The following is a 72,089-nucleotide window of genomic DNA, read 5'->3' as shown; positions in this document are numbered from 1 at the left end:
ATATATATATATATATATTCATTGTCATCATCATTCACAAAAGAAAAACAACATAAATTGAATAATTTGTCCGCATAAACTTTTGAGGGTAAAAATACAATCATAGTAATATAAATACTAACAAGAAGATGACAGTGTTGAGAAGATCTTGGATACCCTCTTCTATGTAGCTTTTCAGGTTTCAAAAATATAAACCATTGATGCTTGAGGTTAATTAGCTAGAGATGTGGAAACTGAAATATGTATCTTACCATGGCTTAGGTTATTTTGCTGGTCATTGTTGGATCCTGGTTAATGCAACTGTTTTTGAGGTCAATTTGATATCATTTGTATTCTTCTGCTTCATCCAGATGAACCGGGACCGAAAATATGGAGGCTGTGTCTCTTTCACACCACAAAACTCCTTTTTCCCATGTTTCTATTTTACTGTCATGTCGTCATATATAATAATAATAATAATCATAATTAACATTGTTATAATTAAGTGATCTTGATCATAACATAGAGAGAGTAGAACATTTTTTTAATCAGCATAGATTAGGACATCATAATACATGGAACTGCGTAATTAAGAATATCATGATCTTGGTGCTTTAAACAAATTATGAATATGATCATGATGTTCAAAGCTACGTCTATAAGGCATAATTCTGCAATAGGATTGCATATAATATGCAGAAATTCGTGGAATAGATTTTTTTTTTAAAAAAAAATAGTAATTATTATTATTATTATCTTTTTGGAAAACTTTTTCAAAAGATTAATAAAATATAGTTATCTTTTCATTATAACCTAAACTATATGCGCACGTCTGTGAGACATGCTCATATTATCGCAGTTTGTGTTGGCGGCTTGTCTTGAACTAGAGCCTATGTCTGCTAGATCTGGAAGCAATTTTGCATTTCTGTCATGACTTTTTAATTTTCTCTTTGCTTCTTTTTCCTGCTGCATAATTAATGCATAAGAACTGCATATTTTATACACCAACAGAATTATGGCAGTAACTTTTCTTTTCAACGACTTGACTCTGCTTTTCTTGCTCCAAACCTGCATAAATTAAACAATTCCCAAGCTTCCATGTTCCCACTTTGTTTCTTTCCTCTCGTTATTTGACCAATTCTTTATACTTATTTTAACACTTTCTGGAGAGAAAAAATCCTTTTAACTTTTCTTTTCCTTCTTTCAGGTGATTTGACATTTTATAAATTGGAAAAATTTGCATACGTAAAACAATTTTTTTCTTTCTTTAATGAGTAAAATCAGGGAGAAAAGGATCATGTTTGTGTGCACTTTGCTTAATAGAAAAGGTTGTTTATATTTTAGAAATTTTGAAGTGTTAAAGTGTATATATCTATGCTAATTGAGATTTTCTTTCAAGTATATTCTTCTAAGGGTTTTATGGATCGATAGATGAAAAATATTTAATTGCATCTGATACAATTCAATATTCCAATCTTATGCGGTATATATGGATTGAATTTTGGTTTGTCATGTTCTTTTTTTAGTCAAAAAATAAAACAAATTTTACTTTCTTAAGTAAGTTAAAACTAATATATGATTTCTTACAGTGGCTAATTTTTAACATAAACGGCAACGTATATTTAATATAAAAAAAAAATATTTCATAATACCATAATCATAAGTTATATATAATTTAAAAAAAGAAAATGAAAAGAATCTCAAGTTTTTATGGGTTAAAATATGATAATTAACATAAAACTTGATATATTATTTGCAGCTTGATTTAGTTTTAGCATGGAACTATATATAATCCAAAAATAGTCTTGGGTAATTAACATAAAAAATTAATATAATTTTGGGTAATGATTTGCTTGATTTTAATGACCCTGCTATTATATATCCTAGCATTATATATATTCATGGTGTAAAAGGTTATCTGTATGCATGGAATGGAACTATATATAATCCAAAACTAGTCTGATGTTAAGAAATTATGTGCAAAAATCCACTTTGGGAGAGAAGATAAAGAAGAAAGAAGAATTATATTTTAACACTACATAGACACATGATGTTATGCATACTTATAAGAAAAGGAAATAGAGTTAAAGAATTGGTGAAACATGGAAATGTGTGATTGCAAAATTGCATGGTAGCAAAATCTGCAGAGTTATTACAGTGGTTGTTTTTCTGCTGACAAATGTGAGAAATTCAATTGCATGCAGTTGAAAGAAGAGTTGCAGTCTCTTGCAAAGGTTGCAACTCCTATAATAATGACTAGCCTGATGATGTACTCTCGATCTGCTGTGTCCATGTTGTTCTTGGGACGCCAAGGGAAAGTAGAGCTTGCAGGAGGCTCACTAGCACTTGGATTTGCAAACATAACTGCGAATTCAGTTCTCAAAGGCCTCACAATGGGAATGGACCCAATTTGTTGTCAAGCTTTTGGAGCAAAGAGATGGTCAGTTCTCAACCAAACCTTTTTCAGAACTATATGTCTCCTCCTACTTGTTGCCATACCCATTTCAATTTTATGGCTAAACATGGAACCAATCCTTCAAATGCTAGGTCAAGACCCTGAAGTCACAAAAGTTGCCCAAGTTTACATGGTCTTCTCTATTCCAGAGTTGCTAGCACAGGCTCATCTTAATCCATTGAGATCTTTCTTAAGAACCCAAGGCTTAACCACACCAGTCACTGTAGCTGCATCTTGTGCAGCACTCTTGCACCTTCCCATCAACTATTTCTTGGCCACATACTTGAACTTAGGGGTAAAGGGTATTGCATTAGCCACTGGTTTGAACTCTATAAACATGACTTTAGGCTTGCTGCTCTATGTTTTCTTCTCAAACAAACCACTGAAACCCTGGCAAGGAGCTACTATTCTCTCAGCCTTTCATGGGTGGAAACCACTGCTGAGTTTGGCATTGCCTAGTTGCATTTCAGTGTGCTTGGAGTGGTGGTGGTATGAGATAATGCTCTTTCTGTGTGGGTTGTTAAGCAATCCACAAGCCACTGTTGCTACCATGGGGATCCTTATTCAAACACTTGGATTCTTGTATGTGTTTCCGTTTTCCCTTAGTATAGCCTTGACAACAAGAATTGGTCACTCGTTAGGTGCAGGGCAAGCATCCAAGGCACAAAGTACAGCCATAATTGGGTTCATGACAGCATTTACTCTGGGGATCACCACCTTCATTTTGTTGTTTTTTGTGAGGAAATCATGGGGGAAACTTTTCACTGATGAGATACAAATTCTTGATCTGGTCACGACTATACTTCCCATTCTTGGGCTGTGTGAGATTAGCAATTGGCCTCAAACAGTTTCATGTGGGATTTTGTCAGGGACTGCTAGGCCTTATTTGGGTGCTAGAATAAACTTGTGTGCCTTTTATCTGGTGGGGTTACCAGTTTCTGTTTTTGCTTCTTTCGTCTACAAGTATGAATTGGTGGGTTTGTGGTCTGGAATGGTTGCTGCACAGGCTTCTTGTCTTTGCATGATGGTTTACACATTGATTCAAACAGATTGGGGGCAGCAATGTAATCGGGCAGTGGAACTGGCTCAGAAAACAACAGATCAGGAAAACAAAAATGATGAGGAAAGTGGGTTACTTGGTTCTAATCAATGACACTGCAATTCATTTTTTGTGCAGTGTTAGTTAACCATCTATGTTCATTCAATAACCATCTACTATTGATTCATCAGGATGTACAAAATTTAGAAAACCTTGCAAGTGAATAACTCATTCACAAGCGTAAAAATTGCTTATGCTATGGTCCACAATCAATCAATTTTTTGGACTCTCTTCAAAGATGCGTTCACTCTACACCATCACTAACATTTATGTTGTAACTAGCTTCTGTCCATGCACATACTGTGTTTCTTGTAATCCATGACCATGGGATTCCAACACCAGCATCAAACATCAAATAGATATAGACGCTTCAACGTGATTAATTAATGTCCAAAATATAGAATTTTCACTCAAAATTTGATAACTTTATATAAACATGATATTCTTGTAGAAAAACAAGAACACTCAAGTAAATGATGCATCACCTTTAAATTTGGATTGTGTTGCTTTGAGTTTGTATGTAGCGAGTGGCGATATCATTTAGAGGTTTTCTCCTTGCAATTGTTGTCATGAATACAAGGTTGTGTTGTATTCTTCAAAAGGAAAGTTTAAAAAAGTTAAAACCATCAACTAGTCTTTTTAAAATTTCTTATTTCTCATTTTATTTCACACGTTTTTAAGAATAGGAAAGGTTGAAACTTAACTTACCTCATCACACCATACTTTAATATTTTAAACAACTTTCCACCAAACTATAGCAATACTATACATTAATTATCTTTCCTTTGTACTCAACCCTTCTAAATCCCATATTGTAATTAAGAAAATTGTACCTATGTTTTCATCATTTATATACCAAGTTAACTTATATTCAATGAATATATGTTTTTTAATTCCAAATCTCCCCGCTTTCTAAGTTGACAAATTTTATTTAAACTACACTTACCCACTCCAAAAAAATATCCTTTCTAAACCCACTAGTATTTTAGAAATACTTGGTATATATAGGTGTTTGGAAAGATAATAAAAATAACTAATATCAAAAGGAAGCAAAACCCATATCAATTCTTTTCTATATAAATAATATGCAAAATAATGAAAGACAAAACAGAGAAAGGAAAAATCAACATATACAAAAACTTTTTAACATGAGAAAACCTAAATATAAAAGAAAAACACATAGGGACATAGACCACTAAATTATTTCACTAATAATAACTAATAGGTATACCAAAAGTTCTTTTGGAGTTTCCAAGGATCAATAGAAAAATATTCTAAGGTAAATAACAACATAAGAAAATCTCAATTGGAACTTCAATAAACAACAAAAAGAAACCCAATATATGAGATGTAGAATAAACTTTTTTTCCTCCAAGCTAACTTCTTTGCACAAACTTGCACAAGATACACTGGTTGATCTCTTCTTTTCTTTTCTCAGTAAAAACACTCACAAATTGTGTCTCTTTATATCCCATTATTCTCCCTTCAAAAACTCATCTCTTCTTTTATTTTCTCACTAGAAACACTCACAAATTGTGTCTCTTTATGTCCCACTATTCTCCCTTCAAAAAATCCTATGCAAAGGGTTACCTTATTTTAAACACCATAGTGGATTGAAAACTCATAAATAAAAATATCTTTTTTCTTTTTCTTAATTAAGTTAGTGTGAGCCCAATAAATTTGTGACCCACTTGAAAAATCTCCTCCTCACCAATTAATTGGTGTCATAGTCAACAAAATTAGCTTTCTCCATGTAGATAGAAAATTGTCCTCTAAGTAAGATCTTTATCATCATATCTGACCCATTTTTACTAGTATGAATATTTTCTAATGATAATTGTTTCATCTCTAATGCATCTCGTATCCAATCTAACTTCAATATGTTTTGCCCTTAAATGAAAAGTTAAAATTTTGTTGAGATGGATTGCACTTTGACTATCACAATACAAAACATATTTTTCTTATGACAATCTCAACTCTTGTAGGAATTTTTACATCTACAAGAGCTCCTTAACAACTTTTGTAACAACAATTTATTCTACCTTTAGATTTTTATAATATGGATTGTAATGACATTGCTTTCACTATAAAAGTCATCACATAGTCATGTATGCATCTGTATAACCATTCAACACAAGCTTATCACTTTTAAAGCATAAAAAAAATCTAGAAGTAGCTTTGAGATATCCACTTCACAACTTGTCAACACTCTTTCCCATGAGTATGAAATATGAAATATTCTACAATTCTTCTTTCTCAGTTTCATTTGTTCGAAACTACTTTGAGCTCAACTTGAAGTGACATGCAAGTGGAGTGCTAACAGGCATAGAATTATTCACTTCCTATAATAAACCTTTTTCATGCCAATGATTTGTTTTATGACACAAATCCTTCATTGTATCAACTCTCTTTTAAGATTTTGAATCTCATTATTATCATTACCAATAATCAACATGTCATCAACATAGAGCAAAGAAAATAATAAATTTTCCATTAGAAAATTTCTTCACAAAAACACAATGATCAAAAGAGGTTTTGTCATACTCGTGATTCATCATGAATTAATCAAATTTTTTATACCACTGCCTTAGAGCTTGTTTGAGCTCATACGAGCTCTTTCTCAATATGCAAAAACCATTCTCTTTACCTTTGATTGCAAAACTTTTAGGTTAATCCATATAAATCTTTTTCTCCAAGTCACCATGAAGGAATGATGTGTTATCATAAAAGGCTTCACTTCTTCAATACCCAACCTTTTAAAAATGGATAAGGGCAACAAATTGATGCTTGCTCCAAGGTCACACAATGCCTTGCTTACCATTATCTTTCCAATCTCGCATAGAATGATAAAGCTTCCTAGATCTTTCAACTTGGGAGGTAATTTTTGTTGAATTATTGAATCACACTCTTCGTTGAGCATTATGGTTTCATATTCTTAAAGTTTCCTTTTTCTAGACAAAAAGTCCTTTCTTAGGACTTTGGCAAGTGTACTAAATCGTTTTAAGTAATAAAACTGGTAAGACCGAATATCATTTTTCAAGAGACTCGTGTCACCAGACAATCATATAATTTCTAACTAGCTTAGACTTTCCATAATTTGGGTTTTAATGCAATTGAAGTAAATATTAAACATAAATGGTAAAAGTGATCCTTGATACTTAAACACTTGGAAATGGAAAGATTAGAAATGATATAAAATGGTATTATTGGGGGTATGATTTCACCTACTTCACTCTTATGTATAGAACATCACTTCCTCTTCATTAATATGCCAATGTCAATTTACTAAATTACTCAAACCCAATCCCTTGGTAGAGAGAGCCTAGACTTCCTTATTAGGCTCCAATCCCTTGGAAAACCTAACAATCATTTCCGCCTTAAGAATTGAGATTTAAGACAACCAAAGGTCCTAGTTCTATCCCTAGATACTATTTCCTTTAGGTGTTTAATCCAAGTCCAGATTTACCAAACATTTCCCAATATCAAGCAAACCCTAAAGTCATACCATGAGTAGCAACTTCACAACAAGCATTAAGAAAAGGAATTAATCACTAACAATCAATGAAAGATGCATATATTCATTCAAAACACAGTAGTTTACATAAGAGTTCAATGGCTACATCAATCCCCCGACAACAATGAAACTAGTTCTCCATGAATGGAAAACTCAAGCTTACAAAAATGGTGGAAATGGAAGAAGGAAGAAGACCCAAGGGTGAAGAAGGACTGTTCCCACAACTCCTAGCTCGCCTCCAAGAGCTCCAAATGAGAGAAATCGTGTTTGGACAGCAAAAGATGTCGAAGCCTTCCATTTTGGGGTTAAATAAACCCAATCTGCCAAATCAGTAACAATGCGCTTAAGTTCGTGCTCCAGCGCGCGTCAGTCAGCAAAGTGGCGCTCCAGCACCCATATGCAGAGAGCGCCCCAGTGCGATCCAGTCTTGGTGCATTGGCGCTCCAGCGCCCATGGAAAAAGGGCGCTCGAGCTAGCTTCAACAGAATTCTGGTTCTTCATATTTTTGTTGTTTTTCTTGTTTTCCTTGGTTCCAATACCTTCATTTGATGCAGAGACTTCTTCTAAGTAATTTAAGTGTGTAAATAAAGGGGTTAATGATCAATTTATCTAATTAAAGCTTAAGATGAAACCACTTATTAAACTAAACGAAAACTAGGATTTAAAAGGGAAAATGGTAAGAAAGAGTTTATATTTTCTCTAATTCAATACTGAAATCATGGTAAAATATGCCACTATCAACTCTACCTAACTTAGAACCTTGCTTGTCCTCAAGCAAAAGGTATTTGACTCTTAGACAAAACACAGTTTTCAAAAATACAACTGGATTCATAATACATTGCTTAACTTGAAACAACTAGAAATGTGTAACACGTTAGTCTTCCACTATGGTGCTCACAACACAATCAATTAATCAAATGCCATAGTTTATAAGATAACAACAGTCATGGCAAAATGCTTTACTGAATTATGTAGAACTAATCCTCACTTAAGATAGTGTTTCACTCTAATGCACTGGTGTATAAGGATGTGTGTCTATCACTCTACTATCAAAATGTCACACAAATCAACTTTGCCATTTGTTTCAACCAAATTAAGCACATTCACAGGCAAGTCAACATCACAAGGACTTTAATTGGCTTGTATTGTGGTGGAATAAGAAAGAAACATGGTTTTTTTGGATAACAAAGCACCTTGAGCTAAGAGATCAAACAATTCAAATCATGCACATAAGTTTCTCTTTTGCTTCACTTAGATTATAACCAATTTCGAACTTATATCCCAACTTTCTTTCATTCAATTCTTTTTCTTTATCTTCTTTTTTCTTCTTTTTTCTTCTTTTTTTGAATAAGATGGCCTTGATCATGTGTAACAAGCAAGCAAATGGTTCAAACAGAGAAACTCAGGCAAAGTCAACTGTGATCTAACATGAAAACATTCACAAGAAAAATCTAAGGTACAACACCCCACAAGGTAAACTCAAGGTTCCACAAACATCATCAAGCAACTACCATAAATATTGATCGTAGTTAAACATAAAGCATTCTCAGACCTTTTCATGAAGAAAGCAACCACAATTTGAACTAAATTGACCCATCTCAAGCATCATTTCATATTCAAGCATAAGCATCATGAATTAGCACAGTCTATCAAGCCAGATAACTTAAACAACTTAACTAAAATTGAAAAAGAAAAAGTTTCATTTAAGCAAAAGCTAAAACCAAATCAAACTAGCAACCAAAATAAAAGAAAGCAAAATAAAAAGTCATGTGAAGATCATGATGTGCTCTAGTCACTCATATCTGTAGCATCATCATCATCAGCATCATCTTCCTCGTCCTCTTCATCTGTATCAGTCACGTCATAATTTTCAGACTCCTCATTTTTTGCACCATTTATTGCGGCTCCACCTCCCCTAGTGAATTAGGTTGGTCCCCAAGCCACGCTACTTGGGCCGCATATTCCTCTACTGACATCTCTTGTATGGCGGCATTTGTTTTGATTCTCTTAGAGTTGGATGAAGAAGTCATTTCTGCACAAAAAGATTGAAACTAAAGTTTGCAAATGTGAGCCCACAATGTAAGTATGCATTTGTAACAAACAATCATTAGACTGCATGATCATGAGTTCACAAGGTAGAAAGCACACTATATATGCAAGAAAAATCGTAAAACACAGGTTGGAGCATGAAAAATTTGAAGCAGAATAGAAGACTAGAGTTGCTGCCAAATCTGATCTGGCTTGTTGGGTCTTGGGTGCCCCTGAGAAAAGGGCGCTGGAGTGCGACTCAAATGCTGAATTTGCAGTTCATGCTTGAGCGCCCCTGAGCAATGGGCGCTGGGACGACATACCAGAAACTAGTTTTGCGAATTTTGGCTACTCACTCTATGACTTTTGAAATTTGACACTTCTTGCTACTCAATTAAACCCAGATTAACATGTTTTCACTATACAAACTTGATCAAATCCATAAGGAGTGAAATTGAGTGCAAGAATGACAAATTAAGTGCATACTTCTAAAGCTTTCTAATTCTAGAGCTCAAGGCTTAACTTTTTGACACTTTAAACATACCTAAACTCAGCAAAACATAATAAAACATACATAAACACAGCAGAACACATCAAAACAGATTGAACCACTTCTATTCACATCAATTTACCACTACACTCAACATTACACCAATGCAACTATTAACATCACATAAGTTACAATTCATACTAACATGCTCCAAAATAACCAAATCAAACTAAAACATTCTAAAGCAAATTCAAACAATCAAAACACACTCAAATAACAAAATCATACATAAGAAATGTTAGAAAGCTGGGTTGCCTCCTAGTAAGCACTTGTTTATCGTCACTAGCTTGACAGATGGGGCAATTAGGTTTGATTCTTGATGTTGGTGTGTTTCTTCCTTTCATGACACCAACATCCTCTCAATAGTTTCCTAGTCACCAACTTGACTCTTCTAGAATAGGGAGCCTCAATTTCAAGTACTCCATTTTTCTTTATGTCCTTGATGACCCATAACCTATTCTTGATTCTCACTGGTTTTCCAGGTTTGGGTTCATCGCTTTCCATCACAGAGTTTTAGTGAGCTAGTTTCTCTTCCTTATCTTCTTCTTCTCCCTTCCCTTTTGGAGAGAAGCAATTAAGGCTCCTCTTGACGAACTTGGTAGCTTTTCGTGTTAGACTAGTAACTGATAGAAGTTCATCTGTAGCTTTAGGACTAGTCTCTTTTTCTCGATTTTGTTGTCCAACTTCAAAGACATTGAACGTTACCTCTATATCTTGGTCCTTTAATTTCAATATTCCCTCTTCCATATGAATGAAAACCTTGGTTGTCTTCATTAAAGGTCTTCCAAGGATGAGTGATATCTCTACACCTTTCTTCATTTCCATAACTACAAAGTCCACCGGAAATTGGAGCTCATCTATTTTGAATATCACATCTTCAACTACACCAAATGAATATTTGATAGATATATCCGTCAACTGAAGCATCATTAGGCTTGGCTTCAAGACCACTGATAGGCTGTCGTTGAAGCTATCAAATTAATACTACTTTTCAAGGCAACTTTAGTATTGTCAAGTAGTATTCAAGAAAGTAGATAGGGCTAAAGTAACCCTGAGTCGTCTCCTAACGAACACAGAATTGCTTTTGAATATCTGACTCTCACGAATGCTATGCAATGCTTATGGATAAAAGTAATATTTGGAGAATGTTTAAAGAACAAATAAGAAACTTAAAAACAGTTATGATGAAATAGGCTAATTCCACTACTTTTCCAAGATAGATTCATCATCGGTTATTCACGGATAATTGTTCAATTGATTATTGTTTAAGTTTCAAATTAATTAAAGTACATTCTTAATTAATTTGAGGGTGATCATGCATTTAACCAAAGTAAATTCTCAATCAAATGCAAAACCTCTCTAGACTATTAACAATAAATTCAACCAAAGTACATTCTCAATCAAATTCTATTGTGTTTAATCATGTCTATTCTTAAATCTCCTAACCAAGTTAAAAGTTAATCAATCAAAGTAAATTCTCAATTAATTATAGTTGAAATTATTACTACCAACCAAAGTACATTCTCAATTGATAGTAAAAACCATTTAATCATATGAAAGTTCCTAAATTAAATCAAAGTAGATTCTCAATTGAACCTAGAAACCCTAGAACTCATATAATCAATATGCATGTAGATTCAAACACATTATGATGCAAAAATCTTTACTTTTAACAAGATAGAGAGATGAAAGACATAGAGAGAGAACAACTTAAATTAATAATCAAAATAAACAATTGCATTAACTGAACGTAACCTCAGAATCCATCATGGAATTACAGCAGAATAGCCCTAGATGCTTAGCTCTCCATGAATGGAGTTGAATACAAGATGAAAGAAAAATGAGAAGAGTGTGAGAGAATCAATGAATTAAGTGAAGTCCCCTTTTCTGCCTCCCTTGGGTCTCTTTATATAGGCTTGATTGGGCTTGGACTCTGAATAGTTTGTTGATAAGATATTTTTTGTTGATATATTATATCTTTCAAATATTCATTAGATTAAATCAATTTTAAAGAATATTTGATAGATATTAACTCAATTATCTTATATCCTATATCTTCCAAATAACTAAAAGATTTAGATAATGATAAAATTATTTGGAAGATATTTTTTGTTGATATTCCCAAATTAAATTCAACAACTGAATTTTATCTTTTAGATTTTCTGGCTTTCCAAAATTGCACAAATACCCTGAAATTTCCTCTATTTGCACTTTAACCCCTTCAGAATTCTCCAAAATTGCACCAAAACTCCTGTTTGACCAACTTTTACCAGCTTTGAGTGAGGAAGGGCGCGACCAATTAGAGCTTGCCACGTGGCAACCCTCTTTCTCACCCAATTAGGATTTCAAATAAAATCTTATTTTGGCCTTAATTTGCAATTTGGACCAATAAAGTTTCAATTTCAGCTGCGCAAATAAATATTAGAACATCCAAGAATAATTTATGCAACTAAAAATCACTTTTTAGGTCTCTTTATTTCCAAACCCAAAAATTCCAATCATCACAAATCCTTTTAAATCAATCATTCAAGCACATGAATTTCATCAAAAATTTAATTTTAAAGCATAAATGTGGGCATAAATATGCACTCATCAACCACCAATCTTTTTAAGCATGGATAGGGACATCAAATTGATGCTAGCCCCTAAATTAATAAGAGCTTTGCCTATATCATAGCTCCAATGGTGCAAGGAATGGTGAAACTCCCTAGATCTTTGTATTTTGGAGGGAAAGTCTTTTACATGATGGCATTACAATTTTCTTGCACTTTAATTGTTTCGTCATCTAAATACTTCTTCTTGTTGTTGAGGATTTGCTTCATGTACTTTGCATAAGAAGGAATTTGTTGTAGTGCTTCGGTCAATGGCATGGTAATCTCAAGTTGGTCAAATATTTGCTTGAACCGAGCCAATTGTCTCTCCTTCTCTTTATTAGAGGGGATTTGGGGATAAGGAAGATGTTTCACAATATCTTTTTCTTTTTGATTTTTCTCTTTTTCTTGTTTCTTATTTCCTTCTTCTCCTCCAACAATCTCTTCTTCTACTTCTTTTCCTTCTTGATCCTCCTCTTCATTCTTTTCCTTCTCTTCTTCTTCTAGCTTTTCTTTTTCTTCTTCTTTTCTCCTAACCTCTTTTCCACTTCTCGTGAATATTACATTACATTCCTCCTTAGGGTTGACTTGAATATTTCCAGAAAATTATCCACCCTGTTGGTTTGCCAATTGCTTAGCTAACTGACCAACTTGCACTTCCAGATTCTTTATGGATGCATCAGTATTTTTCTGGTTTTGGATGGACTGCTGCATGAACATTTGCAATGTTTCTTCCAGTTTTGAAGTTCGATCATTCTGAGATGGATAATGTTGAGCAGGTTGAGTAGGTTCATACGAATTTCTACTACTAGAAGCTCCTTGAGCTTGTCTCCACCCTTGATTAGAAGGATTAAGGAAAGGGTTGTTGAAGAAGTTTTGTCGTGCTTGGTTCCCCATATAGTTGACTTCTTCAGGTTGGGAACTACTAGGAACTTGACAATGACCGTTGGGATGGTTATCTCCACAGAAATCGCATATCATTACTTGATGATGCGGTTGAGCATGAGCTTGCATTGCTTGCAACTGTTGAGGTAGCTTGGCCATATGTTGAGTCAGGAGCTCCATTTGTTGGGCAAGAAGTTTGTTTTGTGCAAGTATTTCATCTTGAGCACCAAGTTCATAAACTCCTCTCCTGTGCGCTTGTGTTCTCCCATGTTGACTCCGCATGTCAGTAGAAGCCATATTTTTAATAAAAGCAATGGCTTCATCAGCAGTTTTGAATAGAACTGAACCACCAAAGGATGCATCTTGTATCATCTTAATGTGAGGCTGCAACCCATTACAAAAAGTTTGCACTAGCATTTCCAGGCTGAATCCATGACTAAGACACTTCCTTAATAAAGCTTTGAATCTTTCCCAAGTTTCACAAAATGGTTCATCTACTCCTTGGACGAAAGTAGCAATTGCAGCCTTTATTTTTGTGTTCTTTGATGGTGGAAAGAAGCGAGCAAGAAATTTGTGTTCCATATCCTCCCAATTAGTCAAACTTTGATTAGGTTGTGACTCAAGCCAAGCCTTTGCTTTGTCATTCAAAGAAAATGGGAATAGTCTCATATACAACACTTTTTCCTCCCCCATTACACTCACAGATCCACATAATTCATAAAATGTGACCAGATGAGCATGAGGGTCTTCATTTTCCATGCTAGAAAATTGATTTGAACTGATGAGCTGGAGTAGAGCAGGTTTCATTTTTGCTAGCTTATCACTCATAGTGGGCCTTACAATACTTGAGAAGTTTCTCGAGCTTGTGTAAGTGATTGAGTCCCCTATGGTTCTCCTTGGAGGTGGTCCTACGCCAACCATTTCGTTCACTGAAGAAGTATCAAGAGCTTCTATGTTTTGATTATTGAAAGAAGATGAAGATGAGGATTTTGGGACAGCTTGTCGACTTAGAGCTTGTCGTCTCCTTGTGTCATTATTGTTTCTATGAGTAGTCTTCTCGATCTTAGGGTCGACAAGGAGTGATTCTGATGACACAGTTCTCCTTGTACGGATGTTTCCCTGCATACACTAAAGAACAACCAAACTCGATCCACAAGTTAGCCCAAAAATAAAGATAATAATTACAATAAAATAGAAAATTATACACAAAAGAATAGAGTTTAAATCGTTAAAAATCACACATAAGTCTAGTTTTACACAGGTCCCCGGTAACAACGCCAAAAACTTGTTAGGACTTTGGCAAGTGTATCAAATCATTTCAAGTAATAAAACCGGTAAGATCAGATATCGTTTCCCAAGAGACTCGTGTCACCAGACAATCGTATAATTTCTAACTATCTTAGACTAAAGAATGATTCCATAATTTGGATTTTAATGCAATTGAAATAAATATGAAACATAAATGGTAAAAGGGATCCTTGATATTCAAACACTTGGAAATGGAAAGATTAGAAATGATATGGAATGGTATTGTTGGGGTATGATTTCACCTACTATTAAGATGTCGGCAAGTGTACCGAATCGTATCAAGTAATAATAAATGGTAAGACCAAGTATCGTTTCCCAAGAGACTCACGGCACTAGACAGTCATGTGATTACTCAACTAATTAAGACTTTTTGAAAAACAATTTTTGGAGGTTTTGAATGCAAATGCAATAAAAATAAACATGAATGCAATTTGATCAATTGAGGCTAAACACTAGAATGAATGGATGAAGTTGATAATCTGAGATGATAATGTTGTTGGGGTTTAGATTTCACCTAATCACTCTCATGCATATAAGAATTCATCTTCTTTGTTAACGTCACTATCTAAATTACTTAAAACCCGATCCCTCGACGAAGAAAGCCTATCCTTAATTACTAGACCACATTCCCTTGCATCCCTAATAATTAATTCTGCATTACGATTAGGAGCTTAAGATGACCAAAACTCATACCCCCATCCTTGAGCAATACTGCTTTTGGGAGAAATTCTCCAGATCGTGATTCATAAGATATCTCTCGATACTCAGACAAATCATAAAATATAACAATTTAGCAAAGGAGAAAATCCCTAAAAATTAATGAAAGAAGCATATAATAATTCAAAACAAATTCAAATACATGAGAGTTTAGAGGTTACATCTTCCCCAACAAAAAAGAGTTTAGTTCTCCATCGTCGTGAAGAAATTAGATGAACAATGGAATGAAAGAATGGAAGAGATAGAAAAACCCTAGAAAGAGAAGATGAGAGCTGTCACATCCCCAAATCTACCCTCAAAGGGGTGAAACGTGTGTTTCTGTGCTTAAGCCATCAAAAGATACAATCCCTAGGACGTCCAAGTCCTGAAATAGATCAAAATAATAACAGAAAACAAGTCCAAGTGCATGTTGTTGGCGCTCAGTGTCCCACTTAGGGCGCCCAGGCAGTGTGCGGGAAAAAGCTGGCGCTCAGGCGTCCCTCAGTACAAAGTTAGCGCTCAGGCGCCCTGCACTACACAAACTGGCGCTCAGGCGCCCAGGCGCCTTGTGTGACCTCTTGTGCTCCTTTTTTTATGTTTTGACTGTCCCTCTTGAATTCCAACTTCTTGATACTTTTGCTCTTCTTTTAAATCATTCAAATAACCTACAAAATCAAGGGAATTTAGTGATAAAATCATCAAGTATACCCTCTACTCACTTATTCACAAAACTATATTAAAAGCATGAGTTCAAGCAAGCTTCTAAGTAACAAAGGGTTGATTTAATATCAAATTTGAATCACATATAACAGTATTTTCAACCGTTATCACCTACTTCACTCTTTTGTATAGAAAATCACTTCCTTTTCATTAATATGCCAATGTCAATTTACTAAATTACTCAAATCCAATCCCTTGGTAGAGAGAGCCTAGACTTCCTTATTAGGCTCCAATCCCTTGGAAAACCTAACAATTATTTCCGCATTAAGAATTGAGATTTAAGACAACCAAAGGTCCTAGTTCTATCCCTAGATACTATTTCCTTTAGGTGTTTAATCCAAGTCCAGATTTACCCAACATTTCCCAATATCAAGCAAACCCTAAAATCATGCCATGGGTAGTAACTTCACAACAAGCATTAAGAAAAAGAATTAAACACTAACAATCAATGAAAGAGGCATATATTCATTCAACACAGTAGTTTACATAAGAGTTTAATGGCTACATCAATCCCCCGACAACAATGAAACTAGTTCTCCATGAATGGAAAACTCAAGCTTACAACAATGGTGGAAATGGAAGAAGGAAGAAGACCCAAGGGTGAAGAAGGATTGTTCCCACAGCTCCTAGCTCGCCTCCAAGAGCTCCAAATGAGAGAAATCGTGTTTGGGCAGCAAAAGATATCGAAGCCCTTCCATTTTGGGGTTAAATATACCCAATCTGCCAAAGCAGCAACGGTCGAGCTCCAACGCGCGTGAGTTAGCAAAGTGGCGCTCTAGCGCCCATATGCAGGGGGCACCCTAGCGCGGTCCAGTCCTGGTGCATTGGTGCTCCAGCGCCCATGGAAAAAGGGCGCCCGAGCTAGCTTCAGCAGAATTCTGGTTCTTCATATTTTTGCTGGTTTTCTTTTTTTCCTTAGTTCTAACACCTTCATTTGATGCAGAGACTTCTTCCAACTAATTGAAGAGTGTAAATAAAGGGGTTAATGATCAATTTGTATAATTAAAGCTTAAGATGAAACCACTTATTAAACTAAAAGAAAACTAGGATTTACAAGGCAAAAGGTTAAGAAAGGGTTGATATTTTCTCTAATTCAATACTGAAATCATGGGAAAATATGTCACTATCATCCTTCATGAATTTAGCATAGCTTGGCATTTGCTCCAATGTTTCAATAAATGTACTATTAATCTGGAGCGTTTTAAAAACAAAAAAAATCTTACAAATTGTTTCTCTTGTTCTTTCTTGGAGGGAATAGAATAATAGGAACATATTATCTCATTTTACCATTTTCGCTCTCTTAACTTTTGTCTCCCTTATTTTGCTGCTCTCAGTTTTTATTATAACTTTTTCACTCTTTTTCACAATCTCATTGCTTCTTTCATTTTTCTCACTTTCCATATCACTTATATTCTTATTCTCCAATAACCTTCTACTCCTAAATTGAATTTCCTTAGATTGTTCCCTTGGGATAGGTATTGTGTCACTAGGAAATGTTCAAGGAGATCTCTTTGAGAGTTGTGATGAAAGTTGGCCAATTTGATTCTCCAAATTTCTTATTAAAGCTTCCTAGTTCTTGAAGTTAGTCTCTGTCTCACTCATGAAGTTAGAAGTCTACTCCACAAATGTAGAGGTTTGTACAGTTAGTTTCTCCAAAGCACATTCCAATGTAAACATGTTGTTCCCTTGGTTGTTAGATTGTGCTTGATATTGATAAGGAGGCTTTGATTAAGTAAATTGGATCGAACCACTCCAAGGTCTAATTGGTAGGCTCTTCCAATTTGTATTATAGTTGTTAGAAGGTTGATTATGTTGTTGGCCAATTGTGTTCACCTTCACCTCTTATTGAGTGACTTGACATTAACCATTTTGATTCATTCCTCCATAAAAATCACACACTAGAGATGTTGTTCTATTAAAAACTTTTTCGTGCATATTATCCAACTTTTGACTTAACTCGACAATTTGTTTTGTTAGCAACTTGTGTTGGGATAGGATAACATATAAGTATTAACCTCTAACAATCCATTTTTTCTATTTTAACGGTCAAATTGCATATTCACAATATTTTTTGTCATTAATTCAAGAGTCTCTAAAGCTTCCTCTAGTGTTTTCAAATTAAACGATCCTCCACTTGTTGCATCCATAATTGCTTTAAATGACGGTGCAAGACCATTACAAAATATCTGGACTTGTAACCAGTCTAGTAAAGCATGATGTGGACATTTCCTTATTAGTTCCTTGTACCTTTCCCAAGCCTTATGTAGATATTCTTGATGCATAAAAGTAGTGATTTCATTTCTCATTCTAGCTGACTTTGATAGAGGGAAGTATTTGTTTACAAATTTTGTAGCCATATCTTCTAATGTAGAAATACTCCCTTGAGGTTGCGATTGAAGCCAACTTTTAGCTTTATTCCATAATGAGAAAAGGAAAAGATTCAAATAGATTGCATGATCTGAAACTCCATTAATCTTCAAGGTGTCACAAATCGCTAGAAAATTCAACAAGTGAGAATTGGGATCCTTTGAAACTACACCTCCAAATTGATTATATTGGATGACTTGTTATAATGCAGGCTTGATTTCCAAATTGTTGCTTGAATAGGAGGTCCTACACTGCTACCTTAGTAATTATTAGGATCTGGCATAGAATAATCATGAAGAGTTCTCTCACATTTTATTCTACCATCGTTGATAAATGCTCTTTATTATCAATTAGTGACTTTGCTTGTCTTCAAATTAACTAAACATCAATTGTTAAGGTTTGGAAACTATAATCCAAAATATTATATCAATCCTCCAATAAAAAGAGAAAATTAGTTCTACATAATGTAAAAGCGAAAAAACAAAACTAGAATCAGTTAGAGTTGTCCTCCCTTGCCTTATGTTCTCCACCCTATTGATGGCATACCGCTAACCATGACCTAGCACATGATGAAAAGTTGGAGTCATCAATGGAAGATGAGCCTAGACTCTTTCTCTTAGGTCATCTTAAGCCATCATAAAGTTTTTAATAGAGTACGAATAAATTTAGGCCTTATATTTTGGACCAAGTAGTCTAGATTTTATTTGGGCCTAGTAGTCTAAATTTTATTTAGGCTTTGTTTTATGGGCCTAGTAGTGTAGGATTTTAATTTGGGCCTATTTTAAGCCAAGTAGATAGGGTTTTGACCACCGAAGTCAACATTGGGCCTTAAGCCCAACATGGACCAAGGTGGACATCAAAATAAGTGAGTTGAGTAAGGGATCGATATTTTTGGCCAAGCTTGGAGACCAAGGGAGCATTTGTGTCCTAGACATGTGGAAGCACCTTATTAGAGAGTTTTTCCTCCTAGTTAGTGGCCATGTGTCACTCTAGGAATTAAGAGTTTTTCCATAGATAGTGGCCACATGTCACCCTCTCATTTGAGAGGATTTTTACCACTTGTCTCCCTCCTATTAGAGAGGATTTCTCCTTGCTCTCCATGCCAACTAATAACGGTTGAATTTACCGTTATTTGATACTTAAGTTTGATACTAAAAACACCCTTTTTGACTTAGCAACTAGCTTGGAATCATAGTTTTGATGAATAAGAGAGTTGAAGGTGAATTTAATGGTTTTGTGCTAGATTTCCTTGTTTTTAACATGAATTGAGATGATTTGGAAGAAGAGTTGAAGTAGTAAGGAGTTGGAACTAAGGAAGATATGGAAAAGCATCAGAAAGGAGGATCGTAGCAACGCTGAGCGCCACAGGGGCCCTCAGCGCCAGAGTACACTGTCTCACGCTTGGCTGCCAATTTTCTAGAGCCCTCAGTGCAGGATACCCCTGGCTCGCGCCTGGGTGCCCTTTTCAGGGGCGCTGAGCGCCACTTCCTCGAGTCGCCTCACGCTTGCTTGCCTTCTAAGATGACCCTAAGCGCCAGTTCTGACCCGCACACCGCCAAGGCGCCCTAAGTGGGGCGTTGAGCGCCAGTCTCGTGGGCTTGAACCTATTTTCTGTTATTTTTATATTCTATTTAAGGACTTGGACGTCGTAGGGTTCACATCTTTGGACATAATAGGCACATAAACACACTCTTTGATCCCTCGGAGGCGGATTTGGATGCAGAAGCTCCTATCTTCAATTTCTAGGGTTTTATCTTTCATTCTTTCTCCATTATTCATCTAGTTTCACCATGTCAATTGTGAACTAAACTCTATTTGTTGTTGGGGAATGATGTAACCTTTGTAAACTCTCATGTATTGAATTGATTCTTGATTATATATGCTTTTATCATTAATTGTTAGGGTAATTCTTCTTCGCATATTGCTTGCTTTGTTTAACTCATTCATTAGCATGATTTATGATTTGCATGAGTACCGGAAGGTATCTTAAAATTCATGTTCTGGAGAATTATTCCCAGAAGCAGTATTTCTTAGGAATGAGGGTATGAGTTCTGGTTGTTTTAAGCTTCTGATCTTCAGAATTAATTATTACGAATGCTAGGAATCGTATGAACTAATAATTAAGGATAGAATTTCTTCGCCGATGAATCGGGTTTTAAGTATTTTAGAGTGACATTGACATTAATGAAGAAGTAGAATTCGTATATACATGAGAGTAAACTAGGTGAAATATAACCCCAGCAACATATTCATTCCATAATATTTATTTTTCAGTATTTGCATTCTAACCCAAAATAGTTTGTTTTCAAGTCTTATTTAATCAAGGAATCACATACATGTTTAGGTCGTGAGTCTCTAGGAAAACGATACTTGGTCTTACCATGTTTATTACTTGATACGATTCGGTACACTTGTTGGAGTCTTAACAAGTTTTTGGCACCGTTGCCGGGGACTCGTAGTTTAACTATTCTATTTGTGTGATTATTGATTAGCTTTGACTTGATTTTTTTATTTTAATTTTTGTTTTGTTTTGTTCTAACAGTGTTTTCTAGGGTTTTATTTTCTTGTGTATGCAGGATACAATTCGAACTAAAAGCAAGAAAACCTCGGAACCTCTTCTTGAAGGATTAGACGAGAGTAGAAGGAGGAGGAAAATCCGAACATCTAGAGAGTTGTTCCCTTCTCCAGAGACACTTTTACAACCTTCACCACAAGGATCTGACCAGAGCACTGAAGAGATGGCTGGAGAAAATAATGGCAGACGCACTTTGGCAGATTACACAACAGTTGTTGGCCCTCATCATTTTAATCGCATTGCAAGGCCGAGGGTCAATGCTGCAAACATGGAGTTAAAGCTTGCGTTGATACAATTGGTGAAAAACAACCAATTTAATGGACTGTCTCATGAAAGTCCATATGAGCATCTGACCACATTCAACTAGATTTGCAACACTGTAAAGATCAATGGAGTGTCAGATGACACTATAAAGCTTAGTTTGTTTCCTTTCTCATTGGGAGGCAATGCTAAGTTATGGTTGAATTCTTTCCCAGAAGATAGCTTTACTGAATGGGAAGCCGTGGTGGCAAAATTTTTGAACAAATACTTCCCACAGTCGAAAATCAACAAAGGTAAATAGGAAATTTCCTCTTTTAGGCAGGGCATGGAAGAGACTTTAGGTCAAGCATGGGATAGATACAAGAGCTTGTTGAGAAAGACGCCTACACATGGCTTTGATGAAGCCACAGTAGTCATTCTTTTCCTTGGAGGTGTTGGCTCACAAACCAAATTGATGTTAGATGCCTCGGTTGGAGGTAATATCAAGTGCAAGACTCTGGAGGAAGCTTATAAATTGATTGACAACATGGCTACTAATGACAATGAGATGCATAATGAAAGAGGAGCTTCATCTCAGCAGAAGGGTGTCCTACAGTTAGAATCTCATGATGCTTTGCTTGCATAGAATAAGATTATCACTTAACAATTGAAGAATTTGACGAAGAAACTCTCTCAATTGCCAAAGGAGCTACATAATGTTTCACAGGTTCAACAGAAACTCTGTAAATTATGTGGTGGTGATCATATCAACGGTCAATGTGCTTTTCCAGTGGAGGCCCAAGAAGACGTCAACTATATGGGCAATCAATTCCGTCAAGGTAATTTCAACCAAGGGTGGAAACCTCACCCAAGTATGGGTCAAGGTCAATTTGGGCAATCTGGGCAAGCAGGACAATTCAATAAACCATCGCAACAACAATCACAATGGCAACAGATATCTACATTATCTGACAAAACTTCAAAGCTTGAAGAAACCTTTCAACAATTTATGCAGGTAACTATCTCCAACCACAAGAGTACTGAAGCTGCTATAAGGAATTTGGAGATGTAGGTAGGCCAACTGGCCAAGAAGTTGGAGGATAAAGTTGAGAGGCAATTTGGGGCTAATACTAAGGTTAACCCTAAGGAAGAATGTAAACCTATTGTGATCATAATTGATGAGAGAGTAGGGGAGATAAAAGAAAGAGTTAAGTTAGAAGAAGAAAACGAAGAAAGAATGGGTGAGGTTGAGAGAAAAAAGAAAGAAAAGAAGAGGAGAGAGAAAAAAATTGAAAAATTTGAAAAGATTCTTCCTTACCCTAAGGAGTGTAGCAGAAAAGAAAAGGGGAAACAATTAGGATGTTTTAAAGAAATCTTCAAGAAATTGGAGATTAAAATTCTTTTGGCTGAAGCATTGCAACAGGTTCCTGTGTATGCACAATTTCTGTAGAGATTCTTAAAAACGAAGAGATATATAGATGAGGAAACCATTGATGTACAGGGCAATTGCAGTGTTATTTTGCAAAAGGCACTTTTTCCAAAAGTTAAAGATCCAAGAAGCTTTACTGTTCCTTGCATCATTGGGAATGTTAATATAGGGAAAGCCCTAATTGATTTAGGGTCAAACATTAATTTGATGACCTTATCTGTGCTTGAGAGGATTGGTGGTCTTAAAGTGAAGCCTACAAAGATTACTTTGCAACTGACGGACGGATATACCAAAAAACCCTATGGTGTGGCGGAAGATGTTGTGGTTCGCATAGACAAACTTGGATTTTTGGTTGATTTTGTAGTGATGGAGATGGAGGAAGATGTGAAGACTCCTATTATTCTTGGAAGGCCATTCATGAAAACGGCCAAGGTAATCATCAATTCGGATGATGGGACGATAGCACTTAAAGACCAAGAAGAGGAGGTGATCTTTAATGTCTTCAATATTAAGTAGTAGAATCAAGTGAGGAAGACTAGTCATAAAGTTGCAGATAAATATGCACCAGAGCCTTAAAGTTGCCAAGCCGGTTATCAAAGGTAAAAATTGTTTCTTGTCATAGGGTGATGGACGAGGCTTCAAGGAGAGGCCGATTGAAGCTGCGCGAACACGAACCAGACCTCCTCGAAGCTTCTTCGACGAAGAAATACGCAGCGAAATGTAGACGAAGCTCTAGATCGAGAGCTGACTCGAAGGAAACCGAGAAGAAAGCTCGAAATAGAGAATAAACTCGATAGAAACCGTAGAACAGTGTGGAATCACTAAACTGACCGATTAATCGGTGGGAATGGTGTTTTAAATAGTGGAAAGGGAAGAACGAAGGTTTGAGAGGTGTTTAATCGGTCAAAACTCGAGATCAAACGGTGAAAATGAAGAAATGGTGAAAAGGATGTGGAATCTGTGATGAAATGAAACTTCCGAAGGAGAAACTCTCGAGAGAGAGTGATGGAGCTGTGCCGGAGCGAGAGTGAATGAGGAATGGTTGGAAGATGTGGCTTCTGAAATGCCCTCGCAAGTGAGAAGGAAAAGTGAGGCGCTGACGATGATGTGAAAGAGGACGCGTGGCTGCAGATATGTGCGAGCAACTGTAGCATAAGTGGAGGAGTGGTTTAGCGTGGAGGATGAGAGAAAATGTAAGCACCATGGAAATGAAAAATGGAAGTGAGAGAGTGTGCTTGGAAGGTGGCTAGAGGGAGTCCTTGGAATCTCTAGCCTTGACCCTCAAGAGAGAATTGTTTCTGGTTTCAGAAAACTCAATTCTCATTAATCTCAAAAGTTCCATTACAAAGAGAGGAGCTGGGTATTTATAGTAACCCATGCTCCTTGCAAGCTAATACACGTATACAATAAAATGTAAAAATACTAAAAGAGAACATTGAAGACAGGATTCCATCACAGGGTAAGGAAGGAGAAGAAAAATATGGCGAAGGAAAGATGGTTCATCATGACTCGGTGGATGAACAATGCAAACTTGGTGCACTAGTGAGATTCAAGGGCAAAGTTTGAGTTGTTAAAGAGTTTAAAGATAATGGAGTCATAGAGATTGAAGCTCCATACTCAAGGAAAGTCAAAAAGGTGACCAAGAAGATGTTGATGAGTTGGGGTGAGAGGAAAAAGAAGAACACCAACATGAAAAAAATGACTTTAGCTTTATTGGGTCAAGCTAGTGACGTTAAAGAAGCGCTTGCTAGGAGGTAACCCAGTGATTTGAAAACTTTAATTTTTGTTATTTGGTGATGTAATTTTAAACTTTAGTTATTTTATTTTGTTTTTGTTATGAGCCTTCTATGGCACAGCATCTACTGATGGATGCTAGGTGATTGAGTATCTACTAAAGGATACTATGCTACCAGACACTTACTGATGGGTGTTGGAAGAGTTATTGGGTCAAGCTCGTGACGTTAAACAAGTGCTTGCTGGGAGGCAACTCAGTTTTCTAAACTCATATCTTTGTTTTATGCTCTAGTGTGCATTATTGATAACGGTTGAAAAATCGTTATTTTTATACTTAATTTTGATACTAAACACACCCTTTTTGACTTAGAAGCTTGCTTGAACTTATGTTTTTGCTTTAGTTTTGTGAATAAGTGAGTAGAGGATATACTTAATGATTTTATCACTAAATTCCTTTAATTTTGTAGGTTATTGATATGATTTGGAAGAAGAGAAAAAATACCAAGGAGTTGGAACCCAGAAAGGACAAAAATAGTACCAGACCGAACGGTAGGATGCGGGAAAATCCAAACCGAACGGTAAAGAACCCAGACTGAACGGTTACTGAGACTGACCGAATGGTCTAATAGAGGAGAAGACAAAGATCAAATGGTTCAAAACAGAGACTGAACGATGTGAAGGTGGTGGAACTAGGCCGAATGGTGTGAGCAAGAAAGACAACTATCGAACGGTGCAACTGAGGACCGAACGGCTGTAGAGAAACATAGACAAACCGAACGGTTTGTGAGAGGAGAAGCTGAATGAAGTGGTAGAAGACATGTCGAACGGTCAATAGTGTAAGACCGATCGGTCAAAAGTGAAACCGAATGGTCATGCGTCATTTGAGTGCCGGAGCTACCGCTGATCTCCGTTTTGGCACGCTGAGCGCCGCCGACGTGGGCTTGGACCCGTTTTCTGTTATTTTTTCTGATATATTTTGGGCTTGGACTCAGTTTCTGTTATTTTTCTACCCTATTTAAGGACTTGCACATCCTAGGGTTAGTATCTTTTGATGGCTAGAGCACAGAAACACACTTTTCACCTCTTAGGGGTAGATTTAGGGATGCGAGAGTCTCCTCTTCTCTTTCTAGGGTTTTTCTATCTCTTCCATTCTTTCATTCCATTGTTCATCTAGTTCTTCCATAACGATGGAGAACTAAACCTTATTTGTTGTTGGGAAAGATGTAACCTCTAAACTCTCTTGTATTTGCATTGATTCTTATTATTGATATATGCTTCTTTCATTAATTGTTAGAGATATTCTTCTTTGCTCAAATGCTTGTGATGTTTTATTCATGTATGGCATAAATCTTATGATTTGTAAGTATGAAGAGGTTTTGTACTCCTAGGGTTGGACAATTTAGGGATGTGACAACTCTCCTCTTCTCTCCCTAGGATTGTTATTGAGAGATATCTTACAAATCACGATCTGAGGAATTCTCTCGGAAGCAATATTACCTAGACATAGGAATAGGAGGATCGGTTGCCTTTAAGCTTCTGTGTAAATGTAATGCATGATTAATTGCTAGGGAGACAACACATTGTGAACTAGTAATTAGGAGTAGGCTTTCTTCACCGAGACATCGGGTTCAAGGTAAATTAGAAAGTGACATTAACATTAATAAAGAAGATGAATTCATATATGCATGAGAGTAAATTAGGTGAAATTTAATCCCAACAACAATATCATCAACTTTATCCATTCATTCTTGTGTTTAGCCTCAATTGATCAAATTGCATTCATGTTTTTTTTTATTGCATTTGCATTCAAAAACCCCAAAATTTGTTCTTTAGAGTCTTAATTAGTTGAGTAATCACATAACTGTTTAGTGCCGTGAGTCTCTTGGGAAACGATCCATGATCTTACCATTTATTATTACTTGATACGATGAGATACACTTGCCGAGGTCTTAACAAGTTTTTGACTCCGTTTTCGGGGATTAAAAATTTGTTTATCATGTTTTTGCCTTGGGAACCGATACTTGGTCTTACCATTTATTATTACTTGATACGATTCGGTACACTTGCCGAGGTCTTAGGAAGTTTTTGACTCCATTTTCGGGGATTAAAAATTTGTTTATCAAGTTTTTTGGTCTTTTTATCTTTTTATTTTTTTTATCTTTTTATATTTTTATATTTTTATCTTTTTATTTTTTTTATCTTTTTATCTTTTTATTTTTTTTATCTTTCTATCTTTTTATCCTTTTCTCTTTTATCTTTTTCTATTTTTATCTTTTTCTCTTTTTATCTTTTTATTGGGTTAAGCTCGTGACGTTAAACAAGCGCTTGCTGGGAGGCAACCCAGTTTTCTAAACTCATATCTTTGTTTTATGCTCTAGTGTGCATTATATGTGTTGATTGTTGAATGTTTGAGGGGTGTAGAGAGATTCAATGTTTTGAGTGAATGTTGATGTGTGAGTTGGGTGAAAAATACATGGAATTTTGAAAATTTGGAGTTGAAGTCGAGGGACCTTAACTAGGAACACCCAGGACAAGCCTAACAAGAGAGGGGACCTAAGTCACGCACGTCACTCAACACCCTTTTGAGGAGCGCTAAGCGCGACTTTCTGCTGTTAGGGTTTTTAATGATTGGGCTCAGCATAGGGTGTGGCCCACTTCATTCTTTTTACTCCCTACGGTTCACCCAAACCCCTTTTCTAATATTTCACTCTTTCTAAACTCTCCAAACACTCTCCCTAAGAAATTTCTTCACTTCTCCCTTCATTTTCCCACCTAAAACCCTATTTCCCACTCACTTTGCATCATTCTTCCATCAAAGTTTGGGGTTTTTGCTTGTTGTGCTGCTAGGGTTTTTATTTCTTCAATCTCTTTGAGCATTCTTCACTGATCTTTGCATCCCTAACCAAGTAAGGTCATGCATTTTATGATTTAAAGCATTTGAAAGTTTGATTCTTGATGAATATTGATGCTTATGCATGATTTGTTGGATTTGATGTTGTTTGAATCGATTAAAATTTAGTATTGAAGGTTGGGACTGAGTAGGAAGTGATTGGATAGTGCTTAAGGCCAACAAGGGTTGTTTTTGGGATGCACTGATTGGCGCTGAGGGCCCTTCTGAGGGGCGCTCAGCGCGATTCTACCAAAGTGATTTTTGTTATTCCTGGCTGTTTACGTGATCCTGGTTGTTTGATTTAGTGCAGGAGACGCTGAGGGCCCTCTGTTTTGCCCTTAGCGCTGTAAGAAGCAGTGTTCTGAGTTGTTTTTAATTTCAAGTACTGATGCTTGATGATGTTTGCTGTTTTGTGAATTTGTGTGGTGCAGGAATGGCTTCTTCATCAGCTAAAAGGGTGAAAACCATTGGAAATAAGAGGAAGGACAAAGAGCCAGTTCACTCAAACAAGTTTCTCTCCACTGCACATGAAAGGCCCTTCCTCACAGTGCAGGATAGGAGATTATTGATGGAGAGAAAAGTAGGACTCATACCAGCATTGGCCCCACAGTTTGGAAGAGAACTGGAGAGAAGAGGATGGGAGAACTTGGCTTCTTACCCAACATTGGCTAACTGTTAATGGTTGAAAATACTGTTATCTGTGATGTAATTTTGGTACTAAATACACCCTTTTCTGCTTAGAAACTTGCTTGGAATCATGTTTTTCTATTAAGTTGTGTGAATAAGAGAGTTGGGGTTGAATTTGATGATTTTATGACTAATTCCCTTTGTTTTGATAGAAAATGAGTTAATTTGAAAAGCAGGGATAAAGTGCTAAGGAGATAGAGCTCAGAAAGGTCCAGAAAAAGCACCAGAAGGAAGGAAGCTCGAGGCTTGGGCGCCCTTTTGGAGGCTTGAGCGCAGCAAACCCCCGCTCACCGCCTGGATGCCCCTTTTTGGGCGCTTGAGCACCAACAACACGAAGCTTGGGCGTCCTCTGGAAGGCTTAAGTGCAGAAAGAGCCGCTCACCGCCCGGGCACCCCTTTTGGGGCGCTTAAGCGCCGGATGCAAAAAGCTTGGGCGACCTCTACGAGGCTTAAGCATGGAAGACCACCGCTTGCCGCTCGGACATCCTAAGTGGGGCGCTTGAGCGCCATTCTCTCGGGCTTGGGCTTTGTTTCTGTTCTTTCTTCGCTCTATTTAAAGGACCCAAGCGTCCTAGGTTTTGCATCTTTGGCTGGAGTAGCATAACAACACTCTCTTCCATTCTCTGAAGGCGGATTTGGAGTAGCATAATAACATACTCATCTCATTATAAACAATATCCGTTCATCTTTGTGTTACTCTGCTAGTGATCAAACTGCATTCATATTTAATTTTCTATTCTTGCATCTTAAACTAATGATTTCATTTTATTTAAGTCTTAATTAATCGAGTCATTACACAACTATTTAGTGTCGAGACTCTTTTGGGATACGATACATGGTCTTACCATTTTATATTACTTGTGCGATTTGATACACTTGCCAATCCTTCAACACTAACGTAGCAGTGGTAAGAGAATTTTATACAAATGCCACGACGTTTGGCACTGAGACTTAGCAGTATTCGAGCTATTTGAGGGGTGAGAGGATAGCCTATGATGCTGACACAATTAACAGGTTTCTAGGCATTTAGTGGACTAGAGAACAATGCCAGTTTGATTTGACTGTTGAAGAAGGTCCTAACTTTGCTGATGTGGAGAGATTATTATGTGTACCTGGAGGGCATTTCCAGAGAAATAGGCAGGAGGCGCCTATTCACATCAGAAGATCTTCTCTGACACCTCTGGCCAAATATTTAATGGCATTCACATATGCCAATGTACAACCTTGCTCTCATGTGTCAGATATCACAACCAACAAGGTCATACTCCTTTATTGTATTCTCAGGGGCTTGAACATTAATATTTGGCAAGTGATAGCCATGGAAATTCAAGGTTGTGTCCATTCTGTGAGTAACAAGGCACCTTTGGGGCACCCCTCTTTGATGACCCATCTATGTGAAATTACGGGTGTTAAGGTATCCTCACCACCACTCGAGCGTCCAAGAAAGGAGATTGACGCTTCCTATTACACTAAGTATTGTGCATTGGATGAGGCAGGATTACCGATGCCACCACCACAGCCTCCTAGGATGCATAGGAGGGCACCACAGCCAGCACAGGAGTAGCCTCATCATGTTGCTCCATTCTAGATGAGGGACATGTACATGTCCTTGATGGAGGCAAGGATGAAGGCTATTTATAAAGGCGAGTAGGATTTGTTGAGGACTATCACAACCGCCTTTCCTGAGCGACAATTTATGTCTCAGGTGGAATTTTTGGCACGTATTGGGTAGCCTGCTGATCCATCACATGCTGGTGATGGAGCTGGAGCAGCTGAAGCTTCAACTATGGAGGAAGAAGAGGAAGAGGAAGAAGAAGAAGAAGAAGAAGAGGATGAAGAGTCACATGACATCAGAGGTTGAGGAGTTGAGATAGCATCTACTGATGGATGTTATCATCATTAGAGCAGGATTTCTCTTGTCTTTTGTTTTGAACTTATTTGCTTCCGTTATTAGTTTAGGATGTGATGTACTTGGCTTAAAACTTTATTTGTGGTGCAATGGTTTGATGATGGTGATGTTTGTGATGAGTGTTGCTTCATGATGTTGATTATATTGATTGATGTTGAGATGATGCATGATGCTGATATACAGGTGGTTGCTCATAATATTGTGAAATGGATGCATGATGATTTGTGATTGTGTTACTGAGCATGATGTTTATCTAAATGTTGGAACTTGAATTTGCTTGTGTAAGGATTGAACTCCAGAGTTTTTGATGAATGATTGCTATTACTTTGAAAGTATGAATGACTTTGCCCAGGTTTCTATGATTGAATCACTTGTTTGCATGTGTCATATGATCAAGGTCATCTATTGTTATCCCTTTTAGCCAATGCATGATTTTAGCCTAATAAAAGATAGCAAAATGTGTTCTATCCTTTGAACCTTTAACCTTAAATATTGAAAACCTTTTTGAAAATCTTTACCTTGAGTTAAGTTGAGAATATTTGTGGGGTATTGATAAAGGTTCAAGTTTGGGGTTGTTGGGAAATCTGAAAAGGGAAAATAAAGATAATGAGCATTGAGCTAAGTATTGAGCAAATGAAAAGCAAAAGAAAAAGAAAAGAAAAGAAAGAAAAGAAAAGCTCAATGCAAGGGAAAGTTGGCAATAAGTGAGAATGGTTTCTTGAAATGAGAGATTGTGTTAAATGATGAAATTTTGAATGGCTCTCTTAACTCAAGGATTTTGTGATTTGGAAAAACCAATTTTCTTCTTAGCCTAGCCACATTACAAGCCATAGAAAAGCCCTTGTGATGATACTTGCTTGTGAGTTTGATTGATTGTGGTTAAATAAAAGGAAAAGTTGATTTATGTGACATTGTGATAGTAGAGTGAGTGAGTCACCTCTATATACACTTGTGTGTTTGAGAGAAACACTTTTTTCTCGGTGAGGAGTAGTTCCATGTATGCATGATTACATCTTTGCTTGGTTGATCATTCATGAGTTTAGCATCTGTTGAATATTCTGTGATTATGTGAGCACCACAATGAGCTTAATTGAATTAAGGCATTTATTCATCTTGAATGATATTCTTTATAATAAGTTGATATGAGCAATTACTTGTCTTAAAAGAAAAACTTTTGAAATGTGTTGGAACCATTGTATGGATTGGTTGAAAGCTAAGTTACATTTTGTTTGCTTGAGGACAAGCAAAGTTCTAAGTTAAGGATTGTGATAACAATTGAATTTACCGTTATTTGATACTTAATTTTGATACTAAAAACACCCTTTTTGACTTAGAAACTAGCTTGGAATCATAGTTTTGATGAATAAGAGAGTTGAAAGTGAATTTAATGGTTTTGTCCTAGATTTCCTTGTTTTTAACAGGAATTGAGATGATTTTGAAGAAGAGTTGAAGTAGTAAGGAGTTTGAACTCAGGAAGAGATGGAAAAGCATTAGAAATGAGGATCGCAACACCGTTGAGCGCCACTTTAGGGGCCCTCAACACCAGAGTACACTGTCTCACACTTGGCTGCCCTTTTTTTGGAGCCCTCAGCGCAGGATACCCCTGGCTCGCGCTTGGGCGCCCTTTTCAGGGGTGCTGAGCGCCACTTCCTCGAGTCAGACCACACTTGTTTGCCTTCTGAGATGACCCTGAGCGTCAGTTCTGACCCATACACTGCTTAGGCGCCCTAAGTGGGGCGTTGAGCGCCAGTCTCGTGGGCTTGGACCCGTTTTCTGTTATTTTTATATTCTATTTAAGGACTTGGACGTCCTAGGGTTCACATCTTTGGACGAAATAGGCACATAAACACACTCTTTGATCCCTCGGAGGCGGATTTGGATGCAAAAGCTCCTATCTTCAATTTCTAGGGTTTTATCTTTCATTCTTTCTCCATTATTCATCTAGTTTCACCATGTCACTAGTGAACTAAACTCTATTTGTTGTTGGGGAATGATGTAACCTTTGTAAACTCTCATGTATTGAGTTGATTCTTGATTATATATGCTTATTTCATTAATTGTTAGGGTAATTCTTCTTCGAGTATTGCTTGCTTTATTTAACTCATTCATTAGCATGATTTATGATTTGCATGAGTACCGGAAGATATCTTACAATTCATGTTCTGGAGAATTATTCCCAGAAGCAGTATTGCTCAAGAATGGGGTATGAGTTCTGGTTGTTTTAAGCTTTTGATCTTCAGAATTAATTATTAGGAATGCTAGGAATCGTATGAACTAATAAATAAGGACAGGCTTTCTTCGCCGAGGAATCGGGTTTTAAGTATTTTAGATAGTGACATTGACATTAATGAAGAAGTAGAATCCGTATATACATGAGAGTAAACTAGGTAAAATCTAACCCCAACAACATATTCATTCTATAATATCAAATCCGTTCATCTTTGCTCGTTTGTCCAATTGATCAAATTGCATGCATATTTACTTTTCAGTATTTGCATTCTAAACCCAAAAGAGTTTGTTTTCAAGTCTTATTTAATCAAGGAGCCGTGAGTCTCTAAGGAAATGATACTTGGTCTTACCATGTTTATTACTTGATACGATTCGGTACACTTGTCGTAGTCTTAACACCAACCAAGGTGACTGTTTTAGGTTAAAGTTTCTGCCAATTTTGAGACACCTTAGCTTATAAATAGAGGTGTGTCTCCTTCATGTATTCACCTTTGAATTTGAGTAAAGTCATGTTGTCATTTTTGTGTCATACTTCTTATCTCAGGTAACCAAAAGGCTAGAGCATCCCATGTGATCTCCTCTAGCCACCTTCCTGTAGAGTTGGCCTAACATCTCTTAAATCACCATTAAACACCACATCCATCACCATAAAACAACCCATGATCAAGAGCCTTAGTCTCTTTTTCACCATATTTTCGTTCCTACCATCACCATGGCTTTCCTTCTAATTTTTGCCCAACCTAGCTAGGATGATTGTCATAACCTATTTTATTATTTTTTTTTCCTTATGTAGAGGTGGTTACCTTTCTCTCATAATAATCTCTCTCTATTTTTTAATCCCTTTTTGATTGATGCAATATTAAAAGTTAGGAATCATTATTATGAGCAACTAAAATCTCCCTTGTTGGGATTGAATGTAACTTCTCTAACTCTTTGTATTGCATTTGATTCAATATATGTTATGTTATCGCTTTACGTGTTAGTTATTTGACTTGTGTTTATTGTTTTGATTATTTAATCACTCATCTTACTTCATCAACTTAAATCGAGTGGAACTAGTTTAAGATTAGATCCAAATAAATCTCCTAATGCTTGTTAGACGTTAGGAATAAATCTTAGACTTTAGCTAGATATATAGTTTTATTAATTAATGTAAGGAGCCATTCAATTAGGAGTTTGGAATCACATTGATTTTGATAACCTTAGATCCTTAATTCCAAGAATGGGTTTAGGATTACCATAAAGAGTACTTTTAAGAACACTAAAGTAATGAACATAAGATATAAAATGTCAACAGTAATACAATAGAGAAAGATGAGCTAAGTTCAATCCTAACATCCTTACCAATATCACTTACTTCATGTTTCAAATTTATCCACCTTTATCATTGTTTCATTAACAAAATTGTCTAGAACATAGTCAGGTTTTTATAAACCAAATCTCTTACAAGTGTACTTGTTGAAAAAAAATGAGATCTTCATTAAACAATTAACAGATTGAAAACATGTAAATAAAAGTATCTTCTTCTTTTTCCTAATTAAGTCACTATAAACTTAATAAATTGATGAACCACGTGACAATAACATCATGATACATATATACCAAACACGTACATCACAAGAGAGATTTTGTTAAACGAGATGATATTGAAGTGAAGATTTGGTCAAATTGAAATTATATGTAGACAAAAGGGAGAAACGTAAATTGCAAGGGAGTGAATTGTTGAAAGAATACGGGAATAATATCAAATTGAAGATGTATCATCTCTATTCTAAGTGTATTGGCTCCTAACATTTAAAAGTTGTAGTGAAGGAAAAAAGACAAATGCACAATTAAAGGAAGGAACTGAGAAGAAAGTTTTAGAAGAGAATTTGAGCATCACGAATCCCACTATCATTCGCCAACACTCCCTTTTCTGTGGCTTTAGCGAAGTTGAGGAAGAGTTTTTGAGTTTGCAATTTGTTGAGTGAATCCCATCGTTATTCACGACACTTCCCTTTCCAATTAATGTGAAATTTAGTATTTTTGAAATTTCGATAATGAGAAGTTTTTTATAAAGATTTTTTAAATATCTCCTGAATATTATTGTTAACTTCCATGCTTATATTTATAGGTGTCTATAGCATAAAATCATTTTCTTAGAAAGCATTTTTCCTTGTCTGAATGTGTTATTAATCGTAATGTTCTATAAAAACATGTAACTAATTCAATATTTTATATTTGTTAATATCAAAACTTTAACTTGAGTTATAATATAACATTTTAGATTATATTAAACCAGAAGTTTTAACCCTGGTTACATTCTTTATGCAATTAGCAATTATTGATCATTGTTCTTTTTCTTTATTTGGGAGAAGTAATGCACAAAAAGTGAACAACTATATATATGATGTGATAATTTCACTTATAACTGGAAAATTCTTTTTAGCTACAAATAAGAGAAAAAAACTTTTTTATGTGTAAAGATTAGTTTTGTGTTTTTTCTTAAAGCAACTACATGATTATAATTTAAATAGGTAGGTTTCATTAATCCGTTTACACCTATTTTATTATGCAAATAAACTATTTGATTATTATTTTGTATGTCATTAATATAATTTGGTTATCTAATACTCCAATTCTGGTAGTTTAGAAATAATACTTATTATGTTAAATTATCTTATAACTCCACATAATTTTACTTATTAGTCTATATTTTCAAAACTTCAAAATTTTACCAAGATTTTCAAGCAAAGAAGTAAAGTAACATTGGAATCTAAGCAGTGAATTGAATTACATTTTCATGTCATGTCCAATATATAACTCCAAAATAATTTCAGAATATTATGAAATGATTGTGTTATAGACGTAAAGAACATGTTGTGCATTTCCAACGAAATACAAATTACCCTAGACTAAATATTTTTAAATGTATATTTGATGAGAATATAAATATCTTTCAAATTGTAATTGATTAATTAATATATTTGATCAAAAGTTACTAGGTTATATTATTTTATTAAAATTAATAATTAAAACTTAGTTTATAAATATTTAATATTTAAATAATTATAAATTATATAATTAAATAGTTACTACTTTTAAATAATGTCACAGAATAATATAATTTTTCTGAATTTTACTTTTTTTTAAAATTTTAATATTTTACATGTATAAAATAGAAAAATAACTACGGCCAAACAACCGTCCTATCTATTTTTTATTTATTTAATCTTTTACTAGTATTTCTGTATATAAAAAGTTCAAATCTACAGTTATTTTGTAACTAGAAAATATAACAATGGTAAAGAACAGGGTTACCCCTATTTCACAATACATGTACTAAATAAAACAAGATTTTTTAAAACAGTTTTAATAAAGTAAAAATATTTTTAACAAATATTTTAGTTTTATTGAGTGAAATAATTAATTTGAGAATAAATTTAAAACATAAGCTAATATTATATCTAAAATTTGAGAACAACCAATTTGAATTATTTTAAGCTATAACTATAGGGAGTTAGAAAAGCACGTGAGACGAATAATAATTATTAAAGAAAATATTAAAAAGTGTAGTCCAAGTTTCTAGAAGAGTGAAATGTAAAAGGTGCACGTGGCAAAATGTTATGGATAAGAAGCGGGGAGCCGCGTAAGCCGAGCCGGCGTAATGGTGATATCTGTCCACACTGATTCCACCAATAACGTCCACATTGGCAACATCGTTTTCCTAAATCCACGTGTTTTTCTTTCATATGACAATGCCTCATTATTTATCACATTTTACATTTCACTTTTGGTTTTTTCGTCTTCCCAAACATCACCTGTCACCGAACACTACATTTTTGGATACACTTTCAACCCTCCCTGGTCCGAATCAACATGTCTTCTTCCCACTTCCAACTTGGGGGTAGAGAGAGAAGACTCACGACCAAAACCACCCCTTTTTAGAGAGAGAAAGTTAACTCGAATATTCCTACTTACTCTTCACTTGCAGTTAACTTGGGGTGTTTTGAGACAGTTTTAGAACATAAACTTGGAGGGATTTTGTTGGGTGTGGTTAATTTTGGCTGAAAAATTTGCTTTTCGTCTGTTGTAAGTTACTTTCTCTTTTTTTTTTTTTCCTTTTTTTCATTCAATATACTTTTTTGTGTGATTTTTTTTATTTTTATTTGATGGGTTTCTTTGAATGAACTGCAAACGGTGGCCAGCTTCTCATTGAAGCAAAGGTTTGAAAGAGGGGAACGTGCTACATGGGTGAACACAACCTATGAGAAAGATTCGGTTTTTACTATTTTTTTGAGGTGGGGTGGCAGTGGATGATTGATTTTGGATGGAGGGGATTGTGAGCTGTTAGAGGAATTTTGTTTATTTATATTTTCCATTTACTTTGGAGGTGTGTTTATGTTGGAACGATTATTCAGGGGAGGTGGGTTTGTTGTTGGATTTTGAGAGTCTTTATTTCTTATTCTTGGTATGTATTGAAATGAGGGCTTGGTTATAGTTTAAGGTTGCAGCATGAGTTGCAGAGAAAGGAACAAAGGGGAAAGAGAAGAGAAGGAATATGAAAATAGTTCTGTTGCATTGAAATCAAAATCAGCGAGGCAAAACATTGGTTCAATAGAAGATGAACCGCTAACAATTGATGAAAGTCTTCTGATTGACCCCAAGCTATTGTTTATTGGGTCAGAAATTGGCGAGGGAGCTCATGGAAGAGTTTATGAAGGAAGGTCAGTGTGGCAAAGCCTTGAACTGCCTAAATTTTTCAATTTTTTGTAGTAACTTTTTTTCCCATTTATTGATTATTTTTAGTTTGTTAATTCGTGTGAAGAATTGGTCAGAAGACCAGTTAAAGGTGATAATTTTTCTTACATGTAAGACCTAGTAGTAGTGTGACTATTGTGTATTAACCTTCAATCAGCTAAGCTAACTCTCAATCATGACTGTATGGTGATATCTACTGGAATTATGTGCAATTGTGTTTTTCTTTTTATCGGCAAATGCCAATTTTTCGTATTTTGTTAGTGGGGGAGTTGAGCTCACCATCTCTCCCACCCTCTCTTCCAAACCCACTAAATCAACCTTATAACTCCCTATGTGCAATTGTGTATTAACCTGCAATCAGTTAAGCTAACACTCAATCATAACTGTATTGTAATGTCTACTGGAATTGTGTTCGGATGGTGGATATCACTTAAAAGTAAATGTTTACTATGGTTTAAGATAAAAAAGAACTTCAGATATGGTTTTTCACATCTAATGTGAAGCAAGTAGTTACAGCTTCCACATTCTGTAGCATAACTGACGTGATTTCTAGTTTTGTAACGGGTTTCCCAACACGTGTGAAGTTCCATATAAAGATGGAGATTTTAATGGATAGCTTCCAACTCTTAATTTGACTTTTATTCCAATGTTAATAATTGTGGATGCATTAGAAAAAGACAATGTTGCTATGGTATGGTGGATTCAAATGTACAATTATGTGTATACTTCAAGTGGTTTTCTGGCAGCTGGAGTGCTGGTTTATGTAGGTGTAGGTTAATAATTTTCCAGGTACAGAGAACGGATTGTTGCTATCAAAGTTCTGCATCGTGGGAGTACTTTAGAAGAAAGAGTTTCACGGGAGAATCGTTTTGCTCGCGAAGTTAATATGATGTCTCGTGTCCACCATGAGAATCTTGTGAAGGTGAGTAGTGTGTTTTGTATGTGGGATATATCAGCATATCATCAAATGTTATAACTGTATCTGCTTTGTATCGTTTGTTTCATTGAAGACTTATCTATGTATAGTGTAACGTGTATATTATGGTCTTTTGATCTTTATGCTGCTGTAGGACTAATAGATGCCTGTTTCTGAAGATAATGCATTTCTTTGTTTCTTCCAGTTTATTGGAGCTTGTAAGGATCCTCTGATGGTTATTGTTACAGAGATGTTACCTGGTTTGTCACTGCGAAGATATCTGATCACTATACGCCCTAAACAATTAGAGCTTTATGTGGCTATAAAGTTTGCCCTTGATATTGCTCTGGCCATGGATTGGTTACATGCCAATGGAATCATACATAGAGATCTGAAGCCTGGTAGGTACCCTTTAATTTAAAACATGTTACTCTTGGTACTGTAGAGTGTTAGTCATATATATCATTGAAGGAACTAAAGAAAATTTCTTTCTTATTTAAAAATTAGAATATGATTTGGGAGCTCTGGTACCTTAGATTTGTTATTTCTTATGGTGCTCTCGGTGTGCACCATACATTTATCTAGTTGCAGAATCTGTTCTGTACTGCTATTTTCAGTAGCCAAATTTCCTTCGTGGTTATAATTTTTGTTGAAGCTTCTTTGCTATCTTATTGGAAGCTAAATCTAAGCTACTGTAAAATACCTAAAAGCTACCATTAAAGCTAAAGAGAAGCTATAACATGAACATTCATATTCTTCATTCATGATTGATAGATATAAAGAATACAGTTATATAGCCTTAAAAATACCAACAAGTATATGATAACTCTACAAGTGTGATCTAACATGAAGGAATTACAATATAAACTAAATAATATTTTGACTTTAGCCTATAAAATCCTTTAACCACTTAATCTTATTTCTTTTGAGCCTCTTTAAGGTCACCCTATGAGTATCTCTCTGGAAATCATAAAGAGGAAACTGTTCATTTGGTAGAGTACCTTGTATTTCTGGATTGGAACTTTTGCTTTTATGGCAGCTAATCATTGTAGTTTTTGACATTAATGATTAAGTTTGAAATAGATTTATATAATTTCTAGTATTCATAGTCTGACTCACTTGAACTATTGTTTTCAAATTGCTACCATGTAGACAATCTGCTGCTCACGGCAAACCAGAAGTCGGTTAAACTTGCTGATTTTGGCCTGGCAAGAGAAGAATCTGTGACCGAAATGATGACTGCAGAAACTGGAACTTACCGTTGGATGGCACCCGAGGTGCGTTGTGCCTTATGAACAACATGTTATCATTCTGCTACAATTAATGAAAAAAAAAATTCACTGAAGTGTTCAGAAAAGCTTGTACTAATGTGATATAAGACAGATGAGTGGCAGACTGACTTGAAATGAACACTCATCAGGTTGTACAGTCCTAAACCAATACGCAGTGCACTACACACTGGCAATGCACAAGGAGTATTTGAGTTTAGATTTGTTGGGGTTTTCAAGCAAGATAAACAAAGCTGTTTATCAGTCATGATCTGATAGAGTTCGTGTATTTCTTCATGGATTCTGTGTAATCGTTACATTGAATCATGGTGGATGTTGGCAGTAACCTGTAGGGTGATTATAGTTGTTTCGTTTTTTTAGTTGAGTAAGGTTCCATTCCGCTGACATTATAGTTGTAACACTGACCTTCATGTATTTTTTTTTGTGAAGATATTTTTTATGATTGCTTGTGTTTTCCCAGTTGTACAGTACAGTGACATTGCGTCAAGGGGAGAAAAAGCATTACAACAATAAGGTTGATGTCTACAGCTTTGGAATTGTTTTGTGGGAGCTACTAACAAATCGCATGCCTTTTGAAGGAATGTCCAATTTACAGGCTGCTTATGCTGCCGCATTTAAGGTATTAAATTTCGCTTAAGATTGGTCATCCATAACTGGTTATCATGTTATGCAAATTACAAATGCTTGTATGTAGACAACAAATTTACTTTGTGAAAAAACTGATTCACCTTTGTTGTTGTTCATAACAATACAATTGATAGACTAACATATTCCTGACCGTTATACTCAACAAACAAAAATTATTAAAAACGACCACACATTAACTATCCATAAGACTCCAATGGCTAATATATTTAAGTTTATTTCAAACCCAACAAAACTTCTCCTTAAACTTAAATGTTTTTTTTCCTTCATCTTGACTTACACGTGCACTAACTCCTTTTCCAATTGTTGATTGTTCACTCTTTGACCCTATGAAATCCCACAGCACACATAGATAATTATAGCCACCACAACAATAACTCCTGTAGACCTTGTTGCCACCGCTGGCCATTGCAACTTTCAACCCTTTTCTTATCTGTTTCTTCTTCCTTACAATGATTGTCCCCAAACTCTTTGCACATCCTTCTTCGCACAAGGCCATCATATTGGTTTCTATTTCTGCACACTTCTTCTGCATGTCGCTGTTGTTGCTCACCCAACTTGACTCCTCCAACTCAGTTCTCAGTAGTAACCTTCTCCAATTTTCCTCTCCATATTTTATTCTCCTCACTGAGACTCTTCACTCTTTCTTGAAGCACCTAATTGAACGTCCCTGGGAACTGAATCTCTTGGTCTTTTTACTTAAGTTTCTTCGCTACTACCTCTTGTATCGCCTTCACCAACATTCTCACTTGTTGCTCCTTGAGCTCCATCCACACTCTTTATGTGTGTTGCACAATGAAACGATTGATCTCTAATATCATATCGTGTTATAGCCTTGCCACGTCCGTCTCCAGATCTATAACCCTTGTCCGATAACCTCGGTCGCCTTCTCCGCCTCTTGTTGCATCTTCTCAATTTTCTTGCTATTCACTGCATTGTCACTTCGCAAACTGTCAAGCTTTGCCATCAGCTTCTTGATCTCCTCCTTCCTTGTGGCATCTTGTTCACCAATTCATGGCCCTTGCGTTGCAACACTACAATCTTGTCCCTGATTCCTGACTATGTTGATCATCTTGAATTATCTGAACTATCCAGTGCCCCCACCAAGCTATGTGAGCTTTCCAAATGCCCCATAGAGCTATCCAATTTGCTTAGATGTCTTGCAAAGTTGTTCAATTTCATGTGCTCGGCACCGAAGCTATGTGTCATCATCAATAAAACATCTTCCTCTTTGACATCTGTGAGAAGGTAGGTCATCTCTTCCCTTCTATCCTAAGATCGATAATTTTTACCAAAATGCCTGACCTTACCATAGTTGTAACACCTATTCAAGTTACAATCCTTTGCATAGTTACCATATTTTCCACATTTAAAGCATTCAACATTTGAGTTGGTCAACCGACCTCCTCTCCACCAATCTCGACCTTGCCCTCATTCGCACCAATTGTATTGGTGGTTTTTTCTTTCAATTCTTTTTGTCCTCCACAGCCTCCACCACCATGACTGATTCCTCTACCACCTTGACATCTTCCTTTGCCTTGAGTGTTTTTAATATAGGCCATTTTCCCTTCTTTGATTATTGCTTTTGTTTGGAGTACTTGATCAAGTGGCTGCGCCTTCTTCTTCTTCCGTTGCTCGTGCGCCCTAAGAGACCCAACAAGCTCTTCAACCGAGAGCATTGACAGGTTCTTGGACTCCTCTTCATTTTTGTTGAGCTAGTTCACCATAGTTTCTACTTGAGTAATGTACTCGAAAACTCCTTTTGTCTCTTTCATCTTCATGCTTTCCAACTAGCCCCTTAGTGTTTGAAGTTGGACCTCCTTTACTCGGTCATCCCCTTTATGCTTTCTCCAATCTATCCCATGCTTCTTTTGAAGATTTGGCACTTGCAATCTTCTCAAAGTCAAACTCATCAATAGCTTGATACAATACGTACAAGGTTGCCTTGTCCTTCGAGCGCGTTGATTTCAATGCATTCATATGGGCATTTGAAAAATTTGTGGTGTGTGTTGGTTCTTCTTTGTTACCATTTTCCACCACCTCCCACTTATCTTGGGACTCCTCTCCATTTTTGTTGAGCTAGTTCACCACAATTTCTACCTGTGTAATGTACTCGAAAACTCCTTCTGTCTCTTTCATCTTCATGCTTTCTAGCTCGCCTCTTAGTGTTTGAAGTTGGACCTCCTTTACTCGGTCATCCCCCTATATGCTTTCTCCAATATGTTCCATGCTTCTTTTGAAGATTTGACACTTAAATCTTCTCAAAGTTAGAGTCATTAGCTTGATACAATACGTACAAGGCTGCCTTGTGCTTTGAGCACCAATGCATTCATATGGGCATTTGAAAAATTTGTGGTGTGTGTTCTTCGTGACCATTTTCCACCACCTCCCAATTGTCTTGGGACCTAAGAAGAGCTTTCATTTAAATACTCCAATTGTTATAGTTGTTAGATATATTAGCTTATCTTATCTTTATCTTTTTTTAATTAGTTTCTTATTATTCCTTATTTGTATTTTGGGTTTAGACCATATTTCTTCTATTATAAATAGAGTATCATGTGTATATATTCAACATAAGGGAGATTAATCTCATATATAGTTTTCACTATATTCAATATGATATCTAGAGCTTAAGATTCCTTATTTATGCTCTGTAGTTGAAATATTGGAGTAATATTTATGACAAGAGTTACCCAAATGTAAATACTGACAAGATATTCATCAAGATGGAAAAAAATGTCCATATTTTTTTGCACAAAATCCTCAAAATTTGTTCTTTAATTGTCCATATTTATATAAATAATACCTTTTTCTTTTGTAACTCACCTTACATGGCATTGAATTTCTTGCTAAGCATAACATGGTTTCCATTTGACATTGCAGCAAGAGAGGCCTAACCTTCCTGAAGACATATCTCCTGATCTTGCGTTCATCATTCAATCATGCTGGGTTGAAGATCCTAACATGAGACCAAGCTTCAGTCAGATTATCCGCATGCTTAATAAGTTCATCCTCACTCTCCAACCACCACCATTTTCAGCACCACCTGAACCGGACGACGAACCTGAGGCCGTGACAAGTAATGGCACAATAACTGACTTTTCTACGCGAAATAAAGTAAAGTTTTCATTTATTCGCCACCTTTTTTCTTCGAAGAGGACCAAAAGCTGATAGTGTGAGTTGTAAATTTGAAGAACCTTCCTTTTGTTGTAGATAAAAGAGTTCTTCTCATAGTACTTATAAAGTTTAATGCATTTACAAGTAATTATATCTAAGGTGACAACTACAGGGATGTAACATGTCCAACAGAAGTGTAGAATACGATGATTAACTTTTGAAAGAGTAAGGAAAAATAAAGGCTTGTTTATTTTATGCAGTTGATCTTTTGTATAAGTACAAGTTGGATTAGATTTTTGCCTCCTTTCTAAGACATGTTTTTAATCACAGTGAAGCAACACATTGTGTAGTAGTTGTATCCAAGGAGTGTTTAATAATTTGTTTCTGTTAATTGACTGAATGTCAATTTTGAAAGTTATGTGATTATTGTGCATATGATGATGATGATGCACATTGCTTCTTTGATCTGAATGTTACTGGTTTGTTAAGTATACCACAGGTTTAAAGAACACTAGTTTGTTTTTGCATTTTCCCCCATAACTAGAATTTTTTTTTCTCTTTTGATGTGTGGTGATGTTAAAAGTGAGACCCTGAAATTTTTGAGCTAGTATTTTGTGGAGTTTTTGATCTCATACGTCTGTTGCCAATCATAATGAGTGGATGATTTACTATTTTAGGATGATATATAGAATGAATGTTCTTTTTTGTATTGAAGTTTACAATTTTGAGTTCTTTTTAATACATAAATTATATTATATTTAAAATTTGGAATAGATACGTTTAAAAAATAGATTAAATTTTGGATTTACAAAAAACATTTTTATTTTATGATATAGGATTACTTTTAATTTCTAATAATGTTTAAAAAGTTTTTGATATTCAATTTGAAAGTAAATACTAAAAATATATATTGAAAGAAAAAGGATATTAAAAAAGTTGTATTGAATGCATTCAAGTTTGGGTGGACAGTTAGATAAATTGCCTGAACACTTAGATAAAACAAAATAATTAGATAAACATGAATTCAAAAAGTTGAAATAAAACCTTATTAATTAAGCCTTGGTGGCCAATAATCTTTATTAACTTTTACCACCTAATACATTTAGGTTATCAATAATTAATATATATATATATATATATATATATATATATATTATAGATTTGTAATTCAATACTTATATTATAGTTAAAGGTCAAATTACGCCTATCACACAATTTTTTAATATACCTCATCAAATCATTTTAGGTCATTAACTACTAATAACTATAAAAAAGAATTAATAATTTTTTGTCACTATTACAATCTCAACATTTTAAATAATAGTTGAGCAAGTCAAAATGTGTTTCAAAACATGCGGAAAAATCATTTAAAAGATATACTCTTAACTGAGAAATATTTTTCCATAAAATAAATATTTTCTTGGTCTTCTTCTTACTCAATGAGTTGTTACTTAACTATTACTCAATTCTTTGAAAAAAAGAGCTCTATAATTAAATACTTATTTTTAACTAAAAGCTTGTTTAGGAGAAATTGCCTTACTTGAGCAAGATATGAAAAAACCAAAACTTAGTAACATTTATAATTCGCAAATTTAATAGTTTTTAGAATTTAATGTTAAGAATTTTTAGTATACCAATACGCATAATAGACTTTTAATCACTTAAAAGTGTAGGTTATGAAAATTCCATTTCTCAAACAAAATCACCACTTGTGAAACCTCATCCTTTCATAATTTGAATTAAATCTACATAGGTTAAAAGAACCTTATTACTAAATATAATATTTTCATTAAAAATTATTCTCAAAGCACATTTTTTTTATCCATAAAAATAAGCATAAGTATTATAATTAGACATTGGTTATAATAAAGGCCCAAACGCATAAAGGCTCAAGAGAGAGTAATATCTCGTGCAAGAAGCTTTGAGACAAACATTAGATGAGAGAAGCGGGGTTGATGCGAGAGAAAAAGAAAGACCTCGAGGTCTCCATGGCAGCACTGTAGCAAGGCGTCAAGAAGGAAGAAAGAGAGCAGATCGAAAGGAAAGCTTCATCAATGGTAAGAGAAAAACTTGTATTGTTTCTGTAATTGTATTTCTGATTACAACTGAAAGGGAAAACTCTAACCTTTAAATAGGTTAGGAAAAAGGGAAAATGGTACTAAACAAATTAACTTAACTGTTACTACCCCTGAGTAGTAACAGAACTAACAAAGCAAACATCAATAGCCTCCCCTTAAGTTGGATTGTGTATGTTCATCAATCCAAGCTTAGGAATAATAAACTGGAAACACACGTGGTGCGGAAGCTTAGTGAAAATGTCAGCGAGTTGTTCATTTGAGCGAATAGGTAGGAGATGAAGAAGGTTAGCTTGAATCTTCTCGCGGACAATGTGATAGTCGAGCTCAATATGTTTAGTTCTTTCATGAAAGCTTTGATTGTGAGCAATGTGTCTGGCAGACTTATTATCACAATAAAGCGCAGCAACGGTAGTGGTCTCAACATTGAGATCTTGTAGGATGTAAGAAATCCATTGAATTTCACATACTATGGCAGCCAGGGCTCGATATTCTGCTTCGGTAGAGGACCTGGAGACAATATTTTGTTTCTTAGTTTTCCACGATATAAGAGAGGACCCTAGGAAGATGAAAAATCCAGTGGTGGATCTTCTAGTATTAGGACAAGTTGCCCAGTCCGAGTCACTAAAAGCTTTAATCTGGATATGTGAATCAGCAGCAAAGAAGAAGCCTTGCGAGGGACTGGACTTAATGTATCTAAGCATGTGCTGCAAAGCCCGATAATGATAATCAGTAGGAGGATGAACAAATTGACTAAGAAGATTAACAGAAAGCATAGATCAGGTCTAGTGTTAGTGAGATAAAGTAACTTTCCTATTAGTCTGCGATAGGAGTTGGGATTGGTCAAGTAATTCTCTTTTCTATACAAGGAACTGGTGTCACTTAGAAAAGGGGTAGTGCAGGGCTTGGATCCCAACATCCCTGTCTCTTCAAGAATGTCCAGAGCATATTTCCTCTGACATAGGTGTATCCCTTTCTTAGATCTGGCTACTTCAAAGCCTAAAAAATACTTCAACTCTCCCAGGTTTTTTATCCGGAAAGCACGATGAAGAAGAGCTTTTATATGGTATATTTCTTTGATAGAATCTCCTACTAAAATGATGTCATCTACATACATAAGGAGAGCTGTGAAATTTGTGGATGTTTTCTTAATAAAAAGAGAATGGTCAGATTTAGATTGAGTGTAATCAACAGAGAGTAGAAAAGATGATAGCTTATCAAACCATTATCTACTAGCCTGTTTTAGCCCATACAGAGACTTGGTTAACCTACAAACCTGACCTTTTGCATGAATGTCCAGCCCTGGTGGTGGTTCCATATATACTTCTTCATTTAGGTCCCCATGTAGAAAGACATTATCTACATCAAGCTAATGTAGATGCCAATTTTTTGAGGCAACAATGGCTAGAATCATTCTGACAGTGGTTAGTTTAGCAACAGGTGAAAAAGTAACTAGAAAATTTATACCTTCTTGTTGGGTATAACCCTTAGCAACCAAGCGAGCTTTGTACCTTTCTATGGTGCCATTAGCTTTATGCTTAATCTTGTAAACCCACCTACAACCAATGGAGTTTTTTCCAGGAGGGAGTTGAGTTAAGTACCAAGTACCGTTGTCTTGCAAAGCTTTGAGTTCTTTCTGCATAGTTGTGACCCATTCATGGTTTTCTTTGACTTCATTATATGACTTAGGCTCATTATTGGCAGATATGGCCAATGTGTATTTTAAGTGCTTCTCCGATAAAGAGTCATAACACAAAACATTGGAAATAGGATAGGGAGTTTTGTAATTATTCTTAACATGTAAAGAATTGGATGAGGAATGATTAACCGGGTGGATGTAATCATTCAGATATCCGGGGACCCTTTTGACTCTAGTGGGTCTTCTAGAACTATGGTCTTCTCTGTCATCAGTGTGATCAACACTAGTGTCAATGGTGGTGTCTTCACTATGATCAGATCCCTCCTCAGTATTACCAATCTCAAAAAAATTTTGAGTTCCATCACAATTTTGACTATACCAAAAATCATTAGGCAAAACACTTTCAATTTCCTTTTCAGCATAATTGGTCTCATTATTCTATTGATCCTTGTAAGGGAAAATATTCTCATAGAAAATCATTCCTGCTTAAAAATATTTCTCAAGTATTAACATCAAGTATGATATATCCTTTAACACCATTTTTATAACCTAAGAAAACACCTTTTCTAGCTCTAGAATCAAGTTTATGTCTGTTATGCTCTAAAGCGGAAGCAAAACATAGGCAACCAAAGGTTTTTAAGTTCAAATAGGTGGGAGGAGTGTTATATATCAAATCATAAGGGGTCTTACCATTTAGAACAGATGTAGGTAATCTATTTATCAAATAAATGGCATGAGATATAGCATAGGACCAATAGGCAGTAGGAATACTGGATTGAAAAAGAAGACTACGAGTTTTATCTAATATGTGTTGATGTTTCCGTTGAACAATAGAATTATGTTGGGGAGTTTCTACACAACTCTTTTGGTGTTCAATATAATAAGAATCATACATAGCAACACAGTTAAATTCAGGTTCATTATCAGATCTAACAGTTTTAACATTTTTTTCAAACTGATTCTTAACTTTTAAAATAAAATTATGTAAAAGATCTCTAGTTTGACCTTTATTGTGCATCAAAAAAGCCCAAGTATGCCTACTATAGTCATCAACTATAGTAAGAAAGTATTTATGCCCATGAATAGAAGGAATATAGATAGGTCCCCATATATCATAGTGTATTAATTCAAAACAGTCAGCAGAAACAGTGGTGCTTTGGGAAAAAGGAAGTCTATGTTGTTTTGCATAATTGAAAATATCACAAACAATTTTAGATGACATTTGAACATAAGGAAAACTTTTACATATTTGTTCTATGATTTTGTGACCAGGATGGCCAATCTATAATGCCACAGATCATCATTAACATGTTTACATGAAAGAACAGACTTAAGAACATAATTCTGACTAAAAATAGGAAAAGATTGCAGATAGTAAAGGCCTTTGTAAACATTAGCATGCCTAATTGTCTTCAAGGTAGAATTGTCCTGAATCTGACAAGTCTTAGAAGAAAAGCTTAGAGTGCAATTTAAGTCCCTTTTTAGACTTTGTACAGATATAAGATTAAAAGAAAATTCTGGAATGTAGAGAACATTGAAAATGATGAAATTTTTTGAAATTTGAATGGTTCCAGCATGTTGGGCTGTAACCACATAATTATTAGGAAGTTTAACATATATGGGTTTAATTTTATGAAATGTAATAAAGTGTTTTCTTCATGGGTCACATGATCAGTGGCCCCAGTGTCAATGATCCAAGAGAAATTACCTTGGTTGTCCCCATAAGTGTTTCTCTACACTTGACTAATATTGTGTGAAGGGTTATCAATGCCCTCTATCATTTTTAACAATTTATGCATTTGTTTAGGAGTGAAAATTTGCTTAGAATTACTACTATTTTCCTGTTGAGCATTCTGTGTCTAGGTAGAGGTAGAATCATCTTTACAAGCATTAGCATAACCTCATTCATTCTGGCTTCCCCTGTCCTGACTGTTTTGGTGGTAATTTTTCTTGTACCATGGTGGGTAGCCATGTTTAGAGTAACACTCATCAACTGTATGATTCATCTTGTGACAATGGGAACATTATTTCCCATAATTGGGATTTCTCCCTCTTCCTCTTCCTTGGCCACGAGAGGCAGTGCCACGACCTTGAGATTTCTAATTAGGTTTGTTAGAGGTGCTAGCCAAAATTTTGAAAGAGTCATTCTGACTGATAACTCCAGGATGTTGTCTTTCTTGCCTTTCTTGTTGCATAAGAAGAGAAAAGACCCTGTTGATGTTAGGAAGGGGCTCCATCAAAATAATTTGAGTCCTAACAGTTTGCTAGGTGCCATTTAATCCTTTTAGGAAGCAAATAACATGTTCAACCTCTCTATATTTTAGAGAGACTCTAGACAAATCACAAGTACAGGGGTTTTGACATGTGCAACAAGTGATTCTAATTCTTCCAAAAGAATCTTTATATCAGTGAAGTATTAGCTGAAATTTCTTTCTCCCTCCTTAATAGAATGGATATCTTGTAATAAATCTGAAATCTTGAAGTTGTCTCCTTTAGAGAATCTTTCTTTAAGTGCTTCCCACAAATCTTTGGCATTGTCAATATAGATAACACTTTCTGCAATCTGGGGTAAAAGGGTCTTGATGATCTAGGACAAAACCATTGTATCACATCTCTCCCAAGCCTCAAATAAAGGGTCAATTCTTGGTGGCTTTTTTATACTGCCATCAATGAATTTAATCTTGTTTTTGGAGAGAATAACTCTTTTCAAATTTCTGCTCCAGGATGAGTAAATGGTTTCATTAAGAATCTGGAAATGAGAGTAATACCTAGATTTTCTCCAAGATGAAGATAAAACGGGCTAGAGGGATTAATGGTGGGATCTGGGTTGTCCATCATGCTAAGAACTGGTCAAGAAACATGTTGCTCTTCTGATACCATATTATAATAAGGCCCTTGGTTATAATAAAGGCCAAAACGCATAAAGGCTCAAGAAAGAGTAATATCTCGTGCAAGAAGCTTTGAGACAAACATTAGATGAGAAAAGCGGGGCTGATGCGAGAGAAAAAGAAAGACCTCGAGGTCTCCATGGCAGCACTGCAACAAGGCATCAAGAAGGAAGAAAGAGAGCAGATCGAAAGGAAAGCTTCATCAAAGGTAAGAGAAAAACTTGTATTGTTTCTGTAATTGTATTTCTGATTACAACTGAAAGGGAAAACCCTAACCTTTAAATAGGTTAGGGAAAAGGGAAAAGGGAAAAGGGTACTAAACAAACTAACTTAACTGTTACTACTCCTGAGTAGTAACAGAACTAACAAAGCAAACATCAATAGCCTCCCCTTAAGCTGGATTGTGTATGTTGCTCTCGTGGCTCTCGTCTTCTTCCTCTCACTTCACTTGAATGTCGCTCTCGTGTTCTCCCTCTTACTAGTAACCAATTTCATTCTCGCAAAGGTCACTGTTGTTGGTGTCGCTTTCTCTTGTAAACTCTTACTACCTTCGCATACGCTAGGTTTAGGGTTTGAGTATTTCTTATCTCTAAAGCACTCCATAGATTTCAATCATTAAACGTCTAAATATACTAAAAAATTGACTTAAAAATGAGTTTTATATCCTAGAAAATAATTTCTAAAACAAAACCTTCAAAAATGAATTATTGAGAAACATGTTTCCTTCAATCTTTAATCACATGGAAAAGTACCATTCAATACAAATTCAAACTATAACTTAATTAAAATTAGGTTTAATCATTTCGGAGGTCCTTATTTGTGCAGAATCGTCTCAAATAGGTTCTCGTATTTTTTTTATCCCAATTAGGTCTCTGTTTTTGTAAAATTGAGTCAATTTTAACCTTGCCGTTCATTAAACTACACGATGTTAAATTTGTTGTGGTGGCATGTTGACTGTACAATGGTTAAACATGTGACAATGACTTGGTGGCATTAAAATCACGTGGCAATGAATGATGCTACTGTGAAACCCTAAACCAAAACCATTTTCACGCTTCCAAACCTCGCAGTCGTCATGAATCATGACGCACTTCCTTTCATCGGCCACTAGCTTCAACGCATCATCTTCTCCTCGCGAATCAACAACACAGAGCAATCTGGAAAAGGACAATAGAACTTCTACGCAGAAATCACCGCCTCACACAGAGCTTTACCCCACCGATCCTAAACCTCTGGGTGAGAATCGAACGACAATTTTCGACTTCCAATAGTGTTGTGGGATCAGCCGATGACGGGATTTCAACATTTGAAATGATGAAAAGTTGGTATTTAAGGATAAAATTGGATAATTTAAAAAAACCTTAAAGAGAAAAGTGATGATGGTAGAGAAAAAGAGAAGGTGTGAAAATGTCATAATCTCAGTCTCTTGTTCCTTTCTCTAAAGCTATATGCTATATTCTGTAGAGCCTCACGCGAATCTTCCATCTTCCATACATGAAAATGTCTTCTTCTTCTTCTTCTTCTTCTTCTTCTTCTTCTTCTTCTTCTTCCCTCCTTGATCAAAGATATATCTACAACAAATATCAAAGATGAATATTAAAATATGTATCCAAAGAAAAGAATACAGAGTGAAGGCCTTTTATCTTTGAAAAAGATTTTCTTAGAAGTATCCTTGGCCTTTATTTTATTTTTTCTTTCACTTTGTTTTGAACATTCCCCTTCATTATATGATGAAACAAAGTGATGTTTTTGAGAAGGAATTTCAAGATCTTTACCTTTGGATGAAGAATTTAAAAGCATGCATACCTTCTTCTCCTTTCTCTTCTCTCCTTTAGAAAGTTGTTTATTCAACCTTTCTTCTTCTTTTCTTTCTTTTTCAATTTTCATTTTCATTTTTATTTTTATTTCATCCTCTTTCACTTGTTGAGGTGTAAGAGGAATTAAAATTATTGTACTTCCTTTGTGGAGAAAAGTTACTTTATTGGTGTAGCCATCATGAGTGGAGTTATGATCATATTGTCATGGCCTACCTAGTAGAACATGCCCAACATCCATTGGCACAACATGACATAAAATTGTTTCTTCATAGTTTCCAATGGAGATAGGTATGTTTACTTGTGTTTTGACTACTATTTCTTCATCCTCTTTTATCCACTAAAGCTTGTAAGGCTTGGGATGAGGAATAGTAGTTAAGGCCAACTTTTCCACCATTCTAGAACTACAACAATTACAAGAGGACCCACTATCCACAATTAATGAACAAGTGTTTTCAAAAACTTTGCATCTTGTGCGGAATAGATTTTCCCTTTGTGATTGTTCTAGTTCTATATGTTGACTTCCAAGAAGTCTTCTCACCAATAACAACTCTCCTTCACATGGTAAGGCTTCTTCCTCAGATATGGAAGTATTGAATCACTAGAAGAATCTTCATCTTCACTTTGATGTTCTAGGATATAAGTAGACCTTTTGTTAGGACACTCAGAAGCATAGTGCTCTTTGTAACCACATCTAAAACACTTAGTCTCTTTTACCCTATCATTTTTAGAAGATTCTTTAGAGGGATATTTTTCTTTTTCCTTTTCCCTAGGTCCCTCTTATTTTGATTTGAGGGTTCACCCTCCCTCTTGGACTCTTTCCTAGGGTAGGAAGAATCAGAGTAGTCTCTTTTAGAGAAAGTTTTCCTCTTCAATTGTTGCTCTACTCTAACACAAAGTTGGACTAACTCATTGAGATCATTATAAGGTAAAAGTTCTACCTTATCTCTTATGTCATAATTTAGTCCACTTTGAAACCTAACAATTGTTATCCTTGACTCTTCTCTTATACCAGCTCTCAACATGAGTAACTCCATTTTTTGCCTATATTCCTCAACACTCATGTTTTTCTGTTGGAGTTTATGGAGTTTGTCCATTAGCTCTCAACATGAGTAACTCCATTTTTTGCCTATATTCCTCAACACTCATGTTTTTCTGTTGGAGTTTATGGAGTTTGTCCATTAACTCCCTATCATAGTAAGCTGGCACATGCCTTCTTCTTAAGGCATACCTCAACTCATTCCAATACCTAATGGGAGGTAGGTGTCTTAATCTAAGGTCTTTTACCAATGTTGTCCACCAATACAAGGCATAGCCTTGAAAACTTAAAGAGGCCATGGTTACTCTCCTCTCATCATCTATTTGGTGGCACTCAAACAATTGCTCAACTTTCATCTCCGATTCTAGATATTCTTCCACATCATCTTTTCCATGGAAGGGAGGAATGTCAATCTTGATTTCCCTTGGGTGATGCTCTCTCACTCTATGATTTCTCCTAGGAGGTATTTGATAGTGGTCATCATTGTGATGACTACTATAATGCTCAGGTTCACTAGGTAGAGAGGATGTATCTCCAAGGTATTCTCTTCTTCTATGTGAAGACCCTTCTTTCTTTTTATCCTTGCCTTGATTGATCAAAAGTTGACCAATCATATGCTTGAGCTCATTAATCTCTTTGTCCCTTTGTTGGAACTTTTGCTTAAATTCCTCTCTTAGTTGTAAGCTCTCACTTTTAGGTCTCACACTCCCTTGGACACTAGATTGACTCATCCTTGTCAAGTATGTAGAAATGATTTTCACAAGGGTTTCAAAAAATCTCACAAGTAATGAGTGAAAAGATTTTCACAAACTTTCTTTTTTTTTTGGTGAAAGATTTCTAAAGAGATTCTAGAGGCAAAAATGTTTCCAAGTAGCTCCTAGGAAGAAGAGGTGAGCCACAGTTGGACAAGCTTAAAAACCAAGTTCTTCCTAGCCAGAGTTTCCTTAGATTTATCTTTTACCTTAGTTTCTAGGTAGAAATCTTTCAAAATATTTTGAAATGTTAATGAAATGCTCCTAAAACCAAAAGAATGTTTAGCTAGATGTTATGTTATCATATATACCACGGAGACTTAGAACAAAAAGATCAAACAAGCAATTTAAAGAAAGCAATAAAGATGCAAAATGTAAATGCTAGACGGCCCTAAGTGAAAGTGCAAGTGACACTTGGAGCCTCTTGACACACTTCCACACTAAGAAAACGAAATTATACTATTACAATGTTCAAATGAGATCTTGGAATTGCTTCAAGAGCATTTTCCCAAGTCACTTAACCAAAAATAAAAAATTTACTTGAAACAACAAAGGTTCCGTGATATAGTGGCTTAAACAAGCTTAAAATAATGCCTAAAACAAGTGTAGGCTTCAATCTTTGGATGCTGTTATGTGCTACTCAAAAACAGTGTGTGAGTTGAGCTTTTTCTGGTTGGAAATGTTGTTGGAACAGCAAACTGCAGCTGCTGGATAGAGGAAAACAGCTACTATAAAGCCCTCCTTCTTGCTCCAATTTCAATCCCCTAACCACTTCCTAGAAGGCTACCATAGTAGGTGTAGGTTTCTGCCTTTGGATGCCTCAATCAGATTGCACATCTGCTCCAAAATCCACTAGAAACAACACCAAACATATCTAAGAAATTTGCACCAGTTTTAGCACATTCCACCAGAATTTACAATTCAAGTTTCGGGAATGGACAGTTTAGAGGCCAAAAATAGGGAATTCAAATGGAACATCACACAAATAATAGCAAGCACTCAAAAGGAACCTAATAAAGGCACTAGAGTAGATTAAGAAAGCAAGAAAAATCGAAATCACAGTTCAAAATTCATTCCAGTTACAAACTGTTTGATAATTTCCAAAGTGTTTGATGAAATGCCCCAAAGAACTTCAGATTTTGTGTTTTTGACTTTCAGGGCTTGTAAACTGGATTGCGCAATTCCATAAGCTTTTTAACACTTGATGTTACTTCTTTTAATCATTTATTTTCAATATAAACATAGAACTAGCTTTTACCAATCCAGATTTGGAATAAATTAAAGGAATTCTTTTCAAACAGCTCCTAGGAATGCAAAACTGCACGAGAAAAAGTGAACTGATATGGTGGTTTTAAACCCAAAAACAAGTGGAAGTGATTCAACAGCTCATGTGAGTGATCAGATAGCTTTGCTTGATGATTTTAAGTGTGTTCAAACTCTTAAACAACTCAGAAACTGTTTAAACTCAAAATCACTGGTTCACTTCCCTTTTAACCTCAAAAATTAATGGTTTAAAGACCAAATCTGCATATAGGCTAAAATTTGACCAAATGAACAGTGCTATCAACTTTCAAACATCAATTTAAACTTGTTGAAGCTTTTAAACAACACAGAAACAACACCAACTGAAATCAGACCTTGCAATAGCCAAATATGCAGTAAAAACACCAATTCACCACCAAAATCAGTTTTAACATAATCAAAAGCTGGAACAGTGATCAAATTGACTCAAGGAAGTGTAAATTCACTGATCTAAGCTAGAATTGGAAAGCTTAGCATGACCAAACTCAGATTACACAGTTCAAATATGTTGAGCATGGTGAAAAGCTGGAAAGCAAACTGTAACAGTGGAATGCTAGTGTTTGTGCACAACCAAGCTATGCAAATTGCATTTCATTGCTTATTATGGTTTGCTACACCTTTAGCATCCTTCAATAGCATCAAACAAAGTTGTACAAAGCTTTAGAATCAAAGAAACCGAACGGAAAACAGATCCATGAATTGAAACAGAAATAAATTTTTCTGCAGTAGAGCTCACACAGTATTGAAATCAGAATTGATTGCTAGTGCTTCAACTTGTATCACCAAGGCTAGAACAAGTTCTCATTGCCTTTATTGGTAGATATATAGCTTGTCTAGCACTTGAACTCAAGCAAAAACGACAACTATCACAACTGAACAGATTAACAAAACTGGACAAAAACAACACTACAACAAAAGGTGCACAAGACAATGATAAACTGAAATTTAAATTTAAAGCTGGAAATGACATAAACAAGGAACCTTCACCATTTAAAATGAAAAGTAAACATGAGCACACAATAGAAACATGAAATCAGTGATTGGAAATAGAAAAACAGAAGCAAAAGATACTAAAAACAAAAACTGGAAACAGAATTAGAATGGACAACAGAAAACACCAATTGAAGTGCAAAGATGGAAGAATAGCTTAGCTCTTGCTACGTGGACGACCTAAGCTCATGATACCACTTGATGGAAGCATGCCTAGGCTTGGAACTCGCAAGTAGCAACTCCAAAAACCAAGCATTGATGGTGCAGCGGAATGAATGAAACTGAATGGTGTTTTGATGTGTTTAAGGGAAGGAGTGTGTATAGAGACCTCTCAGCTTAGAAGGCCTTCCTACTATGAAAGGAACCTAGAGGAAAGGGTAGAGAAAGTGAAGAGAAAGAGTGACTTAAGAGCAATAGGGTTGGGAAATGAATTCAGCAGCATTTCACTAAGCTCAAAAGTGAAAATTACAAAGGGGAGGCCCTCTTATTTATAGGTGAAGAGGGGCCTCAATTCTGATCTAATTTCCCTCCAAAATTCAAAATAAGAAACGAGCTTGAAGGCCAAGCTACCTATGTAATAGGAAGCATGCTAGGTCACATGGAAAATGCTGCTAAAACGTGCTTCATGCAGCTCCACTGGCGCTGGAGCGCCCCTCAACTTAAGGCGCCTAGGCTGACGTGAGCTGGGAAGTCCATTTGGTGCATCTACGCTGGGAACCCCCCTGTCTGAGGGCGTTGGAGCGGCCCTGGTGCTGATTCCTTGAAGAATGCTTTTCCCAAATCATATTGGTTGGCCATGGTTCTTGCCTTTATTGTATCCTACAAAACAAAACAACCACATAGTATTACAAGAGGAATCCTTCTAAGACATCAAGAAAGAGCCTTTAAAAGTTCTTTTTCAACTTCTCTTTCCTAGCCTTAGCATGAGTTAGTACTCCTTTGGATGACTTGCCTAAATAGGTTTCCATCAGCGTCTTCATGCTAGGCTGCGCTAGGTGGCTCTGGAAGCGCTGCACCTACGTTGGAAACTTCGACAGCGCCACGTGGTCGACTGTAAGACTCATGAAAAATATTTATAATAGTAAATTTTTAGCATTTTATTAGTAATAATAATTTTAATGGATAGAAAAAAATGTAAATTTTGGATATAAAATTATAGTAATTCTAGAAGGAGAGCTTCAAAATTTTGATAACTTATTTAGGATTTTTAAAAAAATTGAATAGTAAAAAGTGAATAGTGAATAGTAAAAAGTGAATAGTGAATAGAAAAAAAAAATTCTTAGCATGGAAGAAATTAGGATTCCTTAGCATGGATGGAATTAGGTTCAGATTTAATCAAGTGGCTAATTAAAATATTATTTTTAAATAATATTAAAATAATAAATAATATTAAAATAATTAATGAATAGTAAATTTTTTTACCTATAAATAGCCATGGGAGGGAAGGGTATTCTACACCAAGAAAAGAGGAATCAAGTGAGAGCTTGAGAAATATAGAAGGAAGAGTTAGGGAGAAATTTTTAGTTGCAAGAAGAGTAGAGGTTCTGAAGAGTTTTCGGGGAAACAAATTCGGAGCAAGAGATTAAGTCTGGAATAGAGGTAGGGGAGCTAACCTTTCTATGCTTTTATAATATGATTTAGTATTGTTTTATTTCTATTCATGTTTTGAAATTCTGTGTGAATACTGTTAATACTTACTATATAACTATCTATATTGAATTTCGGTGTTAATATTATATGTTGTTGTTTTAAATCTGTTAATAAGAAATTTGTTAAAAACTAGTGGAGGAACACTTTGGCTAAGGAAAGACTTGGTACTTAAGTTGTCCATTGTGACGCACCTCTCTTTCCTGGAAGTCTACTCGACAGGTTTTTAACTTAAATCTTGTGTACAGATTATGTAGTGTTAAATTATCATGTAATATATCTTGTTGGAATATATTCAGTTTGTATGATTTCTGAAATGATTGAAGTTTATTTGATTTGAATTTATGCATCTGAACATGTATGAGTATTACGGGGAGATGTCGTAAGGGTATAATATGAGTCGAGGAATGTGAGTATGGTATGAGTCTCGCGGAGAGATTCTGTAATGTCATGGTATGTGTATGAGGATTATGGGTAGATTTCGTAATGGTATAATATGAGTTAAGGAATGTGAGCATGGTATGAGTTTCGTGGAGAGATTCTGTAATGACATGGTATGTGCGTATATGTTGATGTTGAGGGTCATGAAGTTGGAGGTTATCCTGATACTCTAATAATCATTCAGTCTCAAGTAGAGAATGATGAATTATGTGGTGAGAGGGGCAAGAGGTCCTGGTCTATGTGCCGGTTTAGGACATAGTAAGGGGACTAACCTTGTAAATGGTATGAAGGGCAGAATCTCCTAGTCTATGTGCTGGTTTTGGACATAGTGAGGGGACTAAGAATGACATCACAAGTGAAAAACCTTCCGTTGTATCGCTCATCAACATATCATTGGGATAAGTGCCTATTAGGTATTGTGGAATGAGTGTCTATTGGGTATAGTGGTGTTTATTGGGTATTTTGGTGTTTATTGGGTATTGTGGGACGAGTGTTTAATAGGAATTGTAGTACGATGGTATGAGGGTGTCTGACATATTATTATATGATGTTTGTATCGAAGTAATTATGCATGTCTTATAAATGATTTTTTGCATGTTAGCTCACCCTATTTATTTGTGTTTGTGTATGTGCGATGATCGTATAATTCGTTATACGGGAGTAGATGAAGGAATGTCGTCTGATCCAGTGCCGATGAAGAAAGAAATAAAAGATTAAATTAGAAGAATTTGAGTTTTATTTATGAAATTGTAGTTGAAATCTGAGTTTAAAATTTATATATATATATATATATATATATATATATATATATATATATATATATATATATATTTATATATATATATATATATATATATATATATATATATATATATATATATCAACTGCAAAATTTCAAGTGTGAGATTACGGGATGTTACCGTAAATGTAATGCTACAATATATAAATTATGCATTTTCTAGTGTGAGATTATGGGATGTTACATTAATGGTATCAGAGCGGTTCGTCCTTATGACGACCTAAGAGTTGTGGATTTATCCTACGAACTCATATTATGAATCATAATGAAAATAATTCTCTGTGTGAATAGAGAATTGACTCGCACACAACCCAACAATGAATCCTCTCATATGCCTAGCTTGGCAAGAGCTTTGGAGACTATCGCATCTGCTCTTCAACAACAGGGCGCTGCTTTAGTGCAACAGCATGAAACTGCTCTGCAACAATTAGAAGCGGCTAGGCTATGTTCTGAAGCCAGTCAAAGAGAACATGTGGAAGCCTTAAGGCAACTATCTACGAATGGCACGTCTGTAGAAGCTCAAAGGATTCGGGAATGGACCTTAGAAAACTTTCTACAACATCGTCCACCTACTTTTAATGGGAGAACAAGTCCAGATGAGGCTGATCTGTGGATAAGAAATATGGAAAAGATTTTTGATGCGAAAAATTGCTCATCAGAAACTAGGTTGGCATATTCCGAATATCAGCTGTTCGGAGAAGCAATACACTGGTGGGACAACATGAAGCTAATATTATAAGAAGGTAGTGAGATTATTACCTGGGAAGTTTTTAAGAATAAGTTTTACGCTGAGTACTTTCCGGATAGTGTAAGACATGCAAAAGAGGTGGAATTCTTGAAACTCGTGCAAGGTGACAAGTCGGTGGCTGAGTATGCAGACAAGTTCAAACAGTTGGGACGTTTCTACACCCAACCATCAAATGAGGAATGGAAGTGTAGAAAATTTAAAAATGGATTGAGAGCAGACATACAACTAGCTGTGAACCCTTTAGCTATTAAAGAGTTTTCTGCTTTAGTGGAACATGCCAAAGTTGCAGAAAGGTTAAGGAGTGAGATGGAAGTTCAGTAGAAGTTACAAAGGGTGGGAGGACCATCTGGGTCACGAGTTGGACAACATGTAAGGAATCGACCTTATGACAGACCACAACCTCATAGGAATTCTCATTAGTAACAACATCAATAGGGAATAATCCGATGTTTCGTTTGCGGAGGACCTCATCTGAAGAGCGTTTGTCCATAAGTTAATATGCGCAACAAATGTTTTCTTTGCGGAGCAGAAGCACATTTTGCTAGAGATTGTCCCTCTAACAGAAGAGGAACAACTCAACCTCAACAACCGCCTCAACAGGGAAGGATTGACAATAGACCACAAGCGACTGGAAGAGTCTATGCCTTAACGGGAGTAGAAGCTGCCAAATCAGGTACTCTTATCATTGGATGTTGTAATATAGCTGGTAGAGACTTGAATGTGTTGTTTGATTCTGGAGCGACACACTCCTTTTTGTTTGAAACTCTTATTCAAGAGTTGAACCTACCCGTAAAAGAACTGCATTATGATCTTATAGTATCTACACCGACCTCAAAATTGATAAAAACATCGAGGATGTGTCCTCAATGTCCAATCATTGTAGAAGGACGTAGGTTCAAAGTACATCTTATATCTTTACCTCTACAAGGTTTAGATGTAATCTTAGGAATGGATTGGTTATCTACCAATCGTATCCTTATAGACTGTAACAAGAAGGAGTTGATTTTCCCTGATCCTGAAGAAGCAGAGTTGTTGTCATTACAACAAGTGTTGAAGGAAGTAAAAGATGGATCTTTGTGTTTCATTATCTTGACTCATGTGGAAATTGAGAAAGATGAACACAATCTTGATATTCTCATAGTTAATGAGTTTAGTGATGTATTCCCAGAAGAAATACCAGGATTGCCACCTCAACGAGAAGTAGAATTTTCCATCGATTTAATACCTGGAGCTGGACCCGTATCGATATCTCCATATCGAATGGCCCCAGCAGAGTTGGCAGAACTGAAGAAGCAAATTGAAGAGATATTGGAAAAACAATTCATCCGACCAAGTGTATCACCATGGGGAGCACCGGTACTACTAGTGAAGAAGAAAGATGGTAGCTCTAGATTGTGTGTTGACTACAGGCAGTTGAACAAGCTAACCATTAAGAACAAGTATCCTTTGCCTAGAATTGACGATTTGATGGATCAGTTGCATGGAGCTCAAGTATTTTCAAAGATAGATCTAAGATCTGAATATCATCAAATTTTGGTTAAAGCTGAAGATGTACAGAAGACTGCTTTTAGATCAAGATACGGGCATTACGAGTATGTAGTTATGCCATTCGGGGTAACTAATGCTCCAGCGTTGTTCATGGATTTCATGAACAGAATCTTCCAACCCTTCTTAGATAAGTTTGTTGTAGTCTTTATAGATGACATACTTATTTATTCCAAAAGTCGAGAAGAACATGAGGGGCATCTAAGAATTGTGCTTGAGATCTTGAGAGAAAAGAAACTATATGTAAAGTTGTCAAAGTGTGAATTCTGGATACAGAAGGTGCAATTCTTGGGACATGTTATATCAGCTCAAGGCATAGCAGTGGATCCAACCAAGGTGGAAGCAGTACTATGGTGGGAAAGACCAAAGACTACAACGGAAATACGAAGCTTTGTGGGCTTAGCTGGATACTATAGAAAATTTATAGAAGGTTTTTCTAAAATAGTAACGCCTTTAACACAACTAACTCGCAAAGATCAACCGTTTATTTGGACGGATAAGTGTGAGAAAAGCTTCGTGGAATTGAAGCATAGGTTGACAAGTGCACCAATATTGATTATCCCAAATCCAAGTAAGTCTTTTGAGGTTTACTGTGATGCTTCACACCAGGGGTTAGGATGTGTGCTCATGCAAGAAAGAAAGGTAGTGGCTTATGCTTCAAGACAATTAAAGGTTCATGAGAAGAATTATCCTACTCATGATCTAGAATTGGCAGCAGTGGTATTTTCTCTGAAGATTTGGCGACACTATCTTTATGGTGTTCAATTCCAAGTATTCAGCGATCACAAAAGTTTGAAGTACCTTTTTGACCAAAAAGAGCTAAATATGAGGCAAAGGCGGTGGATGGAGTTTTTAAAGGATTATGACTTCGAACTTTTGTACCATCCGGGAAAGGCGAATGTAGTAGCTGATGCTTTGAGTAGGAAGATGGTACATGTTTCTCATATGATGATCAAAGAATTAGAATTGGTGGAGAAATTCAGAGATTTGAAGCTACAAATGGAGTATGAAGTAGATTTCATTAGATGTAGTAGTTTGACTATATCTAGCGACTTTCTAATTTTAATCAAGGAGAAACAATTGATGGATCCTAACCTGAAAGAGATAGCAGAACTGATCAAAATAGAATCAACTAAAGAGTTTAGGTTAGGACCTGATGGAGTATTAAAATTTAGAAGTAGAGTGTGTGTACCAGACAATGCAGAGATAAAAAGATTAATCCTTGAAGAAGGACACAAGAGTCGTTTTAGCATGCATCCCGGCATGACTAAAATGTATCAAGATCTTAAGGAGTCCTTTTGGTGGCCAGGAATGAAGAAGGAAGTAGCACAGTTTGTAGCAGCTTGTTTGACTTGTCAAAAGGCAAAAGTGGAACACCAAAGGCCTGGAGGAATGCTACAACAATTAGACATACCAGAGTGGAAATGGGATAGCATTGCTATGGATTTTGTTACCCATTTACCACGAACAATAAGGGGTAATGATGCCATCTGGATCATCATTGATCGATTGACAAAAAGTGCTCACTTCTTGGCAATAAATCTGAGAATGTCAATGACTAAGCTGGCACAATTATACATAAAAGAAATAGTAAGATTGCACGGTATACCTTCTAGTATTGTGTCAGACAGAGACCCAAGATTTACTTCTAGATTCTGGCAGACCCTACAGGAAGCTGTGGGTAGCAAATTACGAATGAGTTCTGCATATCATCCCCAAACTGATGGACAATCTGAAAGGACTATCCAGTCATTAGAAGATCTGTTGAGAACTTGTGTATTAGATCATCTTGGTAGTTGGGATGAAATGCTTCCTCTTGTGGAATTTACCTATAACAATAGCTTCCAATCAAGCATAGGAATGACACCTTATGAGGCTCTGTATGGAAGACGATGTCAAACTCCATTGTGCTGGTATCAGGATGGTGGATCAGTTTTAATAGGACCTGAGCTACTACAACAAACCACCAACAAAGTAAATTGATACGGGAAAGAATGAAGGCTTCTTAGAGTAGACAAAAATCGTATGCAGATCAAAGGAGGAGACCGTTAGAGTTTGTGGCTGGGGACCATGTTTTCCTGCGAGTAACTTCAACCATGGGTGTTGGAAGAGCCCTTCGCTCGAGGAAACTTTCTCCTAAGTTCATTGGTCCATACCAAATTTTGAGACGAATTGGGCCAGTCGCTTATGAGATTGCGCTACCCCTTCAATTGGCCAATCTCCATTCAGTTTTTCATGTATCCCAACTAAGAAAGTATGTACCTGATCCTTCTCACATTTTAGAAATAGAAGATATTCAAATCCGAGAAGATCTCTCAGTGGAAGTACAACCTGTTTGTATAGAAGACACTAAAACAAAGGAACTTAGAGGAAAAACTATCAATTTAGTCAGGGTAGTTTGGGATAGGAGAACATGTGACTCTACATGGGAGTTAGAAGAAGAAATGAAGCAATTATACCCTCAACTATTTTCTTGATGTATAGAATTTTCGAGGTCGAAAATTTTTGTTGTTGGGGAGAATGTAAGACTCATGAAAAATATTTATAATAGTAAATTTTTAGCATTTTATTAGTAATAATAATTTTAATGGATAGAAAAAAATGTAAATTTTGGATATAAAATTATAGTAATTCTAGAAGGAGAGCTTCAAAATTTTGATAACTTATTTAGGATTTTTAAAAAAATTGAATAGTAAAAAGTGAATAGTGAATAGTAAAAGGTGAATAGTGAATAGTGAATAGAAAAAAAAAATTTTCTTAGCATGGAAGAAATTAGGATTCCTTAGCATGGATGAAATTAGGTTCAGATTTAATCAAGTGGCTAATTAAAATATTATTTTTAAATAATATTAAAATAATAAATAATATTAAAATAATTAATGAATAGTAAATTTTTTTACCTATAAATAGCCATGGGAGGGAAGGGTATTCTACACCAAGAAAAGAGGAATCAAGTGAGAGCTTGAGAAATATAGAAGAAAGAGTTAGGGAGAAATTTTTAGTTGCAAGAAGAGTAGAGGTTCTGAAGAGTTTTTGGGGAAACAAATTCGGAGCAAGAGATTAAGTCTGGAATAGAGGTAGGAGAGCTAACCTTTCTATGCTTTTATAATATGATTTAGTATTGTTTTATTTCTATTCATGTTTTGAAATTCTGTGTGAATACTGTTAATGCTTACTATATAACTATCTATATTGAATTTCGGTGTTAATATTATATGTTGTTGTTTTAAATCTGTTAATAAGAAATTTGTTAAAAACTAGTGGAGGAACACTTTGGCTAAGGAAAGACTTTGTATGATTTCTGAAATGATTGAAGTTTATTTGATTTGAATTTATGCATCTGAACATGTATGAGTATTACGGGGAGATGTCGTAAGGGTATAATATGAGTCGAGGAATGTGAGTATGGTATGAGTCTCGCGGAGAGATTCTGTAATGTCATGGTATGTGTATGAGGATTATGGGTAGATTTCGTAATGGTATAATATGAGTTAAGGAATGTGAGCATGGTATGAGTTTCGTGGAGAGATTCTGTAATGACATGGTATGTGCGTATATGTTGATGTTGAGGGTCATGAAGTTGGAGGTTATCCTGATACTCTAATAATCATTCAGTCTCAAGTAGAGAATGATGAATTATGTGGTGAGAGGGGCAGGAGGTCCTGGTCTATGTGCCGGTTTAGGACATAGTGAGGGGACTAACCTTGTGAATGGTATGGAGGGCAGAATGTCCTGGTCTATGTGCCGGTTTTGGACATAGTGAGGGGACTAAGAATGACATCACAAGTGAAAAATCTTCCATTGTATCGCTCATCAACATATCATTGGGATAAGTGCCTATTAGGTATTGTGGAATGAGTGTCTATTGGGTATAATGGTGTTTATTGGGTATTTTGGTGTTTATTGGGTATTGTGGGACGAGTGTTTAATAGGAATTGTAGTACGATGGTATGGGGGTGTTTGACATAATTATTATATGGTGTTTGTATCGAAGTAATTATGCATGTCTTTTAAATGATTTGTTGCATGTTAGCTCACCCTATTTATTTGTGTTTGTGTATTTGCGATGATCGTATAATTCGTTATACGGGAGCAGATGAAGGAATGTCGTCTGACCCAGTGCCGATGAAGAAAGAAATAGAAGATTAAATTAGAAGAATTTGAGTTTTATTTATGAAATTGTAGTTGAAATCTGAGTTTAAAATTTATATGTATATATATATATATATATATATCTATATATAGATATCTATATATCTATATATAGATATCTATATATCTATATATAGATATCTATATATCTATATAGATATATAGATATCTATATATAGATATATAGATATCTATATATAGATATATAGATATCTATATATAGATATATATATCTATATATATATATATAGATATATCTATATATATATATATATATATATATATATATATATATATATATATCAACTGCAAAATTTCAAGTGTGAGATTACGGGATGTTACCGTAAATGTAATGCTACAATATATAAATTATGCATTTTTTAGTGTGAGATTATGGGATGTTACATCGACCACCACTGTTGACGAGTTTGACCCAGTCCGACTCGGCAACCTTGGAGCATGAAAGCAACGTCAGACACTGACGGTCGATCAAAAGGACCCGTTGCTGTGCCGAGGAGACCCACTTTCACACTCGTCACCCCTTCTTGAAGCTTCTTCCACCACCTTAAGAGGCTCTAAACATACCCACAACAACACAACGCCAAAAGGCACAAGCAGGCTACTCCCACACCTATAAACATTATTACCCTTCTCTTCTTTCTCCTTTTCACCTTTGCACATTCCCTCTGCAAGGTCTTCCCGCACAATCATCGTCATCCTGGGTGTCGGAAAGGTTGATGATGTGGACATATTTGGTAAAATTGTCACATTGCTCAATGGAGACAATGGGGTTGTCGACGAAGTCATGACCGACAGCGACAGTGGCAGTGGCGAGGTTTGAGGATTGAACATTTTGGGGATTTGAGTGAGCCGAGAGGAGTGTGAAGTTCCACTGCCACGTGCTTAACCATTGCACAGTCAGCATGGCACGAGACAACAAATTTAACGTTGTCCAGTCTAATTAACGGCAAGGTTAAAATTGTCTCAATTTTACAAAAACAAGGATCTAATTGGGATAAAAAAAATATGAAGACCTATTTGAAACGATTATGCACAAATAAGGACCTCTAAAATAATTAAACCTTAAAGTTAAGATTAAAGCTACTTACATTTTGAATCCTCTTTGACATATTATCGAAGAGATGATAAAACAAAAAAAAAACACCAAATAACTTCTTACCTTAAATTTGAAATTCTAAAACCATCCATCATCACACAGATCAATGTCACCTTAAGCCCCTTTTGTAACCCTAAAGTCCATACATGCATATAAAAAGAAAGATGAAAGGGAAAAACCTTACTCAAAATACAACCCAATGTTGATATTATGCTTTATCCACTCGCTAGCTTGAAGTTATGAATTCTAGATAGAAGGAGAAGAAAGTTTAGGCTTTTATGAAGATAAAGAGGAGAAAACATGAGAATTAAAGAAGACTAGGAAACACAAGGTAAAGTGAAAAAAAAATGAGAAAAAGGAATCCTGTTTTAAAATTAAAAATGAGTCTTTTCCATTGTTATATGCATTTCTTCTATTTACTAAGTTCACTCATCTATTTTTTGAGCTTGAAAGCCTAAGTATAAAAACTCTAAAATATTTTATGTTTTTTATACGTTTTATAAGATATAAATTCAAAAAAGAGTTATTTCTTTTCACTTAAGTCTAAAACAACCTACACAGGTATTAATAAGATTTACTTTAAAGTTCAAACATAATTAAATTTAATCATTATTTATCATTAATTTCACACACTTATTTTATTACATAAAAATACGTCATTACAAATAACTAATGAAGGAGTTATTTTTTCTTTTAAACAAGAATTACAATATAGTGTATCTATCAAGCTTAAATTATGTTTGATTGTATTTCATTAAACACTGGTGTAACAGAAACTTTTAATAATGCGTCTATCAAGTTTAAACCATATCTTCCTGTATATAATGAGATGTTGATATTTTAAAAATATTAAAATATACAATTCAACAATATTGTTTTATCTGTTTTCACACAACTAACGTACACAAAACAATAACAAAAACACTTATTTTTAAAACTATATAAATCTCAATATTTTTAATTTTAATCATTTAAATAAAATATAGTAATTGTTGTAAACATTATTCAATATGTTCATTGCTTTGCTTCTCTCGTAGTAATGTTTTTTTTTGCATTCCGCACAACCATAACTATGACATGCTTTAGTTTCATCTCTTTTCTTTTGATATTATATGTATGCATTATTGCTTGTTTGAATTACTATCTAGAACCCTAGACCAGCATAAATCACGCAATTTATTATTGTAATAAAGATATTGTCGCACACTTATATTCACATTATTGCTTGTTTGAATTACTCCTCACCCTGATTAATCCTTACTATACCAATTAGCGGAAATAAAGATATTGTCGCACACTTATATTCACATTTTGTTAAGTTTTAAGAAAAAGTATAAAGAATAAGTAAGAAGTACTGTGTGAATTATAAATATAAATATAAATAAAATAAAATTTATGTTAGTTTTAAAATAGCAGTTATACGATTAAACTTATTTCACAATAATTATATTATAAATTATAAAATTGAAATATGAAATGTGTATATAAATATAGATAACAAAAATCATCATTTAGTGAGATGATATTTTTTGACGTCTTTGACAATTTTTTTAATAAAGAAGTAATGTAATAAAAAAATTATTCAACGAACTTGTAAAAATAATTCAAGGACTAAAATGAAAATTGGAGAGAAATTAAAAATATTTACGTCTATATTGTTCATCTAGTAATACCAAAAGCATGTGACTTTTTTTCTTTTATTTGAGTTATATATAACATGCTTACACATATATAAACGAAATTAATTATCGTAATTGTTATTTCGTTGGTGATTGAGTACGGGGAAAATTAACAGACAGACTTGAATATTATTTTCAACTCTTAACTATATACAATTAAAATTTATTAACGAAGAAAAAGCAATTGATTTAAATATAATTGATTTAAATATTTGTGAAGAAGATTTTTTATATACTAAACTTACAATTGTTTCTTACGAGATACTTATGATCTAAAAAGAATATAAAGCTTACACTTAAATATAAATTATTTAAAATCTCATTTTTAATAGCATAGTACTATTAAATATAAAACATTTTATGATAAATATTAAAAAAACATGTAATATAAGATATAAAGTAAATTAGTACAATATATAATAATAAAAAATATAATTATAATAATATAACTTTTATACATCTCTTACTATTATAAGTTTTACTTCAAAGTAACTCAACTTATAAATAATTATTACTCTTACAGTTGTTTCTTTATCATCTAGAGGTCTTTATACCTGTATTTATACGGCTCATACCAATGAAATGATCATTAAAAAAAGAAAAAATAAACATAAATGATACCAACAATACATAAGGGCAAGCTAATTTGCAAAATAAACATCATATATCAATTGAATATGATGTATTTACATACAAAGTAATCCAAATAATTATAAAGACATAAACCACACAATTAAATATTCTTCTAGACTCAATTATGCGGATATATGTATTGATATCAAATTCTTGGAAGTTTTGAACTTATGGGGGCTTCTATTGCTCTGCAGAGTCATTTCCAATGAGTTTTACCCTACCACCCACAAGGTTAGTCCTCTTCTGTCATAAGGACCTTGTAGTCACCCTTAACTAGGACCTCCTACTACTCTCACCATATAACTCATTCTCCTCTATGAGTCTAAATGATTATTAGAGTGTCAATATAATCTCTATCTCAGAATCTCTACCTTAATGAATATACTAAAGAAATCACAACAAATAGGATTTCCCCTCCCCCAAAAACACCTACATCATTACCAAGTTAACTTTACTTCACCCTTTTTAATCAATATAACCAATATGATAACCAAAATATTAGAAAACCATGAAAGATATCAAACAAAGATACTCTCTTTTATGTCAAAATCAAACCAAAACCACAAGTAGGTACATAATAACCTATTATCAAATAGAAAAATCCTACACAAGAGAGAAACCTAAAGTAGAGCAATCGTAAAAAGATTAACTTTTCTAACTACAAACCTCAAATAGAACATCCCAACTATCAAAACAAATAATCATATGTCTAGGACTAACTATCAATATTTCAACTCGATTCGACTGTTAACAAAGTGAAATCCTATTTTTCGTTATATTACTTAGACTAGGAAAACCAAATAGTATTGGGAAAGTGGTGCCCAATGCTACAACCCTCTAGAACCCACTAATTTGAGAGTGTGTGACAGCCCAAAAGTGGCACCCAACACCCCCAAGTCAGTGGTCATTGTCTAAGTGATGCTCGACGACACTACAACGATGCCATTGGTATATCATAACTTTAAACTCCCTCTTTAATCTTTGATTGAGTAATTTGACACTTCTTGAGTTCATCACTACTTAAGAAACCTCATAATAATTTAAAATTTACTTTCTTAGCTCAAGGGGTGTGAAATTAGTTCCATTTGAAGATCTCACAAATGAAATTTCTAACCAAGACAAACACCACGATTTTTCATGATTCTCATAATTCTTAGTTGCACCAAAACATGTTAAAATCATTTATCTCAGCCAATATCATTAGCCTCACAACTTCAGTTCTTGTTCCAATCTTAATATGAAATTAGGCATGCTAAGGCATATTATTCTACATTGAACAATGCTTATCATATAAAACCCCAAGTCCAAGACACAACATAAACATGTAAATCAGAAATCCTTAATCTCCTTTTTAGCAACAAAAACAATAAGATATATTTGGCCATTAAATCGTAGTTTTAAGATGTAGAAACAACATCAAAACAACTACTTAGGTAATAACTAAAATTACCTTTCCTCACCTAAGAAATAGGCCTCTTCCTCAATAGTATCTCCCTAAAGCTCTAAACTGCTTAGAATCACCTAAACAAATAATTAAAACTCTGACACCATTGTGATCAATAAGTAACAAAGGTTCACCAAGAGAAACCTTGAGTCACATGCAAAGTCATAGAGCCATATGCAACTCAAGTTCTCAAAACCTAAAAAGAGGTAAAAGAAAACTTACCTTGTTTGACTCTTTTATCAGATGGTTGTGTAAGGCTCTTCACGAGGAGCGATCTTATGGTTCTTGATTTTCAAATAGATGAAGGTTGGACTAGAAAAGCTAGAGAGAGGATATATAGAAGTCTAGAGAGATGATTATAGAGAAATGGTGATTTTATAAAAATGAAATTTAGTTATTAGAGTTTTATTTATAATTTATACCTTTTATTGTTAAAATATCCTAATGTTATCGTTTTGTAAAAATTACCACTACTCTTAAGTCATTTTCTAGGTTATCATATTAAAAAATATTAAGTCATAAACATTGTAAAAGTTGAAAAAAACAAATTAAAGAAAGAATTTTAATTAAAAGAGTTAGTTATAGTATGAGTTTCTCTAAGTTCATAGTATTATAATTTTAATTACTTAATTACACAAAAGTCAATATTAATATAAATATGAATAACATTTATACAAATAATAAATTTGGTTCCAATTTGAAAAGGGATAATATTGTTTCATTTAAAAACAAAGCGACTGAATTGAATAAAAAATACATATATAGAAACTAAATTGAAAAATAATGACACATGATATTGACCATGCAACATATCATACCACGAGACCTAACACGTGGTCAACACAAAAATTTTCATTTTTTTAAATTTAAAAGAAAATTAAAAAAACAAAAAACTAGGAACTGATACGTGATATGTCTCTGACACCGATTGTAAGGTACTAAAAGAAAGGACATAACTAAGCCAATTTTAAAAAAAAAAATTAAAACTTGATTAAAACAACAATAAAAATTATGACCTAATTGTCACTTTTCAACCAAGTAAAGACCAAAGGAGTAATTGAACCAAAATTTTATTAATCAGAGGTTAAGATTCTTTATAATAATTAGTATTGGTAATTATAGTTTCTGAGAATGATTAAAATATATTTAATTGATCACATATATTGTCTAAAACATTTATACAATTTTATATAAATAAAAAATAATATCTTATTCAGAAATGTTTATATATATATATATGTTTATTAAAATATTTGCTTTATTATTACATTAATTAAATCATATAAGAACATATTATATATGATATTTTTAATTAAAAAATGTATTTTAATTCGGGAAATTTGAATTCCCATGTCTCATAAGGATGAATTTTTTTTTCGGAAATTTGGTTAGAAATCAGAAAGTATAATTTTCTTAGAGTATAATTTTTTAAAGATAACAAAATGGGAGAAAAATGTTTTTTGAAATTTAGATATTCCAAAAGCTATTTTTTTAATCATTTTGATAATTTCTATTGACGTTGGAGTTTCTCAAATAAGTCTTTTTCTTTTTTTGTCTCAATTAGGTCTTTAAATGTGAAAATCAATTCAATTGGATCTCTACCGTTAAATTTAGATAACACAGTTAAAATTAAGCGAACTTGTTGTTGTGACCTGGTTTCATTAAATTACGTGTCAAATGGAGGGCATGGTACGTGGAATATAATACATTAAACCATTAAAGAAATAGGTTTTTGATAAAAATTTAAATTGAAAATATTTGTCACCAAATTAAGGTTCTAACATTCCAAATTGGGAATAGATTCAGTGAGGGGCAACAAAATTAGGATTGATAGAGGATCAAAATTGGAGAGGGATTGTGCACAATTAGGGTATTGGTGGTTGGAATCGGGCATTGTTCGTTTGAATCACGAGGTTGCAAGTCAATCGTGAGATGCTTAGACGTGAATTGAGAAGTGCTTCGAGGGAAATTGCGTCCAAGGTGAGTATATGTAGTATTTGGGATTTCAATTTATTGTTGGGTGCTTTTTGTCCTGATATGGAATTTCTGTCCCACAATGTTGTCATGGCTTTGTATGGTTATTGCGGTGTGGTCCCCTTGTCCCTCATTTTTAAAGTTGCTCTGGTGTGTCATTTTAACTACGTTTTGCTTTTAATATATGTTGTTTTGTTGTCGTTATATGGTCATTTATAGGTGTAGAAATTTTTTTATTGTGTTGTATGTGATGGAGGACGATATTGAGGTAGTTATTCACCATAGGGGGGAAGTTCGTCAACGAAGGGCTTGGGTATGTTGGATTCAAAGATTTGTGGTACTCTATAGGATGTGGTTTTATGTTAAATGACATGTTGGAGCCTTTGTATGATGACATTGGAGCCATGCATATGGTGAACTTAGCTAGGTTAAATGGTGAGGTTCATTTATTCGTGGTGCACATAGTGTCTAAACCTTAGGTCATAGACATGATTAAATATATTGGTGATGAAACATGTGAAGAAGTTGCACCAGTGTTGCATGAGAGTGGTGAGAGTGTACATGATGATAAATGTGAAGAAGATGGTGGTGAAACAGAAGTTAGAGGTAACACAACATAAATAAATGATGATGAGGGTATATGTGATAGTGAAACACATGGAGATGGTGGTGTAACACAAGATTTGGGTGACACGAGAGAAATAGACGATGGTGAGGGTGTAAGTGGTAGTGAAACACAAGGAGATGATGGTTTAATACAAGACTTGGGTGACACGAAAGCAATAGATGATGGTGAGGGTGTAGGTGGTAGTTAAACAT

General features: G+C 35.0%; 4 protein-coding genes and 1 pseudogene across 8 annotated transcripts in view; 4 read left to right on the top strand and 1 right to left on the bottom strand.

The window, feature by feature from the left end:
• Nucleotides 1-4,044, top strand: part of LOC108346487 (protein DETOXIFICATION 53) — a 6,187-nt gene extending 2,143 nt beyond the window's left edge. The window contains exon 3 of the mRNA XM_017585567.2: nt 2,184-4,044. Coding sequence (XP_017441056.1) covers nt 2,184-3,587 — 1,404 coding nt within the window. The 3' untranslated portion in view covers nt 3,588-4,044. The remainder of the gene's footprint in view (nt 1-2,183) is intronic.
• An 8,778-nt stretch (nt 4,045-12,822) lies between these two features.
• On the bottom strand, nt 12,823-14,226 carry LOC108346488 (uncharacterized). The gene has a single exon (XM_017585568.1). The coding sequence runs from the start codon at nt 14,224-14,226 to the stop codon at nt 12,823-12,825; it is 1,404 nt and encodes a 467-aa protein (XP_017441057.1).
• A 3,807-nt stretch (nt 14,227-18,033) lies between these two features.
• LOC128194145 (small nucleolar RNA R71) lies at nt 18,034-18,134 on the top strand (annotated as a pseudogene).
• A 17,535-nt stretch (nt 18,135-35,669) lies between these two features.
• On the top strand, nt 35,670-42,847 carry LOC108347574 (serine/threonine-protein kinase STY13). Of its 5 annotated transcripts, none has more exons than XM_017586908.2 (8): nt 35,670-35,956; nt 36,073-36,165; nt 36,366-36,591; nt 37,415-37,547; nt 37,747-37,942; nt 38,694-38,818; nt 39,291-39,449; nt 42,359-42,847. In XM_017586908.2, the coding sequence occupies exons 3-8, from the start codon at nt 36,380-36,382 to the stop codon at nt 42,644-42,646; spliced, it is 1,113 nt and encodes a 370-aa protein (XP_017442397.1). In that variant the 5' UTR covers nt 35,670-35,956; nt 36,073-36,165; nt 36,366-36,379; the 3' UTR covers nt 42,647-42,847. The 5 variants fall into 5 exon arrangements, with proteins under 5 accessions (XP_017442397.1, XP_017442396.1, XP_017442398.1 ...); XM_017586907.2 differs by having other exon boundaries at nt 36,073-36,290; XM_017586909.2 differs by lacking the exon at nt 36,073-36,165 and having other exon boundaries at nt 35,671-35,956.
• Nucleotides 42,848-62,367: 19,520 nt separating this feature from the next.
• LOC128193889 (uncharacterized) lies at nt 62,368-62,748 on the top strand. The gene has a single exon (XM_052868078.1). It carries the CDS (start codon nt 62,368-62,370, stop codon nt 62,746-62,748), a length of 381 nt encoding a protein of 126 aa, XP_052724038.1.
• The last annotated feature ends 9,341 nt before the right edge of the window (nt 62,749-72,089 follow it).

This window comes from Vigna angularis, chromosome 9, assembly GCF_016808095.1.
Source record: "Vigna angularis cultivar LongXiaoDou No.4 chromosome 9, ASM1680809v1, whole genome shotgun sequence".
Lineage (NCBI taxonomy): Eukaryota > Viridiplantae > Streptophyta > Magnoliopsida > Fabales > Fabaceae > Vigna > Vigna angularis.
This window is presented reverse-complemented; position numbering and strand designations above follow the sequence as displayed.

Bases quoted from the DNA above. Each gene is read 5' to 3' on its own strand.
- LOC108346488 (XM_017585568.1), bottom strand. From the start codon at position 14,226: ATGCAGGGAAACATCCGTACAAGGAGAACTGTGTCATCAGAATCACTC.
- LOC108347574 (XM_017586908.2), top strand. From the start codon at position 36,380: ATGAGTTGCAGAGAAAGGAACAAAGGGGAAAGAGAAGAGAAGGAATAT. The intron at 37,548-37,746 runs GTGAGTAGTGTG...TGTTTCTTCCAG, and splicing joins ACCATGAGAATCTTGTGAAG to TTTATTGGAGCTTGTAAGGA. The intron at 39,450-42,358 runs GTATTAAATTTC...TTGACATTGCAG, and splicing joins CTTATGCTGCCGCATTTAAG to CAAGAGAGGCCTAACCTTCC.
- LOC128193889 (XM_052868078.1), top strand. From the start codon at position 62,368: ATGGGTGTTGGAAGAGCCCTTCGCTCGAGGAAACTTTCTCCTAAGTTC.